Below are 72,089 nucleotides of genomic sequence, written 5' to 3'. Positions count from 1 at the left end.
GCTAGGCTATCTGGAAGAATAAATATCTGAGAAGCAAAAAATTAAAGGTGCTGCACAGCTCGTTTTGGGCACTTACGGTAAAATGAGAGAAGAAAGAGAAAAAGATGGCATTTTTAATGAAAAGGAAGCAGCATGACACAATTTAGAAACTTTTAGCCTGACCATGTAAAGAATTAAAAAAACAAAGTATGTTTGAGACAGAATACTAAAAGAGTGGTCATTTGCTCAAGAGATTAATATAAATAGAAGGAACGCAGGTTGGATTTATCAAGACAATGGGAGGATCACCCTGAAAACATTTCAAAGAACTTGCGGGCAAGTTGGAATTTTGAGGGCAAAGTATCCAGAGGAGTACATAGATATATGTTTAGTTTAGAACTGGAAGTGAGCTGGGATGTACTAGATGCAGTACAAACATACATTTTGAAGATGTGGAAACTGAAAGAGTGTGACTTGCCTAAAGCTAATGGATTAGCCTGTGAAGACAGGATTTCTCAGTGGAACTAAACTGCATTTGCTTGGTTTTCTTTCTAGTTAAATGTTGTAATGAATTTATCAGATATCTCTTCCATGTACCTGGAAAGCATAGACATTTTGATTCATTGGAATCAATGTTTAGTCATGAAATGAGATAAAGTAACAACAAGCAAAGCATGTTAGTGTGTGTTAGTGACTAGAGGTAGGAGATTCATGGTCAGATTTGCTTTCTGTTCTTAATGAGCCCACTCAACAGCTTTTTGAATTTGAGAAAATTGAATTTTCTCTCTAAGACTCAGTTCCTTCAATATATAATGGGTCTAATCATATTTATTTCAGATTTTTAATATTTACAATAAAATTATACATTAAAAATTCTGTGTATTGAATTTATGAAAACTTTTTATTTTATTAAGCGAATATATTAAATACACTTAATCACCTCAAATTTTAACATCTGTATATGGTACAGCATGGTCTAGAAAAATAAAGATTTATAAAAATTATCCTAATCATTTGCATTCTTTAGATTTCTTCAATAGTATTCATTTACTTTTCTGAGACCAAAACAGCACAAAATAAACAAAGAAAAAGAAGGGGAACCAAAATACTCCATGACTTTTTTTCATATGAATGTATGCTCACTGTAATGATACCGTGTGGTAGAACATGTTTTGCTGTATTAGTGGCCAAGTGAAATGCGTGAGTAAGGTGCTCTCTTTAGAGCACACTTCTTTCTGCTGAGTGACAGAGGTACTGAGGTAGAACAATGCCCAATGATACATGATAAGCAATAAGTAAAGTAATTACCAAGAGACGTGAAAAGATGACACAGAAGAGATGTGAAGCTAGTTTTAACTCCCATGTTAAAAGTCACTGAGCTGTCTTCAGGGAACATTTAATTGGCAGAACTGACTGCTTTTTTGTGATTTCTTTTTAACACAACAGGGAAAAAGAGTCAACTTTATAAACATGAGCAAACATTTCCTTATTTATTATCCTTGAAGCCCCATTGGTTTTACGACTTCTTTACAGGTAGGGCTGTCTACTGTGCGTGTGTGTTAGGAACTAGACAAAGTGTTCCTATTTATACTTAGAAGCCAAATACTTATTCGCTAGAAACGATGCATGATTAGAAATAGTTAAATGACTTCATAGGAGTATGGATGGTTACATAGGTATCAATGCACACAGTCTGACAATTTGCATTTGTTTGAACTACTACTGAACAAAGGAGACTAAGAAACTAACATTTCTGTGTAAAGATATATATATATATATATATATAAAGATATATAAAAGATATATATAATGTATGTAAAGATCTGACAACATGTGAGGCACATAAAGCCACATAAATGGCTTTTAATCCTCAAAAAAATACATTATAACTTTTAATCCTCAAAAAGTCCCTTCAACAACATTTTGAGGTGAGAAAACTAAAGCTCATAAAAGTGATGTAAGTTGTCTATAATTGTAAAACTAATATAAAGCATAGCTGTAATTTTTAAAAATCAAATCAGGCAAATTCCAAAACTCTGGAGTTGATTTTGGGAGATGAATACCAGTACTAAGGATGTTGGAAACATTTTGGCACAAAATAATTTTAACGTTTTGGAAAGTACAAATGTACATGGCAGACTGTTTCTAAGGAAGGTGGAATGTAAGGATAGAGTGTGAATGTATAGAAGACTACAAGATGATGGTCTAGTGTTCTCTAAAAAAAGATGACGAAAAGATGGCAAAGCATCTAACTATCCTAGCCCATCCTCATGAAAATATATGCATGCACACTGAAACAGTTAAAAACTATTTACATATGTATGCATGCATGCATGCATGTATATATGTGTGTATTATGTATTTTTATGTGTATACATACAATATGCATAGTGAGGAAGACTTTATATACATAGTTAGGGGAAAAGAGAGACATGGAGACAAAGAGAGAGGCTGAGTCACCATCCTTCTAAAGATAATGGTTCCTGTTACATGAAGAGCCTTTAAGTTTTTCAAAGCACCTCAATGTGTTCACTAGGCAAAGTTGGAGCTAGAGCAGAGCTTGAGATTAGGAGACTCAAAAAGGTGAACAACTTAGAATAAAAATAGAGAGAAAATACAGTTTTGGAGGTCATTTTAGAAGAGAAGGAAGGAGGGGTGAGAAATAGGAGGAGAACAGAATTAAGTGAAACCAGAGAGGTATCATGAAGGGATTAAGTGCTGTAAAATAACCAGTGACAAATCCTGTATGATTGGGCTACAGGTAGGAAATTCAATAAATAGAATACTTTTGATGTTTTCATTTTAATTTTTATTCTCTTTTGCAATGAATATCTTTTACTTGCCTTCCACAGAGTTGCAATATTATCTGTGTCTGTGTGTTTGCATACTTGTAAACATTAGGGATTTCTAAGTGGCATGGAATAGATAGGAATTTTAAGACGATTTTGAAAGGTCTCTGATGAAAATCCTGATGAAATCAGGATTATCTGACCATTAACCTTATATTTTATAAGTCATATTATAGTCTTTGAATATAATCTCTCACAGATTAAATTCTAATAATCACTTTATACATTTTCATCTTATATAGCAGTCAGGTTTACAATAATCTTATGAAGTACTGACCTTAAGAGTGTATATATTAGTTAGAAAATAGATTAAATTCCTATGGGAGCAAAACAAAATAACAGTCAAACAAATTAGGAATGTATTTCTCATTTGTATAAAATTCTGAGCTGGTATGTCAGATCAGCTCTGCCAAGGTTTTAGGAGCTCCAACTAATTCACTCTTCTTTCTCTGCTGTCTGTAAAGAGTTATTCTCATCTCTGTGATCCAGGATGGCTCAGTGCCATATCCTCATCACAGCCAATGGGAGGCAGTACAGAAGAAGGGAGAAGCAAGCCTTTTTTATCAAGGGATGGATAAAAGTAGCGTACTTTTCTTTTATCATATTCTCTAGGCCAGAAGATACTCTTTCACCATAGCAAATCTAGTTTGAAAATTAAAAAAAAAAAAAGAAAATTATGATCATTTTAAATTTTGTTTTCTTTGGCTTTGCTTTTTAAAATTTATTTTTACTTATTTACTTTTTAAAAGCTGTCCCATAAATACCAGCTGTGGCTCTGAGGAGCAAATACTTGCCTGGTTATGGGAGAGGTACCAGCTTCTAGTGCAGGCCCAGGCTCTGTCACGTCTGTCTGTTGTCTGGATGTCTGGATGATCACTTTGCTCTCTAATCACTTCACTATTCATGCTCAGTATGCAAAAATTTAGATAGACATGCTGGACAAAATCATTTCCATGCTCTAATTCAGGTCTGTTGCTCCAAAAAATTACCTTCTCTGAAGTTTATGAAATTAACTAGAAGAATGTTAGTAGACATTTTGAAAGCTTTCCTGCAATATTTTCAATTGGTATCCTCTTCAAATATTTATCTTTTATTTCCCCCCAAAAGTAACAGCTAGTCTAAATTAGCATATTCTGTTTATATCACAAAAAGAATGAGCTAAAATGTATTTTAATTTTTTCTAACTACTCTTACAAAAAGAACCTAAAGCATTTTATCTGATACAGTATTTTAATTTTTTCTAACTACCCTTATAAAAAGAGCCTAAGGCATTTTATCTGATACAGCATGGAAGAAGAAACTATAATCAGAAAAAAAATGTCTAGTAGCAAGTTCTCAACTTATAGCTAAGTTATCTAAATAATTAATTCAGATAAGCAGTGAGTGTTCATTTGCTTATTAGCACTGGTAGCAAAACCTGAAACTTCAAAATGTGAGGTAAAAAAGCAAAACGTAAAAAAAAAAAGTAGAAATGAAGACGAGTAAGAAATTAAGTGACATGAACCAAAAAGACTAACAGAAAAAAAGAAATAAAAGGGCAATTATAAAAGCAAAAAACCTGAAACTGAGTGGCAATTGAGACATAGCAGCCAGTTGATTAATTATTAATGTTTAAATGTTTAATTAGACCCTGTTTCAATTAAATCACTATTTCTAGTGCCTCCTGAGACAACACAAAGACAGAAAAAAGTGCAGAGGAGCAACGCAAAACAATATTCTAAGAAAATATAAAAATGTTTGCCCTTTAAAAATATCTGTACTAATCCAACATTCTCATTTCCCACTGAAGGAAATGAGAAGAAACTTCACGTTGGTGACTGAGTTCATTCTCCTGGGACTGACCAATCGCCGGGAATTACAGATTCTCTTCTTCATGCTGTTTCTGGTCGTTTACATGGTCACGGTGGCAGGGAACCTTGGCATGATCGTCCTCATCCAGGTCAACGCTCGGCTCCACACGCCCATGTACTTTTTCCTGAGCCACTTATCCTTCGTGGACCTGTGCTTCTCCTCCAGTGTGACTCCAAAGATGCTGGAGATTTTCCTTTCAGAGAAGAAAAGCATTTCCTATTCTGCCTGTCTGGTACAGTGTTACCTTTTTATTGCCTTGGTCCATGTTGAGATCTACATCCTGGCCGTGATGGCCTTCGACCGGTACATGGCCATCTGCAACCCTCTGCTTTATGGCAGCAAAATGTCCAAGAGCATGTGCTCTTTCCTCATCATGGTGCCTTATGTGTATGGAGCGCTCACTGGCCTGATGGAGACCACGTGGACCTACAACCTAGCGTTCTGTGGCCCCAACGAAATTAATCACTTCTACTGTGCCGACCCTCCACTGATTAAGCTGGCTTGTTCTGATACCTACAACAAGGAGTTATCAATGTTTGTTGTGGCTGGTTTCAACTTCACATATTCTCTCCTTATCATCCTCATTTCATATTTCTACATATTTCTTGCTACCCTAAGGATCCGCTCTACAGAAGGCAGGCGCAAAGCGTTTTCTACCTGTGGCTCTCATCTGACAGCCGTCACTATTTTCTATGCAGCTCTTTTCTTCATGTATCTCAGACCTCCCTCAAAGGAATCTGTGGAACAGGGAAAAATGGTAGCTGTATTTTACACCACTGTGATCCCCATGTTGAATCCCATGATCTACAGTCTGAGGAATAAGGATGTGAAAGAGGCTTTATCCAAAGAACTGTTCAAAGGGAAATTGTTTTCTAAATAAACATCACTACTGATTTTTGTCATGTTTATATTTTATTTAGCCTATGATTTTTCATAGAGTGTAGTTAGATACAAATTCACCCAAAATTATATATTTTCCTTGAAGGGCTGGGGAATTTTATGGAATGTCAATAAAATAAATATGAGTGTTTACACCAATTAACAGAAATTTTAAATTCAATATAGTTTTGTCTGTCCATACTCCAAAGTAAGAAGCTCTATAGTAAGGAATCCATGTAAATTTTAAAAAGTTCTAATTTATATTTTAGAAAATAAAACCATTAAAACCAGACCTGATTTTTTTTTTGGAAGGAGTTGGGCACGCAGTTTTAGGCTGCTTCTTAAACATATATGAAGCTCTTTGTTCTTGCTGTTTGAAACAGCATCTTACTCCAATACCCAGGATGGACTGGAGTGCAATGGTGTGATCACAGCTTACTGCAATCTTGATCTTAGGGGATCAAACCATCCTTCCACCTCAACCCTTCACCCCTGCCACAGTAGCTGGAACTATAGGTGTGCCATCATACCTAATTTTTCTATTTTTTTGTACACATGGGGTTTCATCATGTTGCACAGACTGGTCTTGGATTACTGAGCTCAAGTACCTGCCTGTCTGGGCCTCCCAAAGTATTGGGATTATGGGTGAACCACTGTGTCTGGCACAGTAAGCTTTAAAAAATATCTCTTCTGCTAAACTCTACTAAATACTTTTGCCTCTCTTGTAGAGGAAGTCAGCATTCCACTTTACTATGTCCGAGCTAAAATGTGAGCCTCATCCCTTGCATACTCAGCTGTCATTTCAGCTCTAGCCTCTGCCTATACCAACCCCACCTCCAGCCTAAAACACAACAGTGCTTTGGTCCACAGTGAGGCACATTTCTGTTTCCATGGTCCATACCTGGTTTATTTCTTGGCTTTTTAAAGGAAGAATAAGTGACCAGTAGGCTTCTAAATTGAATGTTACCTAAACGTCTGTCTAAGGAGATACAAAGCTAATACATAATCTGTTTAATGCATGTCTAAAACCACATCAACCCAAAAGGCATAAAATGTATTATCTCACATTCACATAGGATCACTGTCTTTCAATCTTGAAGATGTGTGTTTCGTGGGTGTGGAGGCCTACAGTTCCCCTAGAGGTCACCTAGAACTTAAAATATCATCACATACAAAGAAGATGAGAGACTAATAATGGAGTGTGTGCAAGGTGAAAAATGAGAGCACAGATGCCCTCACAAAATTAGGATTATTGAAGGGCCACAACGTCTACAGTAGCACAGAGTCAACAGCAGCAACAATAAAGATGAAACTAGTCCATTTAGGCTGTGTTTGATAGAGGAGTTAAAAAGTCTTATTTAAGAATTTATGACAATAGATTAATGCTCATGTCAGCATTTATATTTACACTAGTTTTATGGGCTATCAATCCTCAAGCTAAAAAAAAAACATAAAGAGGCCCAGGTAAGAAGAAGCCTCATGATGCCAGAATACACCAACATAAATATAAGTCAGAGAATGAGTTATCAACCACTCAGACCTCAAAGATTTCCCACTGGTAAAGCTCTAATTCACATAAATTGTCCAGAAAAATAAAAAGTACAACTGAATACCTTCAATTTATTTCAGATATTAGGATTATTTGATGCAAATTATAAAAAAATTTAATTATTGAAATAAATGTGAAAATCCAAATTCTAAGACCGTATATATGTGTATATATGTATGTGTACATATTTATATATGCAAAGAATTATATAAAGCAATAATTATAGATATTATGTGGAGTTCTGAGCTCATCAGCAGGCTGAAGGAGAGTCTCCATGTTTCATAGGCATTGAAGCATTTTAAAGAAGATAGATAGGGTATAAATTTTCACCTTGAAAGGAAGAGAAAGAAACAGCTAAGTCCCTCCCATGAGGCAGTGAGCTGTCTTGGAGAGGGTCACAGCAGGAGGCAGCCTTTCTCTTCTTCCTTCTCAGTAAATTTTCTGCAGATCTTGGCAGCCTAATCTCTACAGTCCTGTAGCAGTGAGTCCTCTGAACTGACACTGTAGTTCACTGGGAAAGGCACTCGTCCACCAAGTTCAGAGAGGTGATCATCCACATTGTTAAACAGAATAAAACAAAAATTGACTTTGTCATCTACCTGACATTGGCCTTGCTGTGCCATAGCATCATAAGCTGCCTGGAAGGCCTTATTATTTTCAAAGCATTTTGCACTGTCTTCAAGTGATAGTTTTCTTCCTGTCAGGAATAAAATATTTCAGGACTGACCATCCTCAAATTTCGGTTAATATTGATTATTGGTCACTGCATGTATAAGTCTAATGACAGAAGTTCCCAATGGTCTGCTTCATGAGGTACCTTTTAGGACTAGCTTCTTGTCTCTTCTGTCCTCCAATCAACTCCTTCCTGAAAGTCTTGTATGGGGCTGTGATACAAACAGCAGGCAGATGCTGGCTCCCAGCAGGCAGGTGCTGGCTGCCACCTCTTTTAGCCCTAGCACATTCTTAAAGCACCTCTGACCAGTAACGTCAACCTGACCAACAATTTTTTTCAGCATCTGCACATTAACCTCCATGGGCTTGAGCTGCACCTTCGCAGGTCACAAGAGAAACCACAACCCAGAGTTGAGGAAAAACAGTCTTTCAAAATTAATAAGGTTAGGGGTGGTGTTAAAATATCACCCTGTTTAAAAAAAATAGATTGTAGAAAAACAGGCAAAATACAAACTGGTGCTATATAAAAATATTTTCAAAGAACCAAGTAACTTATGACCTTGTGCTCAACTTTAATAATTATTAGGGAGCTTGATGGGGATAGAGTTGATTCTGTAAATTACTTTGGGCAGTATAGCCATTTTCACGATATTAATTCTTCCTAACCATGAACATGGAATGTTTCTCCATCTGTTTGTGTCCTCTCTGATTTCGTTGAGCAGTGGTTTGTAGTTCTCCTTGAAGAGGTCCCTCACGTTCCTTGTGAGTTGTATTCCAAGGTATTTTATTCTTTTTGTAGCAATTGCGAATGGCAGTTCGCTCTTGATTTGGCTTTCTTTAAGTCTGTTATTGGTGTAGATGAATGCTTGTGATTTTTGCACATTGATTTTATATCCTGAGACTTTGCTGAAGTTGTTTATCAGTTTCAGGAGTTTTTGGGCTGAGGCGATGGGGTCTTCTAGGTATACTATCATGTCGTCTGCAAATAGAGACAATTTGGCTTCCACCTTTCCTATTTGAATACCCTTTATTTCTTTTTCTTGCCTGATTGCTCTGGCTAGAACTTCCAGTACTATATTGAATAGGAGTGGTGAGAGAGGGCATCCTTGCCTAGTACCAGATTTCAAAGGGAATGCTTCCAGTTTTTGCCCATTCAGTATGATATTGGCTGTTGGTTTGTCATAAATAGCTTTTATTACTTTGAGATACGTTCCATCGATACCGAGTTTATTGAGGGTTTTTAGCATAAAGGGCTGTTGAATTTTGTCAAATGCCTTCTCTGCGTCAATTGAGATAATCATGTGGTTTTTGTTTTTGGTTCTGTTTATGTGGTGAATTACGTTGATAGACTTGCGTATGTTGAACCAGCCGACTTTCTTCACAGAACTGGAAAAAACCACCATGAACTTCATATGGAACCAAAAGAGAGCCCGCATAGCCAAGTCAATTCTAAGCAAAAAGAACACAGCGGGGGGCATCACACTACCGGATTTCAAACTATACTACAAGGCTACAGTAATCAAAACAGCATGGTACTGGTACCAAAACAGAGATATAGACCAATGGAACAAAACAGAGGCACCGGAGGCAACACAACATACATACAACTATACAATCTTTGATAAACCTGACAAAAACAAGCAATGGGGCAAGGATTCCATGTTTAACAAATGGTGTTGGGAAAACTGGCTAGCCATGTGCACAAAGCAGAAACTGGACCCCTTCCTGACACCTTACACTAAAATTAACTCCAGATGGATTAAAGACTTAAACATAAGACCTGGCACCATAAATACCCTAGAAGGAAATCTAGGCAAAACTATCCAGGACATAGGAGTAGGCAAGGACTTCATGAACAAAACACCAAGAGCATTGGCAACAAAAGCCAAAATAGACAAATGGGACCTAATGAAACTCCACAGCTTCTGCACGGCAAAAGAAACAGTCACTAGAGTGGATCGGCAACCAACAGAATGGGAAAAAATTTTCGCAGTCTACCCATCTGACAAAGGGCTGATATCCAGAATTTACAAAGAACTCAAACGGATTTACAGGAAAAAAACAAACAAGCCCATTCAAAAGTGGGCAAAGGATATGAACAGATACTTTTCGAAAGAAGACATATATGAGGCCAACAATCATATGAAAAAATGCTCATCGTCACTGGTCATCAGAGAGATGCAAATCAAAACCACATTGAGATACCATCTCACGCCAGTTAGAATGGTGATCATTAAAAAATCTGGAGACAACAGATGCTGGAGAGGATGTGGAGAAAAAGGAACACTTTTACACTGTTGGTGGGAGTGTAAGTTAGTTCAACCATTGTGGAAGACAGTGTGGTGATTCCTCAAGGCCTTAGAAATAGAAATTCCATTTGACCCAGCAATCCCATTACTGGGTATATATCCAAAAGACTATAAGTCGTTCTACTATAAGGACACATGTACACGAATGTTCATTGCAGCACTGTTTACAATAGCAAAGACCTGGAATCAACCCAAATGCCCATTGATAATAGACTGGATTGGAAAAATGTGGCACATATACACCATGGAATATTATGCAGCAATCAGAAATGATGAGTTCGTGTCGTTTGTAGGGACATGGATGAATCTGGAAAACATCATCCTCAGCAAACTGACACAAGAACAGAAAATGAAACACCGCATATTCTCACTCATAGGTGGGTGATGAAAAATGAGAACACATGGACACAGAAAGGGGAGTACTAAACACTGGGGTCTGTTGGGGGGAAAAGGGGAGGGCCAGTGGGAGGGGGAGGTGGGGAGGGATAGCCTGGGGAGAAATGCCAAATGTGGGTGAAGGGGAGAAGAAAAGCAAAGCACACTGCCATGTGTGTACCTATGCAACTGTCTTGCATGCTCTGCTCATGTACCCCAAAACCTATAATCCAATAAAAAATTAAAAAAAAAAATAATAATTATTAGGGAAATGTACATTATAATTATAAGATAACTGTACCTTTATATATCTGTACCTATGTGTCTGTACCTATATGTTGCAGAATGACAGAAAAAAATGATATTTTAAGCATTGATGAGACTGTGGAACAAATAAACCTCTCATATGATCCTAGTGGGAATGCAAATAGATATAACCAGTTTCGAAAACTATTAGCATAAATTTAAGCTGGAAATATTTTTAGTCCAGAAACCAGTACTTCTGCCCATAATATGTTCATAATTCAATGCAAAAATGCATGAATGTGTTCATGAAGAGAAATGTACAAGACTGAATTTTGTAATAGCCACGCCTGGAAGTACCCTGTATATGTATTAATAGTAGAAAAGATATACTAATTTTGGTGTACTTAGTATACAGCAGTGGAGATGAAGGAATTATTTACATATTCATCACACTCATCATCCTGAATAAAAATCACCAACATAATATTTAGCACCAGTGTAGTGTTCATTGAAAGACTAGACTTCACAGGATATGCCCTGTATTATTCCTATTATAGAAAATTTAAAAAGATATACCATTCATCTATAGTGTTAAAAGTGAAGAGGTATAATATTCCATGGTGTATATGTGCCACATTTTCCAATCCAGTCTATTATCAATGGGCATTTGGGTTGATTCCAGGTCTTTGCTATTGTAAACAGTGCTGCAATGAACATTCGTGTACATGTGTCCTTATAGTAGAACGACTTATAGTCTTTTGGATATATACCCAGTAATGGGATTGCTGGGTCAAATGGAATTTCTATTTCTAAGGCCTTGAGGAATCGCCACACTGTCTTCCACAATGGTTGAGCTAATTTACACTCCCACCAACAGTGTAAAAGTGTTCCTTTTTCTCCACATCCTCTCCAGCATCTGTTGTCTCCAGATTTTTTAATGATCGCCATTCTAACTGGCGTGAGATGGTATCTCAATGTGGTTTTGATTTGCATCTCTCTGATGACCAGTGACGATGAGCATTTTTTCATATGATTGTTGGCCTCGTATATGTCTTCTTTCATAAAGTATCTGTTCATATCCTTTGCCCACTTTTGATTTGTGTCGTTTGTAGGGACATGGATGAATCTGGAAAACATCATCCTCAGCAAACTGACACAAGAACAGAAAATGAAACACCGCATATCCTCACTCATAGGTGGGTGATGAAAAATGAGAACACATGGACACAGAAAGGGGAGTACTAAACACTGGGGTCTGTTGGGGGGAAAAGGGGAGGGCCAGTGGGAGGGGGAGGTGGGGAGGGATAGCCTGGGGAGAAATGCCAAATGTGGGTGAAGGGGAGAAGAAAAGCAAAGCACACTGCCATGTGTGTACCTATGCAACTGTCTTGCATGCTCTGCTCATGTACCCCAAAACCTAAAATCCAATAAAAAATTAAAAAAAAAAAAGTGAAGAGGTAGATAATTTGAGGTTAGTGACTAGGAAAGGGCATAAGGAGAGATAGCAGAGTACTGTTAATATTCTATTTGAGGATTTAGAGGCAAGTTATACAAGTATGTTCACTTTGTAAAAATCCATGAAGCTGTACATTTACATTTTGTGCATATTTTCTGTGTATATATTAGACTTTAATATAAAGGTTACTAAAAACATAAAAGTAGTACTAGTCTTTAAGGAAGCTAAGCTTCATTACAACATCAAATCATTCTATTTGTTCGTCAGTACACAGAGTGTATTAGTTTGCTAAGGATGCCACAAATAAGTACCATGAACTTGGTGACTTAAACATGGAGATTTATTTCCTCAGTTCTAGGTGCTAGCGGTCCAAGATCAAAGTGTGGGCAAAATTGGTTTCATTCTGAGTTCTCTTCCTGGCTTGTGAATGACCATCTTCTCCCGATGTTTTCACACGGTCTCTTCTTTTCATATGCCTTTATTCTAATCTCTTCTTACAAGGATACAAGTCATATTGGATCAGGGAATGGCCCACCCACTAGACCTTATTTTACTTAAATGTTCTTTTTAGATATTGTGTCTCCAAAATCATGCTCTGTGGGTACTTGGAGTTAGAACTTCAGCATATGAATTTTGGAGAGTGAGGGGAGGGCCACAATCCAGTCCATGACACAGATTAACAAAGGCAAAATGCCAGTAGAATTTTGACACAAAGTTTGCGACACTGGTATAGGAGAAAGTGTATCAGAAAGTTGAATTAAGCTGAACATAACATGGTAAACCTAAAGCAATGTGGAAATCCCTGGCAGACACCAATGTTATCATATGGATTTTCCAGTATCAAAAGAAAAATACTGAGACTGAGAAGGCAGAGAAAAACTAGACAGTGGGGAGTTCCCATTGTAAATTTGCTTTGTGTCAATGCCATCTCTCTAGAGAAATTATTCAGTGAGAAAAGAAATCTAAGAGAGTAATTGCTTCATCTTTGCATATTTGTGAAATCCCTTAGGAAAATGGAGTCGTCATACAAATATTATAAATTCTTCCTGTATTTGTCATCAGAAAAGCCACTGATATACTTTGTAAGGACAGCTCTTTCCTTATACATTGGTAGGTTTCTTTTTTCTGCATGAGTTCATAATCCTGGAACTGTACTTGTTTGTACAATCATATGCATTATCAGAGTTAGATTTATGATGATTAAATCATTAGGTGGAAAGAAGAATTCCAATTACCAGAAAAATGTAGACATTTAGTATTTAAGGTACTTTTTAAAAGTTATTGATTAATGAAGATGGCAGTTAAAGGAATAAAAATATAAGTGGCATGCTGTAAGATTTTTATTTGATATAAATGATAGCTAATATTTATTGAGGGCTTACCATGCATTGGGCACAGTGCTATGCATATTAACATACTCCATTTTGTGAGATCCTAAAAATAGTCCTTTTGTATTTATTAATTTCATTTGTAATAAAACAAACTACAGACCAGAATTATTAAGAAACGTGACCCAGACTACTCAGATCAGAATTTCTGACATCACAATGTGAATTCAACCAGTCAACTCCAAAGCACGTGTTTCTACCAGTACAGTATGTTTTATGGTACGTAGAAGAATTTCCTTCTGTATTGACCTTGAGCGAAATGTGTTAGTCTGCATTATCTATTACAGGCAGAATGCCATAGAATTGGTTTGAGGGTCGAATGTCTTAAAATGTATAAAATAGATTAGAGTTTGGCATGTAAGAACAACCATGTTAAATTAGTGGTAAAACTAAAACACAGAATAAGGAACACGTCAAAGGAATAGAGCAGCATTTCAGAAATATCTAACTGCAGATCCTGTGAACTGATTTTATGCTAAGGCTATTGTATTTTTGTCAAGGCATTCATCTTTTGTTTGGTCTAGTCCAAAAAATTAAGAATGTCAACCGGATGTGTGCATTTGACAAATACACAAATTCGTGCACTTTGAATATGTCAATTTAACTGTTTATAAATTCTTGCAGAAAGAACATTAAACAACACAACAAAGGCAAAAGCTGAAGGGAGTTTGGTATATAAAAGTGAATGAGGGTGCATCACTCCTATAACTGAATAGATGTAGACACAGATTTTACTGGCTGTTTTATAAATCACAAATGAAGGCTTTGTTTCAGATATTCAAAGAATAACCTTCTATAGGATGTTCTTGTGATTATAGATGACCTCTATATAGAAAAATAGAATGTACATTTTATTGATATCAGCGTTATCATTTTTGTTGTTATTGTTGTTGTTGTTGAAAGTAACAGAAGAGAACTCTGGTTATGCTAAGCAATACTGGAACGTCCTGAAAGGATGCTAGGGCTCCTAAATGGATGTGCAGTGAAAAGACCTGGCGTAGAGAACAGATAGCAGCCTGGGCAGGTGTGGAGGCTGAGCAGCTCAAAATACACAGAATCAGTGTTTCTTTGCAACGTCAGTCTGATCTTCAAACCTCACTGTAATCTACTTGATGAAAAAATATTTTGTCAACCTTGAATCACGAACTCACTTAAGACAAGCACAGGCTAATATCTAACCCCTGCCTACTCCACTCTAATCAGAGAATCTGGTCTTTCAGTGGAAACTGGAAGTGGAGGATCAAGAGGAGAGAATTATTAAAAAATCTGGAGACAACAGATGCTGGAGAGGATGTGGAGAAAAAGGAACACTTTTACACTGTTGGTGGGAGTGTAAATTAGTTCAACCATTGTGGAAGACAGTGTGGCGATTCCTCAAGGCCTTAGAAATAGAAATTCCATTTGACCCAGCAATCCCATTACTGGGTATATATCCAAAAGACTATAAGTCGTTCTACTATAAGGACACATGTACACGAATGTTCATTGCAGCACTGTTTACAATAGCAAAGACCTGGAATCAACCCAAATGCCCATTGATGATAGACTGGATTGGAAAAATGTGGCACATATACACCATGGAATATTATGCAGCAATCAGAAATGATGAGTTTGTGTCGTTTGTAGGGACATGGATGAATCTGGAGAACATCATCCTCAGCAAACTGACACAAGAACAGAAAACGAAACACCGCATATTCTCACTCATAGGTGGGTGATAAAAAATGAGAGCACATGGACACAGAGAGAAGAGTACTAAACACTGGGGTCTATTGGGGGGAAAAGGGGAGGGCCAGTGGGAGGGGGAGGTGGGGAGGGATAGCCTGGGGAGAAATGCCAAATGTGGGTGAAGGGGAGAAAGGAAGCAAAACACACTGCCATGTGTGTACCTATGCAACTGTCTTGCATGTTCTGCACATGTACCCCCAAACTTAAAATGCAATAAAAACTTAAAAAAAAAAAGAGGAGAGAATTTCCATAACTCTTAACTCCACACAATGGAAAATTTCCTCCAAAAATTTAAGTAGAGTATTAATGGCTGGAGAATTTAAGAGCTGTGTAACCATCAAAATGCAAATATGTAGACTTTTTTTATCACGAGGTCAAGAGATTGAGACCATCCTGGTCAACATGGTGAAACCCTGTCTCTACTAAAAATGCAAAACATCAACTGGGCATGGTGGCGCGTGCCTGTAATCCCAGCTGCTCAGGAGGCTGAGGCAGGAGAATTGCCTGAACCCAGGAGGCGGAGGTTGTGGTGAGCCAAGATCGCGCCATTGCACTCCAGCCTGGGTAACAAGAGGGAAACTCTGTCTCAAAAAAAAAAAAAAAAAAAAAAAAAAAGAATAAAAAGTAGGTCCTGCCTGGTAATTCCCAATTGCATTGAGTCTGGAAGAATAAAAAGCAACAAATGAGTCCAACTTGTTTGCTCAGGCTTCTTCAGAAGAGGAAGAATTGGTGAGAATTGGATTGGTGAAAACTAGTCACAGACAACAAGATCATTACAGCAAATATTGCTCTTTACTGCCTTATCCTTTTCTCTCTCTACTCTCATTCTCCGCCAGCATTATAATCAGGAATAAAGAAATTGCTTAGTTCTAAATGTCATGTTATGGGGCAAGTCCATCTGGAAAGTACATTTCTCAATAAAAGGAGGGGTAGAATAAGAGAAGGAGAAAGGATAGAAAAAGAATAGAAACAGAAGTTGAATTAGAAGGGAGTGAGAAGAAAGAAAAGGGAAAGAAAACCAGAAAAATAGGTGGCAATATAACAAAAGGCAGAGAGATGCTTTGAAGATCCCTCGTTTAGGTTACCTGAAACAAACTTCAGTAGAAATAGAATGAGGAAAACTGCTGAAAAGAGGGGAAAAGTTTTGGTAGAATGATCATTTACTGTAATGGTAATAATCATGGTGCTATTGTGTTGTAATCCAATATATATTAAAAGTTTCTTTCTCCCACTGAAGGAAATGATGAGAAGAAACTTCACATTGGTGACTGAGTTCATTCTCCTGGGACTGACCAATCGCCGGGAATTACAGATTCTCTTCTTCATGCTGTTTCTGGTCGTTTACACGGTCACAGTGGCAGGGAACCTTGGCATGATTGTCCTCATCCAGGTCAACGCTCAGCTCCCACGCCCATGTACTTTTTCCTGAGCCACTTATCCTTCGTGGACCTGTGCTTCTCCTCCAATGTGACTCCAAAGATGCTGGAGATTTTCCTTTCAGAGAAGAAAAGCGTTTCCTATTCTGCCTGTCTGGTACAGTGTTACCTTTTTATTGCCTTGGTCCATGTTGAGATCTACATCCTGGCCGTGATGGCCTTTGACCGGTACATGGCCATCTGCAACCCTCTGCTTTATGGCAGCAAAATGTCCAAGAGCGTGTGCTCTTTCCTCATCATGGTGCCTTATGTGTATGGAGCGCTCACTGGCCTGATGGAGACCATGTGGACCTACAACCTAGCGTTCTGTGGCCCCAATGAAATTAATCACTTCTACTGTGCCGACCCTCCACTGATTAAGCTGGCTTGTTCTGATACCTACAACAAGGAGTTATCAATGTTTGTTGTGGCTGGATGGAATCTTTCTTTTTCTCTCTTTATTATATTTATTTCCTACCTTTACATTTTTCCTGCTATCTTAAAGATTCGATCTACAGAGGGCAGGCAAAAAGCTTTTTCTACCTGTGGCTCCCATCTGACCGCTGTCACTATATTTTATGCAACTCTTTTCTTCATGTATCTCAGACCTCCCTCAAAGGAATCTGTGGAACAGGGAAAAATGGCAGCTGTATTTTACACCACAGTAATTCCTATGCTGAACCCTATGATTTACAGCCTTAGAAATAAAAATGTGAAAGAAGCATTAATCAATGAGCTGTCAAGGAATAAATACTTTTCCTAAAAATCAGTATTCTTTTGGTTCCAAAGCTCTTTTTCCTTAAATTGAGAAATACAGTGCCTCAATGGAGAACATTGCAGTTTTAAAAGCTTTATTTTCTAAAATTCATATACATACAATTTTGTCCACAAAAGTTTTGTTTGTAGTTGTCACTCATCTTGTTTAAATTCTTTGTCTTCTGTATACAGGATAGCTTTATACTTCTATGCTATTGGGTTTGGGTAAGAGCATGTAGCTATTTCTGAAGATGAGATTATAATTCACATATATCACTTCTCAGTTGAACATTTAATTGTTTGTGAGACCACTTTTGAGTGGGTCTGTTGTTGTTTTTATTTTTTCCATGGTGACCAGCAAGATTTAATATGGTGGCTGCTCAGTTAGGAGAATCGGAACAGTCCTCATCTGACTCACAATGGCAGTACAGAATGGCTGATCAGTACCCTTCTTGTTATAAGGTACAGTGATATGTGGAGTTTGCTTGTTTCCATAGCACAGTCTATTCTGATTGATGACATATTAATTATACAAACTCACACAGGCTTGATTACATATCATAGAAAGAGAACATCACAAACCTTGAAGAAATCACATTTGAGATTTTGTTTTGTGTTCCTTCCAATGCTTTTACATACACACATGTGTTTAGTAAAATTACTTGTTATAATTACCATTTGAACTTACTTATGATTAATATATACAGTTTTAAATGTCAAATGATATTACAAGCCATATGTAAATTCCTGTCTCACTCTCTAACGGACCACTAACTCCTTGTAGATAACACTTTCTTGTTATTTTCTTTGGGAATTAACCCATTTTGAATGATATGTTTGTATTCCTCTTTGCTGATTTTTCAAATATGCACATAACTGATTGAATCTGTTTACTAATGATAAGGTGCTATCTTACTTTCACCAATCATTCATCCCTACCTATAATGAACACTTCTTTCTCTCATTCTCATCGTAGGGTCATATTTGAATTTTTGGCTTAATCAGTATTGACAGTTAAAATTGCTATGAATGTATCATGAATACTACCTGAAGAATGCTATGAGTAATACTTTGAGCATTACTAACACTAGTAATAATTATTAATAATGTGAGTACTACTATGGTTGTAATTCTCTTCTTGGATTTTCATAACATTAATAATGGCCTCCCATTTCCAGTTTTGCTCTTCTGTTTGTATAGTAGCTACTCTTCCCCAAACTTTGACTAAACTATAAAACACCTTTATGTGGTCAAACACCATAGGTGACCTATAATTTCCACATTTTTTTTTCTCAGACATCCTCTGTCTTCCCATTGGATTCTGCTCTGTGTGCAGAGCTGTTATTTGGAGATAATGATTCCAATAATTGGTTTAAGGCATTTCTTTGTGGAACAATTAATGAACTTTCTACCATGATGAGTGGTGCAAGGTCAGTGATAACTAGGTCCGTGCACGTTTGTCAGATTTTTATTGATGCTATTGCAATCATAAAAGCCACGAGCTACGTGGGGCTAATACTTCCTGTTCACTCAGTAGTCAGAGCCATGGGCAAAGAGGCTCAAATCATTTGACAATTCAGTCAGTATTGCAGTTCATGAATTACAATATATTTAATCAGTCTATAAATGTTATAGATTACACATTCTACAACAAGGAAAGTAACATTTAACATCAAGAATAAAGGGATTAAAAATAGGTTAAGGAACCAGTCCAGGGGGAGTGACATGAACAAAAAGAATATCCTACGCAGGCCCTGGAGGTTCATAAATAATCTTGTAAAGAAGAGTCTTTTATGTAAGCAAAGCCTTCAGTGGCAAATGCCAGGTGCTTATCTCAAGCAATAGCAAGATAGTGTCTTTAAAGATGGCTGTTTCAAGCTGCTGAAGTCCTGCTCTTTTACGGCCACAAAGTCCTCCAGTATGAACTACTAGTGGAAGAGTGACTTTGTTATGCCTTTATCTGGTTGGTGCAGTCTTTCTTGATTAGGCAAAACATCTGGCCCTTGTTGGCATGATGCCTTTTAAAATGTAAGATGAAGTCTTTTTCTAAGATGGAGTAACTTATGTCAAGGGTGCTTTATGCTGTTTCTCAGCCCCAGGTTTCCTTCTACACTTTCCTTTATGCTTACAATTTCAGACTTAGCTGAAGTTCCAGGTGCAGTGGCTCATGCTTGTAAACCCAGCACTTTGTGAGGCCGAGGTGGGTGATCACCTGAGGTCAGGAGTTCGTGACCAGCCTGGCCAACATGGTAAAGCCCGGTCTCTACTAAAAATACTTACCTGGACATGCTGGTGGGTGCCTATAATCCCAACTACTTCGGAAGCTGAGGTAGAAGAATTGCTTGAACCCAGGAGGCAGAGGTTGCAGTAAGCCAAGACCGCACCATTACACTCCAGCCTGGGTAACAAGAGTGAAACTCCATCTCAGATAAAAAGACTTAGCTGAAGGATTATCTCTTCCTGCAAGGTTTCTTCAATACATTCAGGATGTATAGTATCAACTGAGGAATGATGATATTCATAAATTTAGAAAGGAGGACTTTCTCACAAACGGTTGCAGAGTGGCCATTCTGACAGGCTGTGAAACATTCTCTAGCTAGAAGTTGGAAACATACCCTTCGAGGATATGAAGAATAAGACAGGGATTTATGCTGAATGGAATGACCAAATATATACATATGCATAATAATATATATTCAATAGGTTATAGACAAAACTATGAATATTCACATGGAAGAGGCACAAGCATGAATAATAAGCTAATGTATGCAACATGCATCCCATGTTCACTTTGGAGTGGAGACTTAACATTTAAATCCGTTATGATTAGACCCTATCTGCCAAAAGGTGAAGCAGAGGACACCAAGTCCCTTTGGGCACAGACTCTGTAGTCTGGCCACAACCACTAGGTTATTAGTGGTCTTGTATCAGGAAGGAATGCTGCTCAGTTTCTGTGTTGAAACCACAAAAAGAGGAGTCAAGTTCAGGCTGATATCAGTGGTGATGTGAGTCTCACAAGGGCAGGTTTGTTTAACCCTTATCGTAGAAAGCCTAATTGTGCTTAGCAAGGCATGTCTGACCTCCCATCCGTCACGGCAGGAACTCTGTTTTTAAGGTTACTCTGAGGTTCCCTTGACTAAGAGGCAGTTTGTTCAATTGATATGGGGGGTTAGGATTTTATGTTGATTTCCCATTAGGTACCACATTATGGTTTACCCACAGACTTGCAATTTTATTATTGCATTCATAAATGGTTCTATAATTATATGCATGTACATCTGTTCCTTCCACTATTTTAGGAAGTTCTCAAAGGAAAGGACCACAACTTTTTGTTTTTAAATTTTTACCACCTCAGGATAGTGTTCAATAAAGAGATGATGCCCATGTGTTTTTGAATGAGTGAGAATTTTACAATCCTTTCCTCTTCCTGCCTTTGTCTGTATTTATGGCCAATTACGGATTTCCTCTATGATACTCCCTTCTCCCATTCTAATATACAGTCAAGTCAGAACAATAGATCACTTGGTTTGAAAAAATCATGTTCAAGCTCTTTATCATAAATGGCCCACTGAAACTCCATTAACATGATTCATTGTTGAGCAAGAATTGGAGAATGTAATTTTTTTTGTTGCATTTTAGGTTTTGGGGTACATGTGAAGAACATGCAGGATTGTTGCATAGGTATATACATGGCAATGTGGTTTGCTGCCTTCCTCCCCTTCACCTATATCTGGCATTTCTCCCCATGTTATCTCTCCCCAACTTCCCACCCGCTGCTGTCCCTCTCCTAGTTTCCCCCATAGACCTCAGTGTGTGATGCTTCCCTCCCTGTGTCCATGTGTTCTCATTGTTCAACACCCGCCTATGAGTGAGAACATGCGGTGTTTGATTTTCTGTTCTTGTGTCAGTTTGCTGAGAATGATGGTTTCCAGGTTCATCCATGTCACTACAAAGGACACTAACTCATCATTTTTTATGGCTGCATAGTATTCCATGGTGTATATGCACCACATTTTCCCTGTCCAATCTATCATCAATGGGCATTTGGGCTGGTTCCAAGTCTTTGCTATTGTAAACAGTGCTGCAATGAACATACGTGTGCATATATCCTTATAATAGAATAACTTATAATTCTTTGGATATATACCCATTAATGGGATTGCTGGGTCAAATGGAATTTCTATTTCTAGGTCCTTGAGGAATTGCCAAACTGTCTTCCACAATGGTTGAACTAATTTACACTCCACAATGGTTGAACTAATTTACAATAGTGTACACTGTTGGTGGAGAACGTAATTTTATTGGCAGCACACAGAAAATATCACATACTCTATCCCCTTTTTCATAGCGGAGAGACAGATAACAGTGAATGCTGAACTACAGTAAAGTGTGTTAAGGGAAATATCTGTAAGGAATAAATCTTTGTAGCAATGCATTTTTCTTGATATGCAATTATAATTATCCATAATATTTGGGAAACAACTGACAATTTTTATAACCTTTACAAATATTATTTAGTTTTGATTTTCATAGCAAAGTTACAATGGAAAAATCAGCTAACGTATAATAAAATTTTTTTAAATGAACAGAGATAAACTAGGCTGTCTGGGACAGAGGAAAGGGAAGGGCTGAGTTATGATTTAAAGTGCAGGAAGCAAAAGGGACCTCGTCATTGCTCAGACAGGAAAGAGGTTTGGTGGGAATCAGACAACAGGCATATATTGAGACAAGGAAATATCCAATCCTCGAACAGGTACATTCTTGTACATCACTTTTTCATAGCCAACTGTCCCAAGATTTATGCCACCTGATACACTGATAATAAAACATTCTCTTCAAGTTGAAACAGAATGCTGTTATAGAAAAATATTTGGCCTTTTTCAGAACTGAATAAGTCCTAGTTTTATTATTGTTTTGTTAGTTTGGTAAACTTCAGAAGTTCCCTCTCAGTATCAGTGTTCAAAGGCAAAACAGGATTAGCGACACCTATTTCATGTACATTTTCCTCAATTGCATTTTGAGGCAAGTTTGCTGAATTCCAGTGTGGACTCAATTTCATGAAAGTTTTTTAACGTGGGAAACATGATGGAAACAATAAGTTAAGTAAGTTATACATTTATTTAGCGTACACTTATGATTATTGTCTATGTCAGGCACTCTTGTCATTGGCAGTCATCAGTCTCTTCTAACTGTTTCACTGTTTCTTCATCAGTCTCTTTCTGTATCATTGTTTCATCTATCTGTTTCTAAAACATTTCATGTTTTTTCCAGAAATTAATTGTTTATACCTCTTATTATTTGTTTACCTATCTTAGGCATCCTACCAAAATGCAAATTCCTTTATAAAAGATATGCTTTTAAAATATTTTTATTATACAGATTAAACAGTATTAAAGTTTGTACTTAGTACATATTCGTGTGTGAACTCGATAAAGGACAAACAATGTGGGAAATACGGTAGTGCTCTTGAGATGGTAAGGACAATTACCTGAATTCAGGCTTCATGAGAAGTTAAGTGTCCTCAGACTATTTTAAATTTGGTTTTCAGTATTGTAGAAAGTGCTACCCCAGTTTCATAACAGGACATTGCTTTGAACTCTACTGAAGTATAAAATACAGACTTTTTTTCTAGCATCTTGATTCAAGATAGCATAGAACAACCAATTAGTATTTCTTCCTTTGAGAATGTTCTCCACTGTGATTTCACTTTTAATTGACTCTTCTTATACATTTGGGGATTCTCCTGAGATATATGCTGATGCCAGTAATGTGGTTATATACCTTCTAGCACTGGCCAGAATTTGACCTTTGGGGTCATGAAAAAGACACCCTTATTTTCACGTGTAAGAAAGGAAATGTTTTTGCATATTATTTTTCAATATCTAATAATATTTGTATTCACTTTGTTAAATTGTGTACCTTTTAGATAGCAATGTGCTTAAGTAGGTAGTTTTGGGCAAATTTGCACAGACAATGCATTTTCATGAAAGAAAATCTGTAGGGGCTTACTTAGCTTCATCTTTCACTTTTATGATATTTCCAATGTTATTGAAACATCCTGATAGAATTTCACAGTACGAATATTTCAGCAGATGTTTCTACTGTTACAAGTTTCAAGGAATCTTATTTTTGTGTTTTCCATTTGACTAATGTCTTGGTGTTTATTGTCACCAATTTCCACAAGAAAAAGACAAATTGAAAATAATTTAGGTTTACATAGTTTAATTCATCATATAAATTTTTTCTGACATCTAACTAAAGTAAATGCTCAAACAGACTTTTTATTGTGACCACTAAACATATGAAAAAGTGATCCACTAAATTCAGTATGCGGAGCTAAAAAATTTGGATGAACAGATCTTTAAGTCCTCTTGGATTCTCTTATTTTATAAGATTCTGGGTTCTTTTCCAATGCCCTATGTTTGTCTAGAGACCTACATTTTTACAAGCAATACTTGTGCTTCAGGGAGACTTTAGATTTCAGAATATTATTATTTTTTTCAACAACATACTTGAAACATAAATCAGTCTGACTATAATGAAGCCAGTCTAATTATAATCAAATAACTAAATTGTGTCAAGGCCCTTAAACAGTAAGTCGATAAATAAAATTCTCACTCCTATTTTTCTAGACTGCATTTTCAACATCATCAAAGTTATTGAGTACTTTTGAATGCTCATTTTGAGTGCTTCTTGCCTCTCAGCAGCTGTAGACACATTTCTCATGGGCTCTATGTCTGTATATTAGTTGTCTCTGTTTGTCATTGTCCCACAATTCTAGAATAAAAATATGGTTAATGATAATGGTGTCCACTAAAAGTGCATGTCCAGATTACCAGTGAGACCTGAGCAAATTTGCAAAGCTCCTTAGAGACTAAGTTAGGACTAAAACCAAGATCTGGTACTGAAGAAGTTGGTCATCATCTGAGAGTTAAAAGAAGCACTGTACTTCCCTCTTGCTAATTAATTTATAATTCATAGGCATTATTCTAGATTCTTGGCCCAGATTTTTTTTTTAATTTTTATTTTTTTATTGCATTTTAGGTTTTGGGCTACATGTGCAGAACATGCAAGATAGTTGCATAGGTACACACATGGCAGTGTATTCTGCTGCCTTCCTCCCCTTCACCCACATTTGACATTTCTCCCCAGGCTATCCCTCCCCAGCTCCCCCCTCCCCCGCTGTCCCTCCCCTATTGCCCAGATTTTTTTGTATTCTTTACAGTAAGGGCACTGATACCCTGGCTGGCTGGCTTTCTTCTTCCTCATCTATCTCTCATCTTTGTTAGAGCACCTGTCACTATCTATAACTCAAAGAAAACTTGAATTCAAGATCCTCATTTATTCATATTTGTTTCCTCAGTAACCCATAGTATTAATCATTGGGGCAGGATAAGGAGGCAATAATATTAGATAAATTGAATTTTAACACCTTTGGAAACAAATTCTGTCATTACCCAACCAGTCAATGCAATTGGAGGAAGAGACAGATTTTCCTGGGAAAGTAAAATATTACAGAAGAAAAGCACTGCTCTTCTTGTTCGGAATTATAATACAGGGTTCCTCTTCTTATTCTTCTGCTTCCGAGTTGTAAGCTGGGACCAGAATGTAAAATGTTCTGGGCCTGGTTACTAACTTAAGTAAATGTATTTCCTCTATGTTATCCACTGCTCCACTTCTACTATCCAGCACCATGTCTAGAACTTGAAAAATGCTTAGTGATTATTTACTACAAGCATGCATGCATAAACAAATGCATGGCTGACACAGTTTTACAAAGTAAATTAGTTTTTTTAACTATAAAATTTCACTTCAATAAGAACTTAACCATTGTTGTAAGACCTCATACAATTTAATAGAAAATATGTGTCTAATATTCTTAGATCAGGCAAAAAATAAATGCTATTCATATTGATTCCTGAGCCTGCTCAGAAGAGATAAGTTTTATCAGCCTCCAACAAGTTCTTTAATAATGACATTTGCTAATATCTTAATTACCCCATGAGGGAAAACAAATTAGATGTAAATTTCATTTTATGCAATTGTTAACCAAAATTTGGAGACAGATTAACACATATGATATTTTAATCTAATTTGATATATATTTAAAATAATTTTTGATAAGTTCAGTGAATATATAATGTCTATATAAATTATAAGCTACAAAATATAATGACTATACATTAAACCTCTACCTAGAATTAGAAATTATTTCTGTGCATTGTGTAAAGTAAAGGTACAATTTAATAATCTTCCCATTTAAATAATCTACTAAGCCAATAGTAAATACTAATAGTAAATAGTCCCTCTTTTCAACCCTGATCTGAAATTCCATCTCTGTTATATATCACATCACCTATGTACATATAGCCACTTCTGAACTTTCTGTTCTGGAACATTGGTTAAAGTACATATTTCAAAAAATTTCATGTCAATAACACACTATCCTGAATGCTGTTTTTATAGTAAATTTTGATATCTAATAAATAACTCTGCTTATTGTCCTTGGGAGATATTGACTCTTCCCATTATGTGGAAATGTAAATATTAGAATCAGTTTTTCACAAATATTGTGATTGAATTTTGACTGGAATTTAATTGACTATGGATCATTTAGGAAAGATTGATCTTTTCATGATATTGAATCTTCTTCCCTCAGTGAACAAAGAATCTCTACATTTTTAAGGCCTTTCTTTCTTTCTTATTTATTTATTTATTTATTTTATTTACTTTTTTGAGATGGAGTCTCACCTCCCTCTGTCACCCAGGCTGGAGTACGGTGGCATGATCTCAGCTCACTACAACCTCTGCCTCCTGTGTTCAAGTGATTCTCTTGCCTCAGTCTCTTGAGTACCTTGGGTTACAGGCATGCATCACCATGCCTGGATGATTTTTTGTGTTTTTAGTAGAGATGGGGTTTCACCATGTTGGCCAGGTTGGTCTCGTGCCCATGACCAGAAGTGATCCACTTGTCTTGGTCTCCCAAAGTGTTGGAATTACAAGCATGAACCACCAAACCTGGCCCATTTTTAAGGCTTTTTAAATTTGTGTGGCAATGGTGTTAAAGCAGATCAGACCACTCATTCTGGGGATATTGGCAGTGAGTAAGTGTAGATCGAGAACCTGAAAATAAGCTTTTCATCATCTTAGGTGATTGAGTTAGTTCTTTTTATCCTCATGACTAAACTACACATCAGGGTTAACATAATGGAGGAACAGGAAATTCGCTGATATAGGACTTCTTATGCAACAATATGAAAGAGCATGTGAGCCAAGCAGAGGATTATACTGGTGGTTCTGTGCAGCATGAGTGTAGTAAAATAATGAGAAATTGAAATATAGGAACAAATTAAAACATAGGCTGAAACCTCAAAGATAATAAATATTAAATTGTGTGTAGAATTGAAATATTAATAAAGGAGTATAAATACACATGTTTAACCCAACAGACAGGCTAAATTGTGGTGTGGAAATTGGAAAAAATGCTTATAAACACATAAGTCAATGTTAAAGACTCAAATGAAAGGCTTTATTTACGAGTTTCCAAAAACTAACTTATAAAACAAAGAAGCAACATACACATCACCACCAAAAGCACTACTACCAAGAACAACAAAATATATAAATATACCTTTAAGGTTCAAGACAGTAAGTTGAACTTGGTGAGATATATGGCATATTAGCAGATCACCGAATGGGGATGTGTAAGATGCATGTCTGAGTGAGATAAGTAACTTCATCTCTCTGGGGTTCAGTTTCTCAATCTTCAGAATAAAGAACTTTGCCTGAGTTATCCTCAAAGTCCTTTCCACCTCTCTATGTAGTTTTGTACATATACAAAAGCAGGTCAGTAGAAGTTCAAAACATTTCTAAATCTCTATTACAATTTTATTTTTAACATATTAAGTTCTCTAGATTTTTAAATTTCCCAAAGTATAAGAATACTTCAATTTATAATGTTGCATTAAATCTCCAATTTAATTACACAGTGTGATTACCAATTTATCCTAAATGGAAACCACTTGTTGAAATGTTTAGACTTCATTCATAGTATAACCACTATTCATCTTGTTACAAAACTGCTACTGAGATAACATAATTAAAGACTTTTTGATCTTTTTATACAAAGGATGATATTTAGCTAGGGTTTTAGTGATTTTTCAAAAGTTTCTACTTCTTCTTAGATAATCAGACCAATGCCTCTCCTATGAGACAAAGAAATGTCCAGAAGAAACTACACTGAAGTAACAGAATTTGTTCTCTTGGGTCTGACAAGCCATTCAGAGCTGCAAGTAGCTTTCTTTGTATTGTTCCTTTTTGTCTACATAGCCACTGTGGTAGGAAACTTGGGGATGATTGTTTTAATCAAAATTGATTCTCGACTTCACACTCCCATGTACTTTTTTCTCTCAAGTTTGTCCATTCTAGATCTGTGTTTCTCCACAAACGTCACTCCCAAAATGCTAGAAAATTTCTTATCGGAGAAGAAGACCATTTCCTACTCAGGTTGTTTGGTACAGTGCTATGTTGTCATTGCCGTGGTCCTTACAGAGCACTGCATGTTGGCGGTCATGGCCTACGACCGCTATATGGCCATCTGCAATCCACTGCTCTACAGTAGCAAAATGTCCAGAGGTGTTTGTGTCCACCTGGTCATTGTGCCTTATGTCTATGGCTTTCTTCTCAGTGTGATGGAAACCTTGAGAACCTACCACCTCTCCTTCTGTGGTGCTAATGAAATCAACCATTTCTACTGTGTGGATCCTCCTCTTATCAAACTGGTATGCTCTGACACATACAGCAAGGAGCTGTCCATGGATGTAGTAGCTGGCTATAGCAATGTCCAGTCCCTTCTGATCATTCTCATATCCTACATGTTCATCCTTGTCGCTATCCTCAGAAGAAGTTCTGCAGAGGGAAGAAAAAAAGCTTTTTCCACATGTGGCTTCCACCTGACAGTGGTTACAATCTTCTATGGAACCCTCTTCTGCATGCATTTGAGACACCCCACAAAGGAGTCCGTGGAGCAGGGGAAAATGGTGGCTGTGTTTTACACCACAGTGATACCCATGCTGAACCCCATGATCTATGGCCTCAGGAACAAGGATGTGAAAAAGGCATTTAAAAAGGCAATAGGAAAACAAAAATTGGAAAAATAAAAATGCTAATATATCATTAAAAATTAGTAAAGTAATGAGATTGAGATATAATAACATTGGGTTAGATGTCACATTTTAGGCTACATTTGTACAATTCATATCTAATTTTCTGTGTTAGGTAGCTGACTGGGTTAAGCTTCCTGTAAGTAGCAGGTTAAAATGGGAAGAATAGAAGATGTCGTTTAGGCAATTTATTTATTCTCAGGCCTGCTTGTATCAGCAAGTGCCATTTCTTGCAAAAAAAAAAAAATAGTGGCTTAAACACAACTGAATTTTTGCCTTATTTTGTTTTGATAATACTCATTCCATTGAAATTATTTTGTAAGTCATGATGTTTAGGTTTAGTTGTGTTTAGATGTCAACATGAGCAGGGAGGCTCACTCCAGTGCAAGTAATTACTATACTTTTACTTTTCTTCCATTTCACTCATCATGATACCATGAAGGGTTTTTAATATGGCCTCAGCCAAATTACAATATTCCTTAATCTTTAGAGATTGTTAAAGAAGGGTCAACATTGCTGATGTTAAATCAATGAACAGCGAGTGTGTGCTAACATTTTCTTATTTAGTTTTTCCATTTATCAACATCATATCTTACAATGTCTTTTTTTTTTTTTTGAGATGTGTGGGGTATCTCTCTGTCACCCAGGCTGCAGTGCAGTGACACAATCTCAGCTCGCTGCAGCCTCTGCCTCTCAGGGTCAAGCAGTCTTTCCCCCTCAACCTCCCAAGTAGCTGAGACCACAGAAGCATGCCACCACACCTGGCAAATTTTTGTGTATTTTTGGTGGAGACAGGATTTTAACAAAAGAGGACTTGTGGTTTTCATGGACCATTGTCTTAAGGGAGTTTTCATAATTGTGAAACCAAGGTGTAAAAAAAAATTCCAAGCCAGGCAGTCACAGTGGCTCATGCCTGTAATCACAGCACTTTGGGAGGCTGAGGTGGGAGGATCACTTGAGCTCAGGAGTTCCAGGTTGGAGTGAGGTGTGACTATGCCCCTCAGCCACTCATTCCAGCCCGAGCACCAGAGAAAGACCCTGTCTCTGAAAAAATTAAAAAAAAAAAAGAAATAAGAAATAAAATTAAATCCAAGTATCAGGAAAGAGTTGGAATCAGGTTATTTGGCTGTTTACCCAACCATCTAAAAATTCTTCTCAGCTCAATGGAAATCATGAGGTTCTATAACTCCCCTTCTGTGGTGCTAAATCCCAATCACAGATGTGATCTGTCTTGATTAGTGTGTGGCTTGCTGAAATAGTGCTTGAAACCTGATAATTTTTAGCATGCCCTAGAAGAAGATCCCACAGCATTTATCTAGAAAGAGCCAGTCTAAACAGAAACAAAACTGTTAGGGATCACAAGCTGAATTGCTGCATAGTAAGAGAAGTACTATGTAGCAAAGATGTGCCTGATATCCCTAGCACTGACCAAACTGATGGTGTTTCTTCCTATACATAACCCTGCTTTAAAATTTAAAGGCATGGTTAAGGCAGTGATTTAAAGGCAATGACTATCATCATGTTGTTATTAACCAATAATAGCTAACCATTAGTTCAATAAAGATATCTCTGGATTGAAAACAACATTTCCAGTAGAGGTACAATTTATCCTGTTAATTGTTATGCTTAGGAGAAAAGGGAATGTGATCTTCAGAGACTGTGAGCATTTATTAGAATCTTGTTGACTGACAGATAGCCCAAAGAGTCTTGTGTTCTAGACCATAATTTTATTGAGTCAATGTTAGTTAATATTCCATGATCATATAAGACTGAAAGAAAATCAAACTGTTTTACCTTCAACACATTCACACACACTTTCGGGTCCTAGTGTGTGTATGTATGTGTGTTTTCCACAAAGCAATTCTTCAATTCTCTGTGGTTACCAACTTGTCCTACAATTCAATTCAATTCTCACACTATCTACCTAACATTGCCTCAGGCTGCACAGGCTCAGCCCCACAACACTCCTTTGCCTCCCATCCCCTAGTCACTTCAGATACTGATGGCAAGTCTGTGATCCAGCATTGCATGATAGCTCCAAAATGCTCTGTGTTATTTGAAGGAAAAATAATGTATAAAACTGGGGGGAAAATGCCAGGCAGACTGGCTCATGCCTATAATCCTAGCACTATGGGAGGCTGAAGCAGGAGGACTGCTGATTAGCCTGTGCAATATATTGAAATGTTGTCTGTACAAAAAAAAAAAAATAACAAAAACCAACCAACCAACTAACGCACAAAAAACGTAGTCAGGAGCAGTGGCACATGCCTGTAGTTGCAGCTACTTGGGAGGCTGAGGTGGGAGAATTGCTTGAAACTGAGAGATTGAGGCTACAGTGAGCCTGTATTGTGCCTCTGCACTTTCAGCCTGGGAAACAAAGAGAACCCATCCCAAAAATAAAAAAAATAAAATACAATTGGGAAAAATTAAGAGGTCTCAAAGTTCTGAATACAGAAAACTCAGCAGTGATCAAATAAGAATAAGAATATATCAATAGAATATAAGATCCATGAGCAAAGATACAACTTTCTGGACTATATTCCAGGCACACAGTAAATGCATAAATGAATAAATAAATGAATGCCGATATCTATAGATGATGACATCAAGATTAAGAATTTTGCTTTTTCACCAGGTGCTGTGACTCATCCCTGTAATATCAGTGCTTTGGGAGGCTGAAGTGGAAGGATTGCTTGAGCCCCCACGTTTGAGACCAGCCTGGGCAACATAGCAAAACCCCATCTCTAAAAAGTGTACAAAAAGAAATTAGCTAGGTACGATGGAATCAGCTTATAGGCCCAGTTACTGGGAGACTGAGGTGGGAGGATGGCTTAAGCCCAGGAATTTGAAGCTGCAGTGAGCCAAGATTACACCACTGCATTTCAGCCTGGATGACAGAGAAGACCCTGTCTCAGAAACAGCCATCACTACCACCGCCACCACCACCACAGCAACAACAGCTAACAATTGTTTTTCAATGCTTTAGAGAACATTCATCTGCTAGAACTCAGACACAGCCCTGTGGAAAGCAGGAAGAGAAACCAATCAAGTTAGCTTTTTCCAACATAAAAAACAGAACCTCAAAATAGTAATCAAGCTCCATTAGAGAAATAAATTTGCATGCTTTACGATACAGAGATTGTGAACTGAAATATATCCACTACGTTTTCAAACAATTTCCTTGTCAATATCAATTTAAATCATATTTAAAATTGTATATCCACTAGGTTTTCAAACAATTATCTTTGTCAATATCAATTTAAATCATATTTCTCAAGCGGGTTAACTTATTTTTCTCTCTGAAAGTGGTAGAAACTATAAAGATGAGGAAAATAGCAATTTGAAATCAGTTTTATCAATAAAAACAATAAGTCAAGGAATTAATTTTTTTAATATTAAAAAAGAACAAAACAACATAAACAACAATCAGAAATTATCAACCCTAACCTAGGAATTAAATTGGTTTTAAAGAATTATATCGCCAGGCGCGGTGGCTCAAGCCTGTAATCTCAGCACTTTGGGAGGCCGAGGCGGGTGGATCGCGAGGTCAAGAGATCGAGACCATCCTGGTCAACTTGGTGAAACCCCGTCTCTACTAAAAGTACAAAAAATTAGCTGGGCATGGTGGCGCGTGCCTGTAATTCCAGCTACTCAGGAGACTGAGGCAGGAGAATTGCCTGAACCCAGGAGGTGGAGGTTGCAGTGAGCCGAGATCGTGCCATTGCACTGCAGCCTGGGTAACAAGAGCAAAACTCCGTCTAAAAAAAAAAAAAAAAAAAAAAGAGAATTATATCAATTGTTTCAGAAAGAAGAAGCCCATTTAGGGTTTATCAATGACATATTCATAGGAAATGTATTCTCCTTTATTCTCTCATTTTTTTTTTCTAATTATCTTACTCTAAAAGGGAAGCGACTTTCTTCATTAATACAAAAAAGTGGTAGTGTGCCTATTGTGATGTATAAATTATTTCAAATATAAGTTGTGGCTGTTGCGACATTGACATGATTATTATCACATGGGAAAACAAGACCTTTATTTAAATTGCATTTTAGGTTCTGGGGAACATGTGCAGATCATGCAGGGTTGTTGCATAGGTACACAGATGGCAATGTGATTTGCTGCCTCCATTCCCTCGCCACCTATATTTGGCATTTCTCCCCATGTTATCCCTCCCCAACCCATTCATGCCCCACTGTCCCTACCCTAGACCCCCAACAAACCCCACTGTGTGATGCCATTTACCCCCTCCAAGCAAATACAACACAGTCCCTAGGATACCTAGAAAACATTTAAATAGGAAGAAAGCAAAACCTCAAGTTTTCCCAGCCCTTGTTTTTAAAAACTCTAATTCTGTTGAGAGACATTTTGCTTTTGGGAGTCACTTTACATTACAGATGATGCAATATGTAACATTTTAATTACTTCAGGTTTCTACCTGTATTCCCTAGCGAGAAAGCCCCATAATGAGAAATCCAACGCTTATAAATCCTTCTGAATTATTCATTGATCATGGCAGATAAGATGCTCCCAAGAAGATTTTTTTTCTCATGCACAGGTAGGTATATGCACAGGGAAAATCAATGTGTTTTTATAAAATCTGTCTAAATTGTCAGTTCTCTAAGCTGTCCTAATTTCTAGTAGGAAGGTTTCTAATTCTGTGGAAGGTTTATAGGAAGTGTTTTAGAAAGGCTTCTCTGTGGCAATAGAAGTTGGACGTGGATAGTTCTTTGGACTTGATGCCCCCAGTGCAAGAACTACAATTCAATTAGTGAAAGAAATGTATATTACTTTATTTGAACAAGAGAAATCCTACACATCAAGTGTCACTAAGTGGTAACCAAAAAAATAGTGTTTCTGTTTCATTTACTAAAGATATTTTCTTGGTAAAACAAGTGATATCATCAATTTCTCTTTCTTTGTGTCTCTGTCTTTCTGTCATACACATGTACACAGTCATTGAATTAAACTTTTATGCAGGATGAGCATTTATACAATACCAACAATTTGTTTTCAAACTCAGTTATTGCCATAGAAGCCTTTTTGTCCACAGACATTAATAAATGATTCTACATTACTTAGAAACCACCAGATTCCTTTTTCATTCTTCTTTCTCCAACCTAACTGGCTGGAGCTTCACACGAACACAGCCTGAGAGAACATGTCAGCTCTGTGTATCAGCTCTGCGTGTCATTTATAATTCTCTGCCCTGTTACAGGTAGCACTTTGAAGATGCTTTAAGTCCCTTGCAGTTTATATAATGGGCTCTGACACTTCGTAGGGTGACCAACCTTCTTGGTATGCCTAAGACCATCGGGTCTACCAAGGTGCAAACCTAACATTCCTAAACTAGAAAATATCGAGACAAACGGAGTGGCAGTTGTTCACCCTATATATATATCTCACCACAACCGATAGTAAATTTAGATGGATTTCATGAGAGTATCAACCATTGGAATCTCATTGTGTTACCCAATTCAAATTTGTCATTAAACATCTATTAAAGTTTGAAACCTTCTTGGAGACTTAACTAATTTGGCTTGACTTTACTCATTGATACACTCAGCATTTAAGTGCCTGCAGACCAGTATTATTTATTTTTTTCTTGTATTTTGGACTAGAGTGGCTGTAAGTGAAAAGAGGGCAGTTACAAATGTTTTCACAAAGTATATATTTTCTTAATCACCAAATAAACCAACAAAGCTGTAAAAAATGTTTCCTCAGAATGTGTGCATAGAGTAAACCCATAATGTTGTTTCTTGAACTTTCCTTCAATCACTGCCAACCTTCCAAGAAAGGAAGAAAATAATGTCACATTTTCCCAATCTCTATTTTATTTCTGTCCTGTGAATTCCAACAAAGAGATGAGTAATGGGAGAAGCATATATAATTAAAAAACTAAGGCCAGGCACGGTGGCTCAAGCCTATAATCCCAGCACTTTGGGAGCCTGAGGCAGGTAGATCATGAGGTCAAGAGATCGAGACCATCCTGGTCAACAAGGTGAAACCCTGTCTCTACTAAAACTACAAAAATTAGCGGGGCGTGGTGGCGCGTGCCTATAGTCCCAGCTACTTGGGAGGCTGAGGCAGGAGAATTGCTTGAACCCAGGAGGCGGAGGTTGCGGTGAGCCGAGATCGTGCCATTGCACTCCAGTCTGGGTAACAACAGTGAAACTCTGTCTCAAAAAAAAAAAAAAAAAAAAAGAAAGAAAACTAAAATAAGGGCAATTACTAGGGAGTGAGGACAGAAGGACAGAAATCAGATGATAGGGAGCAGGAAAAGGGATGCGTCTTCACAGACAAGAAACAGGGTTTTAGTAATAGCTATTGATTCATGAAAGGTGAAACAGTGAGTTTCCTGGAAAGCATTAAATAAATTAATAATAACAAAACTAAACAAAAGAGCCTTACACTTAAATATGTGACCAACGACATTTACCTCAAATTATGAATTAAGCTGGTAAGAGTATACACTGGTATACATGATCTAAAATTAGTGTGTGTTTTTGTATCGAGTGACACAGTTTGGCAGGAACAAAGTTGCTTTCCAAGAAGGGGTTTGATGAAAGGCTTCTAGTAAGAAGGAATTGATGAAGATGCTATTATAAATGCATAAAGGTAGAATCAATTATAAAAAGTATGGTAATAGTAGCTAACACTACTTAGTGTTTCCTGTGTGCTAGATATTTTTTACACCCTTTCCTTGTATCATCCTTACAAAAGCTTTATGTTTTTTTCAGAAGAGGAAACAATCTTCAAGACATGAGTAACATTTTAAAGCAAACAATCAAATCATATTATGCTGTATCGTAAGTGAGATACTAATCTTTAAAGAAAAATATTCCTTGCAAATGTTTATATTAGGGCTAGAGCTGAATATATAATTTCTGTTACTGATCCAAGGTATATTTGTATTGCCTCTGAAAGTTCTGTGGAAAAATATACTAGAAAATTTTCTACATTCTATTGTACTACTATGCTTTGGAATATCTTAAAGATATTTTTTCATGTAATATCTCATTCATCTTCTTTATACTTTTATGAAGTAGGTCTAAATATTCACTATTTAGGTAATAGAGAAACCATTATATGGTTGTTTTTATGCAAATTGTATGAATCTGTGTGTACGTGTGTGTGCATGATTCGTCCAATAGTTACTATGAAGTGTGTAGGATACATATTTATGTGTGTGTATTTTTATTATTTTGTATTTATTTATTTATTTTTGAGATGGAATCTCACTCTGTTATCTAGGCTGGAGTGCAGTGGCAGGATCTCAGCTCACTACAACCTCTGCCTCCCGGGTTTAAGCAATTCTCCCTGCCTCAGCCTCCTGAGTAGCTGGGATTACAGGCCCAGCCACCAGATCTGGCTAATTTTTTTTTTTTTTTTTTTTTTTTTTAGTAGATGGATTTTTGCCATGTTGGCCAGGCTGACCATGAACTCCTGACCACAGGTGACCCACCCGCCTTGGCCTACCAAAATGCTGGTATTACAGGCATGAACCACTTTGCTGGCCTCAATTATTTTAAAATGAATGCTACATTTTACAACTACTTTTCTTTTTCTGAATACATAACACACTAAAATGTAGTACTCAATAAACGAGGCCAGAGAATGTTAAAAACTGAAAGCCAAAGTCTTTTATTTCTAAAATAAAATTTTAGGTATTTCTACTGAAGTCATTTCCATTTTGCTAAAAAAAGAATAAAAGAAAAGAAAAGAAAATTAACTTACAAGAACATTTGAGACTCATATTCAACATTTTTACTCATCTCATCTAGTATGTTTATAGTAATTCAAGAAACACACAATCCTAATATGAGATTTTTATGTGTAACTCTCTTGACCGTTACAGGTTCAGAGCCTTCCTCACACAAGTGCATGACTTTCTTAGCCATTATTGGATGCTCAAGTTATACAGTGTAATGAAAGATTCTTCACAAAAACTCCGAGAGAAACCAAATGTTTCCTATGACTCTTCTTTGGTCACCTGATGATAAAGTAAAAACTATTAAGAAAAAACAAAAATATTAACTTTGTTTTCTAAAGGCATAAAGGAGAATGTCAAAATATAATTGGGATTATGTTAATAGACTTATATAGAATGCTTAATGTTAGTGAAAGTCAGTGGGTTTAACCTATCTGATGATTTTGACAAATAAGAAAATTGGATCTCAAATTAAAAAAAAATAACTGAGTAAGAACAGAGCTTGGCATTTTCATCAGTTTATCCTTTTATGATACTTTATGTATATTATCTTTCTTAATTTTCATGACTCTCTAAGGCATATCCTTTCAGCATCCCTATTTACACATGAAGAAACTGAAACACAGGGCTTAAGTCTAAGGTCAAATGCACACCTAGTAGATAGCAGAGTAGCAGAGCTTAAAATTAAACCCAAGAACCTCTAGCCATTTTACTATTAATGAAATATTTCAATTTTGTTAATATATAATATCTAACAGAACAAATGGATCACCTGAGTCATTAATTTTCATTCTCTCTCAGCTTAACCTCAGTGGAGACCAGCTGGGAAGTGATAAAATACTTTTCTAACTTGCTTTTAGGTGGCAAATATAGGGTAGTTTTATGGAGGGTGATCAGTTATGCATCCTCTTGGTTCATGAATAAATGTAGCATAAGTAGAATATTGCTACTTGTAAATTAGCTCAAGATATTTAAAGTAGAGTATAAGACTCTGCTAGAGGGTAACGAGAATCAAGATAACTGTCTTAAATCGATGCAGTCAAAAACCAAAAATACCTTTCTCCCTAATGTCTTAATTTTTTAGCCTCCTTGTACATTTTATGGATTTTATTAATGAAGCTTATATACTGAGGGAAGAATAATGTCCTTTGCCCAGTATTTTATTACTCTTATGTTACTCACCCTTCTAAGACAGAGAGGAAAGAAGAGACTGGCATAGAATTTGCTAATCCTTTAAAAACAACAGAGAATAAGATTCTAAAGAGGAGATGATTCTTGAGTTCACGTTTATCAGACTTGTTTAAAACAGAGATATGGCTGGCAGTGATTAAATTTTTTTAGATTGATATAAACAAAATTAATAATTGCCTAAATAACCAAAAAGCTATTCTTTTTTGATATGTGTAATGATTTTATGTTAAGGCATGTATATCTTTTTATCAAGTCATTTTTCTAATTACTGTTTCAATTTTGCAAGATGATTAAATGGAGGTATCATTTAACTTTCTAATTGTGGAATAGTATTTTTGGTGTGTTTTGGCCATAGCTTTAAATAAGCACTAATATGTGATAGATCATCTAAGCTCTACAAGTAGAGTGAATTAGTAAAATGTTAGCACCTTCTGAAAGTTAGGGCCAGTGTTAAGCTTTTGTCTTTCCAGGATATGGCAAAAATAAAAATTATGCTTCTGAAATCTCTATTTTTAGGCATGCAGAAACTAGACCTCATAAGTTATATCACTACATTTCTGAATTTTTGCCTTATTTTACCACTTTCTAATTAAAAATCTTGTATATATATTTATATTTATATGTAGCAGAAAGAAATCCTGCTAACAAAAGACATATGAGAAAGAAGAGAGGAGAGATAAAAGGAAAACTAGCAAAGGTGTTGAAAGGAAGTGAGTTAGAAAAATATCAATGTAGAATGATAATATTCCATGCATGTTTACTTATTTATATTTGTTTTATTAGATAAAATGCATCTATCTATGGATCAGATTCAAGAAAATGGTCAATTTCACTGATGTGACAGAATTTACTCTTTTGGGATTAACTAGTCGTCCTGAATTACAGCTCCTTTTCTTTGTGGTTTTCTTACTGGTCTACATTGTCACTTTGGTTGGGAACATTGGCATGATCATATTAATCAGGGTCAGTCCCCAACTCAATAGCCCCATGTACTTTTTCCTCGGTCACTTGTCTTTTGCAGATGTGTGGTTCTCCTCTAATGTCACTCCTAAAATGTTGGAAAATTTGTTATCTGAGACCAAAACCATTTCCTATCCTGGATGTATAGTGCAGTGCTTTTTCTTCATTGCTTTTGTCCACGTAGAAGTCTTCATCCTTGCTGTGATGGCCTTCGATAGATATATGGCGATTGGAAACCCTCTACTTTATGGCAGCAGAATGTCAAGAACTGTCTGTATTCGACTGATCTCTTTCCCTTACATATATGGCTTTTTTATCAGCTTGATCTCAACACTGTGGACCCATGGTTTGTACTTCTGTGGAAACACCGAGATCAACCATTTCTACTGTGCAGATCCAGCTCTTATCAAAATGGCCTGTGCAGGGACTTTCATTAAAGAATACACTATGCGCACATTGGCAGGTCTCAACTTCTCTTATTCCTTATTGGTCATTATCGTCTCCTACATTTTCATCCTCATTGCCATTTTAAGAATGCGCTCAGCAGAAGGGAGAAAGAAAGCTTTCTCCACGTGTGGATCCCACTTGACAGCTGTCACCATATTTTATGGAACTCTCTTCTTTATGTATCTTAGAAGCCCAACTGAGGAGTCCGTGGAGCAGGGGAAAATGGTGGCTGTTTTCTATACAACAGTCATTCCTATGTTGAACCCCATGATTTACAGTCTCAGGAACAAAGACGTAAAGGAAGCCATGAACAAAGTGATGAGTAGAGCATTTTAAAATAAATAAGAACTTAAAATGTACTACGAACTTCTGGTTCATTAGAAGAGGCAGAAATTAATAATTTCTTTTACATAATTTTTAAGAAATGTGTTATTTATATTTTCAGTGATAAATAAAAAATAATAGATAATTGGAAAAGGGATAAAGTTATCCAGATACTAGAAGTTTATTGTAAACAAGACCCTCTGAGTCATAAAATCTGAAATGATGAAAATATGTTGACAACACTGTCTACAGATTTTCCTTTCCACACAATGTCAAATTCAGTAGGCTATTTTATAACTGGGGAAGCTATTTATGATTCTTTAATATTTCATAAATCTATTCTTTCAATTACATTTTCAAAACAACTGGAATGTTCTCTATGCGTGTTTTGTTTTTGCACCTAGAGTAGGTTTTGACTCTAGATTATGCTATTACTGCAAAATATAGAGGTAGAATATGGTTTCACCATTTATCATTGTTATAATGGGAAACAACACTCCTGACAATGGAATATATTATGTAGAATATATTATAAACTCTAAGTCAAATTAATTGTTGTATACTGCATGATTATTAATTTTCAAGTATATATTAATTCATTAAATTAAATTCATTTATAAATGACTAATTTAATATCTTCTGATACCCATTTGAAGTCTTATGTATGTCTTACCATCAGAAAGTGATGACATAATCCCACTGGTGTTTTGGAATTTAGAACGCGCTCCTCTAATTATATTTTAGTAAATTACTTTTTAAATGTTTTGAGCATTTATAGAGATATGTTTACTTTTTTTCTTTGGTTTTGTTTTGTGTTTTTGGGATTGGTGGTAGAAGAAACTAGCTGTCCCCTTAGAAGTCCTAGTGCATTCATTTCCATTATATATAACTTTAAAATTAATAAATCATAATTTTTGTGCAACAGAAGACTTTTTCTTTGTTATTTTATCATATTGTTGCCTCAGTTTTTAAAAACTTTGCTTTGAAAAACAGAAAAACAATTTAAGGCACAAAGAGCTGAGTTCGTGAATGTATAAAATCTATAATATTTCTTGTTGGGATTCATCATCGTTTATTTAGCAATAATTTTAACAAGACATTTTAAAAATTAAACTGAAGCTTTCACAAAGAATGCAAAATTATGCATTATAAATATGTACAGATACATGTACATATGTGTGTGTATATGTATATATATGTATATATACATGTGTATATTCATACATACATGTATATTTGCTCTGGGTATGCACGAGTGCTTGTAGTTCTGTGCTTTTTTCAGAGTAGTTAACTTGATCAAAATTTTTTAGAAGTTCCTCTTTAGAAATATCTTTCAGTACCAAACTTCGATATTACATAAAAGTAATATTACTTATATTATATTAAATAATTTAATTTATTATATTAGTATATTATATTCTATCATATGATACCTTTGTGTAGTATCTTATTTTCCCTTCTATTACATTTAAATTTATAAATGCCTACTTAATCAATAGACCTTTTTCCTCTATTTAGCTATATCCTGACAATAGATCTTAAACTTAGTCAATTTGAAAGGCAGATTATTTCCTCACTATTATACTTTAAATATGCTTATGTACTGGTGAAGTTAAATGTTATAACATGCTCCTCAGGCACTTGAATTATTTGAATGCTGTTTGTTGATGTTGCTTGTTTTTTCTTTCTTGGACTATTCATACATTTTTGAAATGAAGTGATTATCCTAATTACTTTCTGAATTTTAACTTACTGAATTTTGCTGAATTTTAACTTCTATCAGAGAAAAGATCATTTCTGACTTAATCATCACTGTAATACCAGTATCATAAACTCCCTACATAATACCTTAATAAATATTTGTTAATTACATAAATAAACTGATTATTAGTTATATATGCCACATGTTTTGTTTAAAGCTTTTGGCGGTGCTTTAGAACATATCTATATTTTTAATGTTTAGGTAGTCAGATATATCAATTTGGTCTTTCTAGTTTCTTTACTAATGTTATGATAGAAAGATCCTTTTTAAATTGTGGGTTTGCAAAGTCTGTTATATTGTCTGCAAGTCCAACTTCCTCTTCTTTTTTAGTAAAAAATAAAAACAAAACCCTACAAAACTAGATATATTTATCAGCTTCCTTTGCAGTTTTGGTGTCCAAGTGCCTGAGGTCTACTCAAGAGCATAAAGGCAGAAGAATTGTATACTGTTTTTAAGCCCAGCTCTAAAAGTCTTCCAGGATTCATCCTGTATTTCATCTTTTTTATTTTGTCTGTCCCACCCACAGTTGCAAACGAATGTCTCTGAGGCCCCAAATGATGATATACAGTCACAGGGTGAAATATTTGGTCACTGAATCACTGTGACGGTCTCCTGACAACATGCACATTTGCCTGTTATATGAGCAAGAAGTGAACTTCAACTATACTAAGCCATCAAGTTTTCAGAGACTGCTATGGCTGTCAGTGTTATTTTAACTAATATGGGTAGATTACATAACCAGTCATATAAAAGTTCACCTAATGCATGAACACTCAAAATATTTACAGTTGATTTAACTCATTGAGAATGTATTTTTGTATATGATCTGAGGCAATAATTAGGCTTAATTTTCATTGAAATTAAGCATCATCACTTATTTAATAATCCATCTATCCCCACTAATTTTTAAAAACAAATAATAATATACATAAAATTGTTTTGGTCTTTCTCAGCATTCTAAACCTTTGCTTAGTTAATTAATTGATTCATTTTACACATATTAGGTGAGTGACTATTATGTACTAGGTCCTGTTTTAGTTATTTGTTATCAATGAGCAAAAAAAAAGTTATCAATGAACAAAGAAAAAAGTTCTTGATCTCATGAGGCTTATATTTCAGTGTGTGGTGTGAAACATATGTAAACAATTAGTGTAATGCTTAAATGATTGTGTTAGACTGTGGGGCTATGGAGAATAATGAAGCAGAATAAAAGAGCAAAGGGGTACACCTGATGTAGGTGTGACAGTGACAGCAGATTTTATTGAACAGGTTATAGTTGAGTAAAAAACACACGTGGCAGCTAAGGAATTAGTTTTGTAGATTTTTGAGGTGCAAGGTTCTAGGCAGATGTGAAAGCCAGTGGAATAATAATAAATGCAAGCTGATATGATTAGGCTTTGTGTCCCCACCCAAATCTCATCTTGAATTGTAATCCCCATGTGTTAAGGGAGAGATCTGATGGGAGGTGATTGGATCCTGGGGGCAGTTTCTCCCATGCTGTTCTGCTGATAGTGAGTGAGTTCTCACAAGATCTGATGGTTTTCGATGCAGTTTTCCCTGCTCTTGCTCGCCCTTGTCTCTCCTGCAGTTCTTTGAAGAGGTGCCTGCTTCCTCTTTGCCTTCTGCCATGATTGTAAGTTTCCTGTGGCCTCCTTAGCCACATGGAACTGTGAGTCAATTAAATCCTTTGTTTATAAATAACCCAGTCTTGGGTAGTTATCTCTATAGCAGTAGGAAAAGAGACTAAAAAACAAGCATTCAAGAAGTGCTTCAAAGATAGCTTAGAAGCCATTTTGGGCAATGAAACATATATGAAATATGAGGTCAGAGACAAAAAAAAGAAGAAAGATCAGAGGCATAATGGGATGAGTGACCAATGATTTAATATAGTTAATTTAGAAAAGTGGGAAGCCTCTGGAGGATTCCTAGCAAAGGAGTGATATGAACTCACTTACGTTTTAAAAAGTCCTCTTCACTGAAAAAAACCCACACACTCAACAGGTGGCTTTTTCTCTAGAGATGTACTTCCCAAGGGGTCATTTTAAGGAAAAATTCTTAATTGCTCCTTGTTTTCTAAGGCAATCACTTAAGGGAGGCTTCTCTTGTGAGCTTCTCCCAATTTCTCTGACTCAGGTTGAAGGTGTTCATCATTCCTGCATATAGCATGCACTTTTCAACTCTATATCCTTATTGGGAATATTTCTCTTCATTCTCAGGTTGGTAAAAAATGCATCTATCTGGAATTGTCAGATGAAGCTTGCATTGTAGATTTTATTTCTTTTATGATGTATAGGAATGCATTAATAATTTTATATATGTTATGTGCATATGTGTGTGAGATACATCAAAGCGATACATTTCAGTAAGATTATATTATTCGATAATTATAAATGATTAATGGAATGTGTCTGATAATTTTTATATCTATTATGTGTTAATATAAAATATCTCTCTTCGTAATCACAAGCAAACAATGAAATGGATATTATTATTGTTAAGTTATACTGAGAAACAGAAAAAGTAAAAACAAAACAAAACAAGAATAAAACATGTCCAGTTTCATAAAATATGTCATAGAACCTGGATTTAACTAAGGTCTGATGATGGCAACAGAACTCTTTAACTGAGATACTTAATATTGCTTCATACCAGAGCTGGAAAAGAATTCATATTTATTGGTAATTTAATTTGAAACAAAGTGATACGATAAAGGAAGAGGACGTGTGTGTTTTTGACATTAGGTAGTGAGGAAATCCTCTAAACACTCTTGAGTTCCCCAATTATCTATTTTTTGAAGACATTGCACCACCTAGGATCATATTGAACCACTAGTATCTCTTAATTTTACTATTGCTCTTCATCACCTGGCTAACCATCACTCAGGGCTCTTTGTATTTAGCTTGTGGGGAGAACTGACAATACCATCTTCTACATCCTTGTTTGTGCTGAATCATCCTTGGTACTACAGAATGAGATATGATTTTCCAAATAAAAATCCCTCCATTGCTTGTCTTTGAAAATTACATTAAGAAGAACATTTCAGGCAGCCATAGGCATAAATTGTTGAATCAGATATCTGGAGTTATCGGTTGATATGTATGTAATCTGTCTGCATATGAATCTAAGGATCTTAGATATTTTAACAATTCTGTAACAGATTTTACAGCTTATTCAAAAATATATCCTAAGGCAGTTTACATAGTTTTCAGAAATTCAACTATTATTCATTTTTAAAAATTTACCCACTAATTAATGCTTCAAGTTTTTATTAATTACACCAAAAACTCTGGAGTCATGTAGAATGTAATCTGTTTTAGTTGGTAATTTTCTTTTTTTTAATTGCATTTTAGGTTTTGGGGTACATGTGCAGAACATGCAAGATAGTTGCATAGGTACACACATGGCAGTGTGTTCTGCTGCCTGTCTCCCCTTCACCCACATTTGGCATTTCTCCCCAGGCTATCCCTCCCCAGTTCCCCCCCCACTGTCCCTACCCTATTCCCCCCAATAGACCCCAGTGTGTAGTACTCCCTTCCCTGTGTCCATGTGTTCTCATTTTTCATCACCCACCTATGAGTGAGAATATGCGGTATTTCATTTTCTGTTCTTGTGTCAGTTTGCTGAGAATGATGTTCTCCAGATTCATCCATGTCCCTACAAAGGATACAAACTCATCATTTTTTTTATTGCTGCATAATATTCCATGGTGTATATGTGCCACATTTACCCAGTCCAGTCTATTATCGATGGGCATTTGGGTTGGTTCCAGGTGTTTGCTCTCCTCTATCTAGAGAAAAATTTTCTTTCCAAGTTTGTGGTTGAAAAGTTTTGGATTATCAATGTGGGTAAGTGTTCACTTATTTTCACAGTGAACGTTACCTTCTGCCTACTCTCCGAAGTTTTTGGTAACTGTTAACCAGTAATAATTATAAATAAATTTTTATCAAATTTGGTTGAACACAGTTTAACACTGCAGATTACAAGAAGGATCTTGGGAATAATTGTTTGCTTTAGTGACAATATGTAGCTATTAGAAGGTATGACACAATCCCATCTTCAACAAATGTATTGTCCTGCTGACAGGCTAGCTCAAGATTCTTATTAGACAGACTTGCACTCTGTGTTCTACAGGATGTGAATGTTCATTGACAAAATACCTAATTAATGAAATTTATCTCACACATATATGAGAGAAATATATACAAGCTATATGTATTTTTATAGACATATATATGTGTGTGTATATACATAGGTATATACATATAAAGAGAGGGACGTGGGCATGTGACTGTGAGTGTAAGTTTTAAGTTAAATGAATGAGGTGTACAGTAAACAACTTTACTAAGTAGATTGTGTATCACTAAGAGACTTGATAGAGCACAAAGATGTCCAATTGTATGGAGAAACATTGTGAATTATTCTCCATTATATCTATTACATCATGCCTAACACAATTGTTTTCTTAGAAATGTAATTTAAGAAACATTTTCTGGAAGTTTCCTACATGATATGTCCTATATTTGAAAATAAATTTGCAAAATATCCAAGAAACCTTATTCTAGAATTCCACTGAATCCCTAAAGAAGAATCAATCACTTCTTAAATTTCTGTCCCTATTATAACTCTATAAGAACACATCCAAGTTTTAGAAACTTGGATTTATGTTAGTACTTTCATAAATACTGACATTAATCTGTATGTACTTATCTTTGAATCTCTAGAACATAGCAGTATATGATATCTAGTGGTGATGTTTATGATATTATTTCCCCATACCCAGGAAATGTTCACACAGTGTGAATGTGGAAAAATAATTCACCTTTAACTTGACTTTGATGGCTACTGTAATCAGTCTTTCGTTCTTCACTTGAAAAGAATGGAAATATGAGATTAGATTAAAAATATTGTTATGACATTATAGGCTGATAAATTGTTTAATCACATGCTTTTCTTTTCTAATCATTGAGAATATGCTTATGTTGAAAAAGAGATTAGGTTTAAAAAAGCACACGTTTTTAGTTCTATTACAAAAAGAACTACAATACCCTGTAATTATCTTAAAAATATGAAACTCAAAACACGCCATCATTGGAAATGAGGGATATTTAAGAAGTAATGATAGAAATGTGATGACTCACAATACTTATTACCAGTGTATTTCAGTCACTAAACTTTGTATAATTGTTTTTTTTTTTTTTTTTTTTTAATTTTTTATTGGATTATAGGTTTTGGGGTACATGAGCAGAGCATGCAAGACAGTTGCGTAGGTACACACATGGCAGTGTGCTTTGCTTTTCTTCTCCCCTTCACCCACATTTGGCATTTCTCCCCAGGCTATCCCTCCCCACCTCCCCCTCCCACTGGCCCTCCCCTTTTCCCCCCAATAGACCCCAGTGTTTAGTACTCCCCTTTCTGTGTCCATGTGTTCTCATTTTTCATCACCCACCTATGAGTGAGAATATGCGGTGTTTCATTTTCTGTTCTTGTGTCAGTTTGCTGAGGATGATGTTTTCCAGATTCATCCATGTCCCTAAAAACGACACAAACTCATCATTTCTGATTGCTGCATAATATTCCATGGTGTATATGTGCCACATTTTTCCAATCCAGTCTATCATCAATGGGCATTTGGGCTGATTCCAGGTCTTTGCTATTGTAAACAGTGCTGCAATGAACATTCGTGTACATGTGTCCTTATAGTAGAACGATTTATAGTCTTTTGGATATATACCCAGTAATGGGATTGCTGGGTCAAATGGAATTTCTATTTCTAAGGCCTTGAGGAATCGCCACACTGTCTTCCACAATGGTTGAACTAATTTACACTCCCACCAACAGTGTAAAAGTGTTCCTTTTTCTCCACATCCTCTCCAGCATCTGTTGTCTCCAGATTTTTTAATGATCGCCATTCTAACTGGCGTGAGATGGTATCTCAATGTGGTTTTGATTTGCATCTCTCTGATGACCAGTGACGATGAGCATTTTTTCATATGATTGTTGGCCTCATATATGTCTTCTTTCGTAAAGTATCTGTTCATATCCTTTGCCCACTTTTGAATGGGCTTGTTTGTTTTTTTCCTGTAAATCTGCTTGAGTTGTTTGTAAATTCTGGATATCAGCCCTTTGTCAGATGGGTAGACTGCGAAAATTTTTTCCCATTCTGTTGGTTGCCGATCCACTCTAGTGACTGTTTCTTTTGCCGTGCAGAAGCTGTGGAGTTTCATTAGGTCCCATTTGTCTATTTTGGCTTTTGTTGCCAATGCTCTTGGTGTTTTGTTCATGAAGTCCTTGCCTACTCCTATGTCCTGGATAGTTTTGCCTAGATTTCCTTCTAGGGTTTTTATGGTGCCAGGTCTTATGTTTAAGTCTTTAATCCATCTGGAGTTAATTTTAGTGTAAGGTGTCAGGAAGGGGTCCAGTTTCTGCTTTGTGCACATGGCTAGCCAGTTTTCCCAACACCATTTGTTAAACATGGAATCCTTGCCCCATTGCTTGTTTTTGTCAGGTTTATCAAAGATTGTATAGTTGTATGTATGTTGTGTTGCCTCCGGTGCCTCTGTTTTGTTCCATTGGTCTATATCTCTGTTTTGGTACCAGTACCATGCTGTTTTGATTACTGTAGCCTTGTAGTATAGTTTGAAATCCGGTAGTGTGATGCCCCCCGCTGTGTTCTTTTTGCTTAGAATTGACTTGGCTATGCGGGCTCTCTTTTGGTTCCATATGAAGTTCATGGTGGTTTTTTCCAGTTCTGTGAAGAAAGTCAATGGTAGCTTGATGGGGATAGCATTGATTCTGTAGATTACTTTGGGCAGTATAGCCATTTTCACGATATTAATTCTTCCTAACCATGAACATGGAATGTTTCTCCATCTGTTTGTGTCCTCTCTGATTTCGTTGAGCAGTGGTTTGTAGTTCTCCTTGAAGAGGTCCCTTACGTTCCTTGTGAGTTGTATTCCAAGGTATTTTATTCTTTTTGTAGCAATTGCAAATGGCAGTTCGCTCTTGATTTGGCTTTCTTTAAGTCTGTTATTGGTGTAGACGAATGCTTGTGATTTTTGCACATTGATTTTATATCCTGAGACTTTGCTGAAGTTGTTTATCAGTTTCAGGAGTTTTTGGGCTGAGGCGATGGGGTCTTCTAGGTATACTATCATGTCGTCTGCAAATAGAGACAATTTGGCTTCCACCTTTCCTATTTGAATACCCTTTATTTCTTTTTCTTGCCTGATTGCTCTGGCTAGAACTTCCAGTACTATATTGAATAGGAGTGGTGAGAGAGGGCATCCTTGTCTAGTACCAGATTTCAAAGGGAATGCTTCCAGTTTTTGCCCATTCAGTATGATATTGGCTGTTGGTTTGTCATAAATAGCTTTTATTACTTTGAGATACGTTCCATCGATACCGAGTTTATTGAGGGTTTTTAGCATAAAGGGCTGTTGAATTTTGTCAAATGCCTTCTCTGCGTCAATTGAGATAATCATGTGGTTTTTGTTTTTGGTTCTGTTTATGTGGTGAATTACGTTGATAGACTTGCGTATGTTGAACCAGCCTTGCATCCCTGGGATGAATCCTACTTGATCATGATGAATAAGTTTTTTGATTTGCTGTTGCAATCGGCTTGCCAATATTTTATTGAAGATTTTTGCATCTATGTTCATCATGGATATTGGCCTGAAGTTTTCTTTTCTCGTTGGGTCTCTGCCGGGTTTTGGTATCAGGATGATGTTGGTCTCATATAATGATTTGGGAAGGATTCCCTCTTTTTGGATTGTTTGAAATAGTTTTAGAAGGAATGGTACCAGCTCCTCCTTGTGTGTCTGGTAGAATTCGGCTGTGAACCCATCTGGACCTGGGCTTTTTTTGTGAGGTAGGCTCTTAATTGCTGCCTCAACTTCAGACCTTGTTATTGGTCTATTCATAGTTTCAGCTTCCTCCTGGTTTAGGCTTGGGAGGACACAGGAGTCCAGGAATTTATCCATTTCTTCCAGGTTTACTAGTTTATGTGCATAGAGTTGTTTGTAATATTCTCTGATGATGGTTTGAATTTCTGTGGAATCTGTGGTGATTTCCCCTTTATCATTTTTTATTGCATCTATTTCGTTGTTCTCTCTTTTATTTTTAATCAATCTGGCTAGTGGTCTGTCTATTTTGTTGATCTTTTCAAAAAACCAGCTCTTGGATTTATTGATTTTTTGAAGGGTTTTTCGTGTCTCAATCTCCTTCAGCTCAGCTCTGATCTTAGTAATTTCTTGTCTTCTGCTGGGTTTTGAGTTTTTTTGATCTTGCTCCTCTAGCTCTTTCAATTTTGACGATAGGGTGTCAATTTTGGATCTCTCCATTCTTCTCATATGGGCACTTATTGCTATATACTTTCCTCTAGAGACTGCTTTAAATGTGTCCCAGAGGTTCTGGCATGTTGTGTCTTCATTCTCATTGGTTTCGAAGAACTTCTTTATTTCTGCCTTCATTTCGTTGTTTACCCAGTCAACATTCAAGAGCCAGTTGTTCAGTTTCCATGAAGCTGTGCGGTTCTGGGTCGGTTTCTGAATTCTGAGTTCTAACTTGATTGCACTATGGTCTGAGAGGCTGTTTGTTATGATTTCAGTTGTTTTGCATTTGTTGAGCAGTGCTTTACTTCCAATTATGTGGTCAATTTTAGAGTAGGTGTGATGTGGTGCTGAGAAGAATGTGTATTCTGTGGATTTGGGGTGGAGAGTTCTGTAAATGTCCACCAGGTTTGCTTGCTCCAGGTCTGAGTTCAAGCCCTGGGTATCCTTGTTGATTTTCTGTCTGGTTGATCTGTCTAGTATTGACAGTGGAGTGTTAAAGTCTCCCACTATTATTGTGTGGGAGTCTAAGTCCTTCTGTAAGTCATTAAGAACTTGCCTTATGTATCTGGGTGCTCCTGTGTTGGGTCCATATATGTTTAGGATCGTTAGCTCTTCTTGTTGTATCGATCCTTTTACCATTATGTAATGGCCTTCTTTGTCTCTTTTGATCTTTGTTGCTTTAAAGTCTATTTTATCAGAGATGAGAATTGCAACTCCTGCTTTTTTTTGCTTTCCATTAGCTTGGTAAATCTTCCTCCATCCCTTTATTTTGAGCCTTTGTGTATCCTTGCATGTGAGATGGGTTTCCTGGATACAGCACACTGATGGGTTTTGGATTTTTATCCAATTTGCCAGTCTGTGTCTTTTGATTGGTGCATTTAGTCCATTTACATTTAGGGTTAATATTGTTATGTGTGAATTTGATACTGCCATTTTGATGCTAAGTGGCTGCTTTGCCTGTTAGTTGTTGTAGATTCTTCATTATGTTGAAGCTCTTTAGCATTCAGTGTGATTTTGGAATGGCTGGTACTGATTGATCCTTTCTATGTGTAGTGCCTCTTTTAGGAGCTCTTGTAAAGCAGGCCTGGTGGTGACAAAATCTCTGAGTACTTGCTTGTTCGCAAAGGATTTTATTCTTCCTTCACTTCTGAAGCTCAGTTTGGCTGGATATGAAATTCTGTGTTGAAAGTTCTTTTCTTTAAGAATGTTGAATATTGGCCCCCACTCTCTTCTGGCTTGTAGTGTTTCTGCCGAGAGATCTGCTGTGAGTCTGATGGGCTTCCCTTTGTGGGTGACCCGACCTTTCTCTCTGGCTGCCCTTAGTATTCTCTCCTTTATTTCAACCCTGTTGAATCTGACGATTATGTGCCTTGGGGTTGCTCTTCTTGCGGAATATCTTTGTGGTGTTCTCTGTATTTCCTGCAATTGAGTGTTGGCTTGTCTTGCTAGGTGGGGGAAATTTTCCTGGATGATGTCCTGAAGAGTATTTTCCAGCTGGGATTCATTCTCTTCGTCCCCTTCTGGTACACCTATCAAACGTAGGTTAGGTCTTTTCACATAGTCCCACATTTCTTGGAGACTTTGTTCATTCCTTTTTGCGCTTTTTTCTCTGATCTTGGTTTCTCGTTTTATTTCATTGAGTTGGTCTTCGACTTCAGATATTCTTTCTTCTGCTTGGTCAATTCGGCTATTGAAACTTGCGTTTGCTTCGCGAAGTTCTCGTATTGTGTTTTTCAGCTCCTTTAATTCATTCATATTCCTCTCTAAGGTATCCATTCTTGTTATCATTTCCTCGAATCTTTTTTCAAATCTTTTTTCAAGGTTCTTAGTTTCTTTGCATTGATTTAATACATGATCTTTTAGCTCACAAAAGTTTCTCATTATCCATCTTCTGAAGTCTAATTCCGTCATTTCGTCACAGTCATTCTCCGTCCAGCTTTGTTCCCTTGCTGGTGAGGAGTCTTGGTCCTTTCTCGGAGGCGATGTGTTCTGGTTTCGGGTGTTTTCCTCCTTTTTGCGCTGGTTTCTTCCCATCTTTGTGGATTTGTCCGCTGGTCTTCTGCGTAGTTGCTGACTTTTCGTTTGGGTCTCTGAGTGGACACCCAGAATGTTGATGATGAAGTATTTCTGTTGCTTGGTTTTCCTTCTACCAGTCTAGCCCCTTCGCTGTATGACTGTTGAGGTCCGCTCCAGACCCTGCTTGTCTGGGGTGCACCTCTAGTAGCCGTGGCACAGCGAGGGATGCTACCAGTTTCTTTTTCTGCTCTCTTTGTCCCAGAATGATGCCTGCCTAATGACAGTCTTTTGGATATAGAGGGGTCAGGGAGCTGCTTGAGGAGACAGTTTGTACTTTATAGGGGTTTAATTGCTGAGCTGTGCACTCTGTTGTTCATTCAGGGCTGTTAGGCTGCTATGTTTGATTCTGCTGCAACACAGCTCATTAAACAACCCTTTTTTTTTTTCTCAAATGCTCTGTGTTGAGGGGTTTGGGCTTTATTTTTGGATGTCCGATCAGGTGTCCTGCCCAGCTCGAAGGCAGACTAGCCACTGTTTGGCTGCCGAGGCTCCGCCCTGCTGTTGTGTGATTCGCGCTGTTCCTGCCGGCTCTGCTGTGGTCTCCGCCACGCCCTGCGGCGGAGTCTCTTCGTTGTAGCGTGTTGCCTCAGCAACGGCAGGGTGCGTCAGCAGTGGGCGTGTATCTCAGTAGGGACGGGTTGCCTCGGCAACGGCTGGCTGCGTCAGCAGTGGGCCTATATCTCAGTTGGGGCGGGTTGCCTCGGCAACGGCTGGCTGCGTCAGCAGTGGGCGTGTATCTCAGTTGGGGCAGGTTGCCTCCGTAGTGGTGGACGCCCCTCCCCCACAGAGCGTCTCGGACCGTCTGCCCGGGATAGTTTGAAATCGCGGTTTTGTTCGTCCCACTGGGTATCCCAAGCGATTTGTCCCTGCAATCCCCTGGGCTGGGCTACTGTGCAAGTCTCGTTCAGTCTCAAGTCCAGCCCTCTCAAGTCTCAGGTTGCCGGTTCAACAAGGCACCCGGACAAGCGCGCCCTGTGGGGATTGCTGGGTAGGGCCAGCCGCCGCCCCGGCTGCCGGCTTCGCCAGGCAGACCTACTGCCTGGCGTCCCATGTCTTTTTATACTTGGGAGTTTCCCCGTTCTGTGGGCAACAAAGATCAGTCTGGAAATGCAGCACTGACTCACCGTTTGCGAATTCAATGCGGGCTCCAATCCTGGGTTGTTCTCACAGCGCCATCTTGAGTCCCCTCCTCGTATAATTGTTACATAATAGGGACTGTCTACAATTATTGACCACAGAGCCTAGTATATAACAGGTGCTGAGAAAAGATTTGTGGAAACAATGCAAAGTGTGATCACAGATATTGTATAAAGGGAGTATAAATAAAGGTATGAATTAATAAACAAAAATTCTAGTTTTTCCATTTATTTTATTTTATTTATCACAGAGATTTGTAACTCCTATTGACTTAGAATTGGAAAATGCTCAATTTCACCGACGTGACAGAGTTCATTCTTTTGGGGCTAACCAGCCATCAGGAATGGCAAATTCTCTTCTTCATCGTTTTTCTCGTGGTCTACATTATCACCGTGGTGGGCAATATTGGCATGATCATGTTAATCAAGGTCAGTCCTCAGCTTAACAGCCCCATGTACTTTTTTCTCAGTCATTTGTCATTTGTTGATGTCTGGTTTTCTTCCAATGTCACCCCTAAAATGTTGGAAAACCTGTTATCAGATAAAAAAACGATCTCCTATGCCGGCTGTTTAGTACAGTGCTTCTTCTTCATTGCTCTTGTCCATGTGGAAATTTTTATTCTTGCTGCGATGGCCTTTGATAGATACATGGCAATTGGGAATCCTTTGCTTTATTGCAGCAAAATGTCAAGGGTTGTCTGTATTCGACTGATTTCTTTCCCTTACATATATGGTTTTCTGACGAGTCTGGCAGCAACATTATGGACTTATGGCTTGTACTTCTGTGGAAAAATTGAGATCAACCACTTCTACTGTGCTGATCCACCTCTCATCAAAATGGCCTGTGCCGGGACCTTTGCAAAAGAATATACAATGCTCATACTTGCCGGCATTAACTTCACATATTCTCTGACTGTAGTTATGATCTCTTATTTATTCATTCTCATTGCCATTCTGCGAATGCACTCAGCAGAAGGAAGGAGGAAGGCCTTTTCCACATGTGGGTCCCATCTGACAGCTGTCATCATATTTTATGGTACTCTGATCTTCATGTATCTCAGACGTCCGACAGAGGAGTCTGTGGCGCAGGGGAAGATGGTGGCTGTGTTCTATACCACAGTGATCCCCATGTTGAATCCCATGATCTACAGTCTGAGGAACAAGGATGTGAAAGAGGCCATGACAAAAGTGATCAGCAGATCATGTTAAACAAAATGAAATCATTGTCTTCTATTGTTTGGAGAAATGTTATTGTCCAGTACCTAGAAACATTAAGATAAAGATATTCTGTGGGTTGAAAAGAAAAATGAAAGGGATGCAAATTGAGAAAATATAAGGTAGAATGAGTCATTTCTCTTGATGCGAGTAGTGGAGATTAATTAAAAATGAACAAATACATTAATAGAAAAGATGATGTGGGACAAAGTTCCTAGGTGTACTAATGGAAATTGCTCAAATACCTAGCTGCAATGAAAAGACTTTTTCTTATTCAAAAGTACAATTGCATTAATTTACAGAATATTTATTTACTTACTTAAAAACAAATTTGGGGCCAAAAAACCCCCATATCATGAAATTGTTTATTGTTTAACACTTCTTTTATTCCATGGGATCGGGTCTGGTCAGAGACTGCTACTTTGAAAATAGTAATGCAATTGTATTTCATGCTTTTTAACTTTTTGGTGTTTCTTAAGAAACACAACATGGTAAGTGTCTCCCTTTCACAGATCACAGTAACTGCTGTGTTTCAGTTCTAGGACTGCCAGTCACCAGACTGTGGTTTGCCCTGGCCAGTGGCTTCACTGTGACTGAAAAGTAGGAAAATTAGTGGAAGACGGTGTCATTGTAAAAGCATGGCTCTCCAAATTCCACAGAATGAATTCCATTCACACTTATGTGGGATATCCGGTACCCCTGTGACTAAGCTATGACGCTTACATATTCTAGTTAACCTTTGCATTTGAAATAAATTCAGTATTTGTGACACACTATTTGTTGTTATCAATAACATTTTCTAATATAATAGTAGAAAAATAATTTGACATCTCTCTTGCACCTTATTTCACTTATTTCACCAAAGTCTACGTCCTCAAACCAGATAAACATATATCACCTTCTGTTTTGATGCAAACAATATATAGCTAAAGAAATTTATATATTTTGATTTCTACATTTAAGTAATTAAAAATCATCTCCAAAGATGTGAATATAAAACAAGATTGGCGCCATCTGAGTAAAAAGCATTCTTTTTTATTTAGCTTTTAAGTTCAAGGGTACACGTGCAAGTTTGTTAGATAGGTAAACTTTGCCATAAGGGTTTGTGGTACAGATTATTTTGTACCCAGGTACTAAACCTAGTATCCATCAGTTATTTTTCCTGATCGGCTCCCACCTCCCAATCTCTACCCTCTCATAAGCCTCAATGTGTGTTGTTCCTCTCTATGTGTCCGTGTGCTCTCATCATTTAACTCTCACTCCTAAGTGAGAACATGAGGTATCTGGTTTTATGTTCTTGCATTAGTTTGCTAAGGATAATGGTCTCTAGCTCGATCTATGTTCTCATGTAAAGGACAAAATCTCTTATTTTTTTCCTTATGGCTGCATAGTATTCAAAGGTATACATTTTCTTTATGCAGTCAATCACTGATGGGCTTTTAGGCTGATTACACGTGCTTGCTATTGTGAATAGTGCTGCAATGAATATACCCATGCATGTTTCTTTATAGTGAAACAATTTATATTCCTTTTGGCATATACCCAGGAATGGAATTTCTGGATATTTCTGTTTTGAGGTCTTTGAGGAATCACCACACTGTCTTCCATTGTGGTTTAACTAAGTTTTATAGTTCAAGGATCATATGAAAAAACTCAACATCACTGATCATTAAAGAAATGGAAATCAAAACCACAATGAGATACCATCTCACACCAGTAAGAATGGCAATTATCAAAAAGTCCCCACCCCTAAAAAAATCAGATGCTAGTGTCGTTGCGAAGAAAAAGAAATGTCTATATGCAATTGATGGAAGTCTATAAAAGTGTTCTTCTTTATTCATTATTGAATTTTATTTACTTCAAGAGAAACCACAAATCCAATGAACTCATTTCAACATGCATACACATAAATCATGGGCAACGTTTTAAAACCTTTTGCATATATAAACAAACTGCTAATTTAGATTCAATTGTAGTATTACCGTGTCTCTGCCTGAAAGATGTTAAACCTTGAGAGACTTTAATATGTAAGGTACGGGAAATTCTTTTGGAATTACTCCAAAGTTAAAAGCAGTTTATTTTGGCAATAAAAACACTGATTTGCCATTTTTGGGGAACTCTTGATATACCAAATTAGTTTCTTATTATTAATAAATTTCAGAATATATTTTGAAAGCATTCTATCACCTGTAGCGTGTTGGCAGTTAAATTTGAACGATCTTTGTTATCTCTTTAAAGGTGAAATGCGTTTCCTGTTTATTTGTTTAAAGAGTTAGTTTCGTGTTACATAAAGAATAATGAGTCAAGGTCAGTGGTCAAATTACGTTTCTGGTTTCAGTTTCCAAATTTCAAGTGAATTTGTGGATGACCTTGGACAAGTCCCATTTTGTCACCCATCTAATTACTTTTAAGGTTGTAAACTTTGATCTCATTGCCATTTCTGCCTAATAATTTTCACTGGTCTCCATTCTTTGGCAGAGCTTAATGCAATTTTTCCATTTGAACTTCAAGATATTTCTGGAAAATACTTTTAAAAATAGATAGTATTGTCACACTTATTTCAACATCTATTAGTTTAATATTTATGCATTTCCAACATCTAATCAGGAAGCCAAGTTTTCTCTTTCTCTGTTTCTCTTCTATATTTTTCCCTTTCTTTCTTTCTTTCTTTCTTTCTTTCTTTCTTTCTTTCTTTCCTTCTTTCTTTCTTTCTTTCCTTCTTTCTTTCTTTCTTTCTCTCTCTCACACACACACGCACACACACACACTCACACACACTTTCTTATTTTTCAGTCTACATTTTCTTGAGATATTGTATCTGAAGTCAAAACTGCCTAGTGTCAAACTCATCTAATAAACTTTCTCAATAGTGGGGTCTGGTTGGGGGCGGCCAAGGGAGGGTCAGCACAGGGAGAAATGTCAGATGTAGGTGACGGCGGGTGTAGGCAGCAAACCGCATTGCCATGTGTGTACCTGTGCAACAATCCTGCATGATCTGCACTTGTACCCCAGAACCTAAAGTACAATAATATATATATAATATATAATATACATAAGTAATACATATATAAGTATTATATGTATATGTAATGTATTATATGTATAAGTAATACATATACATTAATAATATATGTAAGTAAATACAATTAATGAAGACTCTGTATTTTGAACTCTGAGAACGCCACAACTTCATAGATACTGCTGGTTTTCTGCAATTAGCAACATGAGTCCTGACTCAAGGAAGTTGCTCTCCAGTCCAGATTAGCAAAAGACAGAGAGAATGGGCTCTGCACAAGACGCATCCAGACAAGCCATGATTCATGCCACCTGCAGCCACACGGGTGTCAATACCAAGAACTTGCCATATGTCATAAAGAGTGTATCAAATGAAACCTTCTCAAGAGTTATTCTTTTGTGTTCTGTCCAAATCTGGAGAAGCCTTCCAACTACTGTTAAAGTTGCTATCTTGAGCATATAAAAAGTATTTTAAAAAATAGGTGAGAAGAAATTTATAAATTCTGGGTACTTTAGCACCAAAAAACTTTGCCCAAGCACAATTCTGTTCATAATTTTCCAGACTAAATGGACGAAGTATACATTTTAGAGTTTACATAATCTAAGTTTGCACCCACATTCTTTGGCTTGATAGTATCCAAACAGAATGGAGGGTAGTGGTAGGGAGAGGAGCAAAAAAATAACTATCAGGTGCTATGCTTATTAGCTAGGTGATGAAATCTGTACCCCAAGCCTCAGTGACACCCACTTTGTTGATATAACAAACCTGCATATGTACCCCTAAATCTAAAATTAAAAAAGGAAAAAACTAACATCACAATTTTTTTTTTTTGAGATGAAGTCTTGCTCTGTCACCCAGGCTGGAGCTCAGTAGCATGATCCTGGCTCACTAAAACCACTGCCTCCTGGGTTCAAGTGATTCTCCCACCTCAGCCTGTCAAGTAGTTAGGATTACAGGAACCCACCATTAGGCCTGGCTAATTTTTGTATTTTTATAGAGATGGGGTTTTACCATGTTAGTCAGGCTGATCTTGAACTCCTTGACCTCAGGTGATCCACCTGCCTCGACCTCCCAAAGTGCTGGGATTATAGTCAAGAGCCACCAAGCCCGGCACATCATACTTATTTCACATAGGAATACTTTTATACTTCAATGTAAGGATAATATTAATCACAACCCTAAATAAGTGGTAAGATAATACCAGTAAACTATTTAGAGGTAAAACTGTACAAATAAGGACAACTTTTGTGTGATTCACATACAGCAGGCGTTGGGAAGAGTGTTATCCTTATATATTCTAAAATCATCTGAACAAAAATATAAGATAATAGTTTCCGTATTCTACAGATGAGTACTTTGAGACTCAGAAGTACATTGCTTGTTCAAGGTGACATAGTGAAAATGATATAGCAAAGGTATAATTCCAGAACTGTCTGACTTCAGTAATGACTTCTACTTGTAGTCGTCATTCTGCTAATGATTTGTACTTTGAGTATCTGACATCTAAACACAACCATGAGATGCATGGGACATGCACTGGTATGATCATCTATCCTGACAGACGGTGCTTTTCAGAACAGTTGTTCAACCAGAAAGAAAGGGAATCACTGAAATTTTATATAATGTAAACCAATATTTTGCTGAGATGCATGGTTGTCAATGTGTAAATAAAAGAGGACAGAACCCATGTGAAAGTGAGAGATAAGATTATGTTAGGATCAAGAATTTTGGTTTATTTTATTTAAAAATTTTCTTCTCATCCATGCTTCTTAACTGCTTCTATGCCTGAGCTGTGTATAGAATTTTACTTATTATTCCTTTCATAATTATCTGGAGAGTCCTTTAGGGAGATGATCCCAGTGTTCCTACGTTTAAGATACTGTTATAAATAGTGAGAAGTTATCATTTGCTACTCTCTCTACTGAAGGTAGGTCTGCAAGTTCTTCACTTTTTGCAATAGAGATCGATGCAGTCAAATCTTTTAATTTCACTCTCTGTCTTGAAGAGGAACCTAATACATCATTCACAGTCTTATTTGTTATCAGAGTATTTATATTACTGCAAACTTTTTATACTTCTATCCCTGGTTTATTGAAAACTTTGTAAGAATGAGCTTATTATAATGCAGATTTGCAAAACTTTTAAATTTATTTTTTGTCTTCTCATTCTCCTTTACAAGCAAAAACTATTAACTTTCATAATATTGTTTAACTATGTATGTGAATTGAGTTGGGGTTATAGGGTCAGAGGGCATGATTGGTCCAATTGTTTATATCTTCACTATTTTTCTTCATGGATAATTCCTAAAATATTAATAGAAATAAATTTTGGTTTTTATTTATAAATTACAATTTCAATCTTCTTGATTATTTTGATAGATGATGCACATTTAGGTATTAAATGTATTTTCTCCTGGAAATCATTGTCATATGATCCTGGGATGATGAGGTCACCTAAACTTGGAGAAGTAGAGAGTTGCGATGATCTACTATCTTAGTGGTCCAGGCTGCTCCGGATAACCAAAACTCTTAAAAGTCTATTAAAGATGAACTATTAAAGAGATAACTTCCTCCCATTGTGGAGGATGAACAAACTGAGTGTTAAATGAAATGTAATGGCAGAAGAGGCTATCAAAGAGGCAGCGACAGAAGGTCATTAAACACATAACACTGAAGTAATTTTTTTTTTGCATCCCATTCCTGCTAATTAGTAGACTTCTGACCCAGGGAGACTTTCTTAATGTCTCAGTGTTTAGCTTCTTCATTTGTAAAACGGGCATGCAAATAAAACCTGTTTTGTAGAATGTTTGTATGCCAGAGTTTTCATGAGCATTCAATAGCGGTTAGCTATTCTTAAACATATTACAAGGCTGGAACTGTTGCCTCCAGAAAAATATTTACTAGAGAGTTTAAATAATTGTGGATTATTGTATTATGTGAAGTGCATCTAGAGATCAGGGCACGGAGAAATCATACGTAGAAGTATTTCTGAATTTCTGTTAAATGTAACTACTAAGCAAGATAGTCTCAAGAGTTTCAAGATAAACAAAACGCACTAATATTAGGTTGGTGCAAAAGTAATTGAATTTTTTTGCCATTGAAAGTAATGGCAAAACCCACAATAACTTTTGCATCAACCTAAATATTAAAGGACAAATGATTTTATGTAAAATAAAAAAATACATCACACAGTGACTGAAATAAAATGAAGTAGTGTTAGTTTATGTCTCTTAGATGCCTCAGTGCTTTATTTCATATATTTTATGCTTATCACAGTAATAACACTAACCTAAGTCAAATTCTACTAATGAGAGGAAATCAGTGGAGATTAGAAATTTTTACATAGGAAAATCTCTGACCGCAGCATCTGCAGCTCTTTACCTATTTTGACATTTATGATGAGCCAAAAGGTGAAACTACAATCATGGACATCCACAGCAAAAAATGAACTTAGATCAGAACTAAAACTGCAAAGTCTATTATGTTATGTATTCAGTTCATTTTACATATCGTATATTTAAACAATGTATTATACATTTTTCAAAGTATACATTGTTTTTAGATTATTTGAATTAAAATAAGGACAAATACAACTCAAAGTTTCAAGAATAAAACAAATCCATTTGCCTTCTTTTTCAAAAAAATATTCTCCATAGGCAACACAGACTTGGTCTACACTAAGGCAATGCCTAATTTCACGGACGTGACAGAATTTATTCTCCTGGGGCTGACCTGTCGTCAGGAACTACAGGTTCTCTTCTTCGTGGTGTTCTTAGTGGTTTACATGATCAGTCTGTTGGGAAATATTGGTATGATTACTTTGATTAGCATCAGTCCTCAGCTTCAGAGCCCCATGTACTTTTTCCTGAGTCATCTGTCTTTTGTGGACGTGTGCTTCTCCTCCAATGTTACCCCCAAAATGCTGGAAAACTTACTATCAGAGACAAAAACCATTTCGTATGTGGGGTGCTTGGTGCAGTGCTACTTTTTCATTGCCCTTGTCCACGTGGAGGTCTATATCCTGGCTGTGATGGCCTTTGACAGGTACATGGCCATCTGCAACCCTCTGCTTTATGGCAGTAAGATGTCCAGGACTGTGTGTGTCCAACTCATCTCTGTGCCTTATGTCTATGGATTCTCTGTCAGCCTAATATGCACACTATGGACTTATGGCTTGTACTTCTGTGGAATCTTTGAAATCAATCACTTCTATTGTGCAGATCCCCCTCTCATCAAGATTGCCTGTGGGGGAGTGCACATCAAAGAAATCACAATGATTGTTATAGCTGGAATTAACTTCACATATTCCCTCTCAGTGGTCCTTATCTCCTACACTCTCATTGTAGTAGCTGTGCTACGCATGCGCTCTGCCGATGGCAGGAGGAAGGCATTCTCCACCTGTGGGTCCCACTTGATGGCTGTTTCTCTGTTTTATGGGACTCTCATCTTCATGTATCTCAGGAGACCCACTGAGGAATCTGTAGAGCAGGGGAAAATGGTGGCTGTGTTTTACACCACAGTAATTCCCATGTTGAATCCCATGATCTACAGTCTGAGAAACAAGGACGTGAAAGAAGCAGTCAACAAAGCAATCACCAAGACATTTGTGAAGCAGTAAAACTGCAGTAGACATTGTTGTCCCTATTGTAAATAGGATCCTATTATATATGGTCACATGTAAAAGTCCTAGCTGAGACAGCACTATGTAAAGGTAACTCTTTCATCCGCTGAGAGGTTCACTGTAACAGAGTGATGCTTTACCTTATGTATGGACTCCAAATGCTAAGCATATTTTCTCCTACATGTGCTCCCACATTATAAAAGATTACATACTGTTCATTCACAATATGCTTAAAATTGGGCTGAGTATAGTCACTGGAGGAACTGACAAATAAGTGTAGATATATACATGTTAAGTTGGAGGTACACTTGTTAGTGTTGGATGTTATTTCCCAGATTATTTTACACATCTACATGTTCCTCAAACTAGAGTTCATGTGAAATATATAAACTCCCAGAAAAAAGTAAACACTTCATTTATTTTTCATGACCATAGAATATTGATGAACTGTTTACCTAAAAAGTGTTTAAAATCTTGAAAATGCAATTATACTTAGAATTTTTAACTAGTATCTTAATATAATCCTGTTTGTCATCATTTTTCATAACTCGACAGTTAATAATGTTTTGTTTCAATGTTTTGTTTTCTTACCCTAACTTTACTTCTTGAGGGGTACTCATTCACACATTTTCTGATATTAATAGGGTGAACTCTCTCTGACAAAAGATTTTCCTGCCCTTATCATAATGAAAAGACGAGCCAATATAAATTTTCTGACACAAAGTCTGAGCTTTGGCAATACTATATTGTCTCATTAAATCATTGGTTTATAATATGATTTGAAACTTTTCTTTGCTTCAGGCTCCTTTTCACTAACATTTAGTTCTTTGACTCTGTATATAGCAACTTAAATCCAGCTTTTGGTGTCTAGAGTTGATGAAACAGACAAGAAGCATTGTTCAACTAAATGCTGCTGAACTGGTCATGTATTCAAATGTGACCAACAGAGTTCTAAATTGTATCCCATTTGGTCCTGGTTAAAAATCTTCAAAGGCTCACTGTCTAGATTGGTGCTTCCCCATAGCTTACTTGTTCTACATTATATTATTGCTACAGATAAGAACGGAAATTTGTTTACCCAGGTGACTCTTGCTAAGCTAATTTCATAAAGCTAAGTGTAAGATAAAAGTGATTGCTGATTAGTTTATTTGGGATGTGATAATCCACCTATAGGGGTGCACAATTCAACTAGTACGTACAAGTTGACTCTGAGAAGTAAAATACAGTTATAGTGATGCTTCTAGGAAGATGGACTAATTCAAACACAGAAAGCATTGTTGTTCATGCAAATTTACCATGGTTCACTTTCCTAGTAACTAGGAATGGATCTGAGTAAAAGTATGTGGGATACATACGCTTTCATAAATTTACATTCTGATAGCAAAGTATGAAAATGTGTTTCTAAACCACCCAAAATTGCTTCTAAAAAGTCAGAATGAGGTACAAAATGTAGGGCTACTCAAGCAACAACTGTTTTTACAGAAATGGGCTTCACAATCTGACATTCTAAGGTTATATTTTTTTGTGATCCTATGGCAGAGCTCTTCCTTATTCTCCACTGTTTCATTTTTCCTTTAGACATAAAAATCTGGCTATCCAACTGTACGTCAGAGTTGTAATCTCTCCTTATTATCTTGATATACATTGTTGGGGACTTTGTTTTTTTTTTTTTAACAACTTAAACAGCATAAATGTATTATTTTGGAATTACCATCAGTTATGAGTTTAGGTAAAGATTAAATGGGCCTACTGCTCAGGGTCTGCCCAGGCAGAAATCAACTTCTTGGTCAGGTCTGTTGTTCCATCTGAGACTCTGGATCCTCTTTCCAGTTAATAAATGTGTTTCTAAATTTAATTCCTTGCAGTTACAGGACTGAAGTTTTCTTTTTAAAAAAATTCAATTTTTGTTATATTTATTATATTATATTACATTGTATGATGCTGAGACTTGGGATACAAATGATCTCATCATCCAGGTAGTGAGCATAGTACAGAACAGTTAGTATTCCAGTTCTTGCCCCACTCTTTTCACCCCACTATAATAGTCTCCAGTGTCTATTGTTCCCATTTTTATATCTACCAGTACCCAATGTTTAGCTCCCACTCATAAGTGAGAATATGCAGTATTTGGTTTTCTGTTCCAGCATCCATTTACCTAGGATTATGTCCTCCAGCTGCATTCATGTTACTGAAAAGGACATGATTTCATTCTTTTTTAAGACTGTGTAGTATTCCATGGTGCATATGTACCACATTTTCTTGGTGATAGTGTTTATATACCACATCCAGAAAAACGATTTGACCACTGACCTTAACTAATCATTCTTTACATAACACTAAACTAACTCTCCAAAAAGATAAATAGAGGCTGAGTGTGGTGGCTTATGCCTGTAATCCCAGAACTTTGGGAGGCCAAGGCGGGAGGCTCATGAGGTCAGGAGTTTAAGACCAGCCTGACCAACATGGTAAAACCCCATCTCTACCAAACATACTAAAAATATAGCTTGGCATAGTGGCACATGCCTGTAATCCCAGCTACTTGAAAGGCTGAGGCAGGAGAACTACTGATCCCAGGAAGCAGAGGTTGCAGTGAGCAGAGATCAGGTCACTGCACTCCAGCACGGGCAACAAGAGCAAGACTCTGTCTAACAAGAAAAAATAAAAAGGAGAATAAATAGAAAACGCATTTCACCTTTGGAAAAAAAGAGGTAACAAAGATGGTTCAAATTTACCTGCCAACTCACGCAAGTGATAAAATATAAAATGCTTTCAGAACATATTTTTAAATGTATTAATAATAAGAAACTAATTTGGCATATCAAGAGTTTCCCCCAAATGGCAAATAATGTTTGTATGGCCAAAAAATATTACTTCTAAATTTGAAGTAATCCCAAAAGAACCTTGTGTACCTTAGATATGAAAAGTCTATAGAAATTTAACAATTTTCAACCAAAGACACAGTAACACTATAATTGAATCTAAATTAGCAATTTGTTTATGTATGCAAAAGGTTTTAAAATGTGTATGTATGTAGAAATGAATTCACTGCATTTGTGGTTTCTTTTGAGGTAAATAAAATTCAAAAATGGACAAATAAAAATGCTTTTTTATACTTCTACCAACAGAACACAAACGTTTCTTTTTCTTCACAATCTTGCCAGCATCTGATTTTTTTTGCATTTTTGATAATAACCATTCTTATTGGTGTGAGATGGTATCATATTGGGCTTTTGATTCACATTTTTAAAATTATCAGTGATGTTGAGCTTTTTCATATGATTCTTGGCCTCATATATTTTAGTTCAACCCTTGTGGAAGACAGTGTGGTGATTCCTCGAAGACCTCAAAACAGAAATACTCAGCAATGGAATACAAATTGTTCTACTATAAAGACACATGCACATGTACATTCACTGCAGCACTACTCACAATAGCAAACACATGTAATCAACCTAAAAGCTTACCAATGATAGGCTGCGTAAAGAAATCTACATATACACTATGGATTGCTATGCATCCATAAGAAAAACATGAGATCTTGTCTTTTTCAGGAACATAGATGGAGTGGAAGACCATTACCCTTAGCAAATTAATGCGGGAACAGAAAACCAAATACTTTATGTTCTCACTTGCAAGTATGAGCTAAATGATGAGATCACATGGACACATGAGAGTAACAACACACATGAAGGCCTATGAGAAGGTAGAAGTTGGGAAGATGGAGAGAATCAGGAAAAATTACTAATAGGTACTAGGCTTAGTACCTGGGTGACAAAATAATCCGTACCACTAACCCCTATGACACAAGTATTCCTATATAACAAACCTGCACATGTACCCTAGAACTTAAAATGAAAGCTAAATAAAAAAAGAAGAATGCTTTTTTTCTCAGATGGCATCAATTTGTCTGATATTCATATCTTTGCAGATAATTTTTAATTATTTAAATATAGAATTCAAAATGTATAAATTGCATTTCTTAGCTATATATTGCTTGCATCAAAACAGCAGGTGATTATATATTTATTTATTTGGTCTGAGGACACAGACTTTGATGAAATAAGTTGCATCTTCATCCTTATGCTTCATGAATAAGGTGCAAGAGAGATGTCAAATGATGTTCCTATTATTATGTCAGAAAACGTTATTGATAACAACAAATAGTGCATCTGAAGTACGGAATTTATTTGAAATGCAAAAGTTGATTAGAATATGTAAGTGCCATATCTTGGTCACAGGTGTACCAAATATCCCACATGTAATTTATTCTGTGGAATTTGGAGAGCCATGCTTTTACAATGACGCTATCTTCCACGAATTGTCCTACTCTTCAGAGTGAAGACACTGACCAGGGCAAACCACAGTCTGGTGACTGGCAGTCTTAGAATTGAAACACAGCAGTTACTGTAATCTGTGAAAGAGAGACACTTACCATGTTGTGTTTCTTAAGAAACACCAAAAAGTTAAAAAGCATGAAATACAAAAGTATTGCTGTTTTCCAAGTAGCAGTCTCTGAATAGACCCAACAACATGGAATAAAAGAAGCATTAAAAAATAAAAAATCTCATAAGGCTTAGTGAGACAGCTATTTTATGTCATTATATTGGAAAACCAAATTAAATATTTTGAGTTTTTTTCTGCCCCGAATTTGCTTTTAAATGGCAAATAAATATGACCTAAATTCATGCAACTGCACTTTTGAAAAAGAAAATGTCTTTTCATTTCAAATTTGAGCATTTCCATTAGTACACATATGAAATTTGGCAAACATCACCATTTCAATTAATTAATTAATTAATTTATATTTAATTAATCTCCATACTCACAACAACAGAAATGATTCATTCTACCTTATATTTTCTCAATTTGCATCCCTTTCATTTTTCTTTTCAACCCACAGAATATCTTTATCTTAATGTTTCTAGGTACTGGACAATAACCTTTCTCCAAACAATAGAAGACAATGATTTCATTTTGTTTAACATGCTCTGCTGATCACTTTTGTCATGGCCTCTTTCACATCCTTGTTCCTCAGACTGTAGATCATGGGATTCAACATGGGGATCACTGTGGTATAGAACACAGCCACCATCTTCCCCTGCGCCACAGACTCCTCTGTCGGACGTCTGAGATACATGAAGATCAGAGTACCATAAAATATGATGACAGCTGTCAGATGGGACCCACATGTGGAAAAGGCCTTCCTCCTTCCTTCTGCTGAGTGCATTCGCAGAATGGCAATGAGAATGAATAAATAAGAGAATGTAACTACAGTCTGAGAATATGTGACGTTAATGCCGCCAATTATGAGCATTGTATATTCTTTTGCAAAGGTCCCGGCACAGGCCATTTTGACGAGAGGTGGATCAGCACAGTAGAAGTGGTTGATCTCAATTTTTCCACAGAAGTACAAGCCATAAGTCCATAATGTTGCTGCCAGACTCGTCAGAAAACCATATATGTAAGGGAAAGAAATCAGTCGAATACAGACAACCCTTGACATTTTGCTGCAATAAAGCAAAGGATTCCCAATTGCCATGTATCTATCAAAGGCCATCGCAGCAAGAATAAAAATTTCCACATGGACAAGAGCAATGAAGAAGAAGCACTGTACTAAACAGCCGGCATAGGAGATCGTTTTTTTATCTGATAACAGGTTTTCCAACATTTTAGGGGTGACATTGGAAGAAAACCAGACATCAACAAATGACAAATGACTGAGAAAAAAGTACATGGGGCTGTTAAGCTGAGGACTGACCTTGATTAACATGATCATGCCAATATTGCCCACCATGGTGATAATGTAGACCATGAGAAAAACGATGAAGAAGAGAACTTGCCATTCCCGATGGCTGGTTAGCCCCAAAAGAATGAACTCTGTCACGTCGGTGAAATTGAGCATTTTCCAATTCTAAGTCAATAGGAGTTACAAATCTCTGTGATAAATAAAATAAAATGAAAGAAAAACTTAGGAATTTTAAAATTTATTATTTTATATCTTTATTTATGCTCCCTTTATACAATATCTATGATCACACTTTGCATTATTTTCACAAATCTTTTCTCAGCACCTGTTACACAATAGGCTTTATGGTGATTAAATGTAGACAGTCCCTATTATATAAAAAATTATACAGAGTTTAGTGACTGAAATATACTGTTATTAAGTATTGCAAGCAGTCACATTTGTAAGATTACTTCTTAAATATCCCTCATTTCCAATGATGGCATATTTTCAGTTTTATATTTTTAAGATAATAGTAGGGAATTATAGTTCTTTTTGTAATAGAACCAAAAAAGTGTGCTTTTAAAACCTAATCTCTTTTTCATTATAAGCTTATTTTCAATAATTAGAGAAGAAAATCATGTGATTAAATAATCAGCCTATAATGTCATAACAATATTTTCATTCTAATCTCATATTTGCATTCTTTTCAAGTGAAGAACAGAAAACTGATTATACTAGCCATCAACGTCAAGTTAAAGAGTGAATTACTTGTTTACATTCATGCTACTAGGTATCATATACTGCTATGTTCTAAAGATTAAAAGATAAAATGTACGCATTAATGTCAGTATTTATGAAAGTACTAATGTAAATAAATGCTTTCTAAAACTTGGATGTATTCTTACAGAGTTTTAATGGGAGCAGAAATTTAGAAAGTAATTCATTTTCTTTGGGAATTCGGTGGAATTCTAGGAACATTTCTTGGATAGTTTGCAAATTTATTTTCAAACCCAGAATGTATCACATGAAAATTTTTCTCAAAATTGTTTCTCACATTATATTTTAAGTATATTAGAAATAGAATTAGTACTTTGCATGATGTTAATAAATACAGGTAACATCATGCACTATTAGTGGTTGACATGATGTTAGCAGACATAATGGAGAATAATCCACAAGTGTTCCTCCAACAAATGGGACATCTTTGTGGCCTGCCAAATTTCTTAGCAATTCAGAATCCACCTAATAAATTATTTACTGTACACATCATTCATTTAACTTAAAAATTACATGCACACACACACATACATGTCTGCATATATGTATATACATATGTATATAAACACACACCTATATGTATATACACATACATATAGCTTATATATATTTATTTAATATAGGTATGAGAGAAATTCCATTAATTAGATATTTTGTCAATGAACATTCATATTCTGTAGAACAAAGAGTGCAAGTCAATCTAATAGGAATCTTGAGATAGCCTTTCAGCAGTACAGTATATTCGTTGGAGATTGAAATGTTTCATACCTCTCATGGCTATATACTATCTCTAGAGCAAATGATTATTCCCAAGACCTTTCTTGTAATCTGCAGTATTAAACTATGTTCAACCACAATTTGAGGAAAATAAATCTCATTGCATAGTAAAAATAAGTGAACACTTATTTACAGTGGAAATCCAAAATTTTTCAAACAGCAAACTTGGAAAAAACATTTTTCTATGCATAGAGGAGGAAATTACTAACTGAAACAGATTACATTCTACATGGCTTCAGAAGTTTGGTTTAATTAATAAAAATTTGAGGCATTAATTAGTGGTAAATTTTTAAAAATGAATAAGAAAGTTCTAAAAACTATATAAACTGCCTTAGAATATATTTATGTATGGGCTGCAAAAATTTTCTTATGGTGCTGTTAAATTAATATCTAAGATCCTTATATTCATATCTAAACAGAGATTACAGACACGTCAACAGATAATTCCAGATTTCGGATTCAACATTTTATGCCTGCAGCTGCCTCAAACATTCCTCTGTATGTAATTTTCAAAGACTGACAATAGAGGGATTCTTATTTGGAAAGTCTTATTCATTCTGTAGCACCAGGGATGATTCAGCACAAACAAAAATGTAGAAGATGGCATTGTCAGTACTTCCCACAAGTTAAATATAGAGCCTTGAATGATGGTTATCCAGATGATAAATAGCAATAATAAAATTACCAGAAACTAGGGGTTAGATATGATCCTAGGGGGTGCAAAGTCTATGAAGAAATAGAGAAATGGGGACCTCAAGAATATTTAGAAGATTTCCTCACCATGTAAAGTCAAGAATACACACATAAACTTTGCTTATTGAATTACTCTATTTCAAATTAAATTACCAAGAAATATGGATTCTTTTCCAGACCCAGTATAAAGCAATATTAAGTATTCCAGTCAGGCCGGGCATGGTAATTCATGCCTCTAATCATAGCATTTTGGGAGGCTGAGGTGGGTATTTGGCCTGAGGTCCGGAGTTATAGTCCAGCCTAGCCGACATGGAAACACTGTCTCTACTAAAAATACAAAAATTAGCTAGGTGTGGTTGTGTGCTTGTGATCCCAGCTACTTGGGAGGCTAAGACAGGAGAATTACTTGAACCCAGGAGGCAGAGGTTGCAGTGAGCCCAGATTGCACCACTATAGTTCAGTGCAACACAGCAAGACTGCATCTCAAAAAGAATAAGAACACATGGACACAGGGAGGGGAGCACTACACATTGGGGTCTGTTGGGGGGAATAGGGGAGGGACAGCAGGGAGTGGGGAGTTGGGGAGAGATAGCATGGGGAGAAATGCCAGATATAGGTGAAGGGGAGGAAGGTAGCAAATCACACTGCCACGTGTGTACCTATGCAACTATCTTGCACGTTCTTCACATGTACCCAAAAACCTAAAATGCAATTAGAAAAATAAATAAAAGAAAAGAAAAAAGAAAAAAATAACATAAAAAAAGAGTAAAAACAAAAATGTATCCCCGTTAAAGAGTTCTGTTTTTATTGTCAGACCTTGGTTGGATCCTGTGTCTATGACTTATTTTATAAAATTGGACATGTTTTACTCTTGATTTTTGCTTTATTTTACTTTTCTTGTTCCCCAATGTGACTTAAAATAATAATAATATCCATTTAATTGAGCATTGGTGACTATGAAAAGAGACATTACATATTAACACATAAAAATATAAAAAATTATCAAATGCACTCCATTAAGAATTTGTAATTATCTAATTATATAATCTTTTTGAAAAAATGTCTCTTTTTTTATGTGTCTCTCTCATACACCTACACACATAATAGATAAAATCATGAATGCATTCCCATAAATCATAAAAAAATAAAGTCTACAATGCAAGCTCCATCTGACAGTTCCTGATGGATGCATTTTTCACCAACCTGAGAATGAAGAGAAATATCTCCAATAAGGATGCAAAGTTGAAAAGTGCATGCTGTATATGGGAACGGTAAACACCTTCAACCTGACAAAAGAGAAACTGAGGTAAGTGCAAAGGAGAAGCCTCCCTTAAGTGCTTGCCTTAGAAAGCAAGGAGCAATTAAAAATTTTTCCTTAGAAATGACCCTGTGGGAAGTACATCACTAGAGAAAAAGCCATCTGTTCAGTGTGTGGGCTTTTTTTGTTAGAGTTTTCTAAAATTTTATATTCCCCCCAAACTCCAGTTATTTTGAATGGGTACTAGAATCAAATAAAATTTGGGAGGGGATTTGTATCATACTAAACTTGTTTATGGGGTTACCCAAACCATATATATAAATTTCATGCTCTATACTTCACATTCTCTGCCACTTGGGTTTTCCAGAAAAAATGGGTCAAACATTATTTCCTATAATTAAGATTATAGCATAACAAAGCAGAAAAAACTGTTTTCTTCAATTCCCTCATTTTCTAAATAAGGAAACAAGTAGTGGTAATAATAATAATAGCAATAATAATGAATTTTTAAAGTAACATACATTGGCTACTAATTTAATTATTGTAACTCAACTCTGTGGCAATTATTATCACTCTCATTTTATAGACAAGAAACTGAGTCTTTCAGAGGTTCAGTGACTTGATCAATGTTACACTTTGGATAAATCAGGAACTAGATTCCTGATTCCAGAATTTATATCATTAACCATCTCATCCTTTGTTTCAACAAGTAACCATTACAAGGAATGAGATCAAATTTATTATTTCCTAATCCTAAAAGACTCTCATTTTCATTGCCATGTACATGATGCATTGTATCACGGTCTTTATGGGCTTAAGGGAACATAAATATATTTTTTGTATAGCCAAAAATTGGGGATTGTTTCAGTGCTATATGCAGTTCATCACTTTACTTGGGTGTCTGACAATTTTATCCCATAGCTCAAAGGTGTTCCCTCTTCTTCCCTCCCACTGAGCTACATTAACACCAGCCATGTTTACATTCCTACAATCAATGTCGATTATCATTTATTAAGTAGTGGAGAAAATGGTTGGTTTCTCCTCACACCCATTTTTCCTTCTCCATGGTAATATAGTTTTGATTAAAGGGCCATTGACTGTATTGCCCCAGCCCTGCCCCAGTATTTATAATGGTATTTGGCACATGGTACGTGTTCACCAAACATTTGTTAACTAAAGAAAACGGTTAAAGTGGTTGAGTTTTCAATCGATGAGTACATAGATCGGAGGGGTACACATCTAAGTACACTTAAGTACTTCTCAGGATAATGTTGGATGTTTCAGACATAAAACGAAGTTGTAGGGTAACATGGAAGAACCTTGGTTAAGACTGTGCAAATTGGAGTGCTGAGTGCGTCTAGAGAGAACAGTTGTGCTACCTATTGCCAGGAGTTTACCATCTACACAAGTCATGGGCCTCAAATAACAAAGGGTAACCTGCAGATCTCTGAATGCA

At 36.4% G+C, this 72,089-nt stretch overlaps 7 protein-coding genes across 7 annotated transcripts; 6 read left to right on the top strand and 1 right to left on the bottom strand.

Annotated features, from left to right (window-relative positions):
* Positions 1 to 4,620: 4,620 nt before the first annotated feature.
* LOC100414802 (olfactory receptor 5M8-like) lies at positions 4,621 to 5,577 on the top strand. The gene has a single exon (XM_009008124.4). The coding sequence runs from the start codon at positions 4,621 to 4,623 to the stop codon at positions 5,557 to 5,559; it is 939 nt and encodes a 312-aa protein (XP_009006372.2). The 3' UTR covers positions 5,560 to 5,577.
* A 10,947-nt stretch (positions 5,578 to 16,524) lies between these two features.
* On the top strand, positions 16,525 to 17,459 carry LOC100414074 (olfactory receptor 5M8). Its single transcript, XM_009008123.5, is given in 2 exon segments — positions 16,525 to 16,684; positions 16,687 to 17,459. Coding segments are annotated over 2 exon segments (933 nt in total).
* Positions 17,460 to 27,672: 10,213 nt separating this feature from the next.
* On the top strand, positions 27,673 to 28,611 carry LOC100413717 (olfactory receptor 5M5-like). Its single transcript, XM_009008200.4, has one exon. The coding sequence runs from the start codon at positions 27,673 to 27,675 to the stop codon at positions 28,609 to 28,611; it is 939 nt and encodes a 312-aa protein (XP_009006448.3).
* Positions 28,612 to 36,472: 7,861 nt separating this feature from the next.
* On the top strand, positions 36,473 to 41,139 carry LOC100413354 (olfactory receptor 5M3-like). The gene has a single exon (XM_078339317.1). It carries the CDS (start codon positions 38,334 to 38,336, stop codon positions 39,255 to 39,257), a length of 924 nt encoding a protein of 307 aa, XP_078195443.1. The 5' UTR covers positions 36,473 to 38,333; the 3' UTR covers positions 39,258 to 41,139.
* An 11,670-nt stretch (positions 41,140 to 52,809) lies between these two features.
* Positions 52,810 to 54,540, top strand: LOC100408809 (olfactory receptor 5M3). Its single transcript, XM_078339176.1, has one exon. It carries the CDS (start codon positions 52,835 to 52,837, stop codon positions 53,756 to 53,758), a length of 924 nt encoding a protein of 307 aa, XP_078195302.1. The 5' UTR covers positions 52,810 to 52,834; the 3' UTR covers positions 53,759 to 54,540.
* Positions 54,541 to 60,464: 5,924 nt separating this feature from the next.
* On the top strand, positions 60,465 to 62,109 carry LOC100408447 (olfactory receptor 5M9). Its single transcript, XM_002755266.5, has one exon. It carries the CDS (start codon positions 60,465 to 60,467, stop codon positions 61,395 to 61,397), a length of 933 nt encoding a protein of 310 aa, XP_002755312.4. The 3' UTR covers positions 61,398 to 62,109.
* Positions 62,110 to 65,564: 3,455 nt separating this feature from the next.
* Positions 65,565 to 67,327, bottom strand: LOC100408081 (olfactory receptor 5M3-like). The gene has a single exon (XM_002755265.6). The coding sequence runs from the start codon at positions 67,300 to 67,302 to the stop codon at positions 66,379 to 66,381; it is 924 nt and encodes a 307-aa protein (XP_002755311.4). The 5' UTR covers positions 67,303 to 67,327; the 3' UTR covers positions 65,565 to 66,378.
* Positions 67,328 to 72,089: the final 4,762 nt, after the last annotated feature.

This window comes from Callithrix jacchus, chromosome 10 (genome assembly GCF_049354715.1).
Source record: "Callithrix jacchus isolate 240 chromosome 10, calJac240_pri, whole genome shotgun sequence".
Classification (NCBI taxonomy): Eukaryota; Metazoa; Chordata; class Mammalia; order Primates; family Cebidae; genus Callithrix; species Callithrix jacchus.
Note: the sequence above shows the minus strand (reverse complement) of the source record. Positions and strands in the feature narration are given on the sequence as shown.

What these genes read in the sequence shown, in the direction of transcription:
- LOC100414802 (XM_009008124.4), top strand. Translation starts at nt 4,621, where the DNA reads ATGAGAAGAAACTTCACGTTGGTGACTGAGTTCATTCTCCTGGGACTG.
- LOC100413717 (XM_009008200.4), top strand. Translation starts at nt 27,673, where the DNA reads ATGTCCAGAAGAAACTACACTGAAGTAACAGAATTTGTTCTCTTGGGT.
- LOC100413354 (XM_078339317.1), top strand. Translation starts at nt 38,334, where the DNA reads ATGGTCAATTTCACTGATGTGACAGAATTTACTCTTTTGGGATTAACT.
- LOC100408809 (XM_078339176.1), top strand. Translation starts at nt 52,835, where the DNA reads ATGCTCAATTTCACCGACGTGACAGAGTTCATTCTTTTGGGGCTAACC.
- LOC100408447 (XM_002755266.5), top strand. Translation starts at nt 60,465, where the DNA reads ATGCCTAATTTCACGGACGTGACAGAATTTATTCTCCTGGGGCTGACC.
- LOC100408081 (XM_002755265.6), bottom strand. Translation starts at nt 67,302, where the DNA reads ATGCTCAATTTCACCGACGTGACAGAGTTCATTCTTTTGGGGCTAACC.